General features: G+C 57.5%; 3 protein-coding genes across 4 annotated transcripts; 2 read left to right on the forward strand and 1 right to left on the reverse strand.

Annotated features, from left to right (window-relative positions):
* Nucleotides 1–19,547: 19,547 nt before the first annotated feature.
* LOC144990070 (uncharacterized) lies at nt 19,548–20,606 on the forward strand. The gene is made up of 2 exons (XM_078942607.1): nt 19,548–19,864; nt 20,013–20,606. Exons 1-2 carry the CDS (start codon nt 19,618–19,620, stop codon nt 20,135–20,137), a joined length of 372 nt encoding a protein of 123 aa, XP_078798733.1. The 5' UTR covers nt 19,548–19,617; the 3' UTR covers nt 20,138–20,606.
* Nucleotides 20,607–20,775: 169 nt separating this feature from the next.
* On the forward strand, nt 20,776–22,295 carry LOC144990064 (uncharacterized). 2 transcript variants are annotated; one of them, XM_078942603.1, is made up of 4 exons: nt 20,776–21,054; nt 21,174–21,299; nt 21,395–21,482; nt 21,571–22,295. In XM_078942603.1, the coding sequence occupies exons 1-4, from the start codon at nt 20,991–20,993 to the stop codon at nt 21,863–21,865; spliced, it is 573 nt and encodes a 190-aa protein (XP_078798729.1). In that variant the 5' UTR covers nt 20,776–20,990; the 3' UTR covers nt 21,866–22,295. The 2 variants fall into 2 exon arrangements, 1 of the variants encoding a protein (XP_078798729.1); XR_013654003.1 differs by lacking the exon at nt 21,571–22,295 and having other exon boundaries at nt 21,160–21,299; nt 21,395–21,513.
* Nucleotides 22,296–47,587: 25,292 nt separating this feature from the next.
* LOC144990036 (uncharacterized) lies at nt 47,588–50,234 on the reverse strand. Its single transcript, XM_078942493.1, has 2 exons — nt 48,821–50,234; nt 47,588–48,721 (listed from the first exon to the last, which is right to left on the reverse strand). The coding sequence occupies exons 1-2, from the start codon at nt 50,004–50,006 to the stop codon at nt 47,943–47,945; spliced, it is 1,965 nt and encodes a 654-aa protein (XP_078798619.1). The 5' UTR covers nt 50,007–50,234; the 3' UTR covers nt 47,588–47,942.
* Between the last annotated feature and the right edge of the window lie 18,800 nt (nt 50,235–69,034).

Here is a 69,034-nt window from a genome sequence, read left to right on the forward strand (position 1 = left end):
GTCTCCCGCCTGCCTCCTGAGCGGGCTTCTCCTGACAGAAGAAGAGCTCCGAGGCTGTGCGGCTCTGGTTGCTAAAGGCTCCAGCCCGCCTCTGAGCGGGCTCCCCTCGACAGGACGCACAGCTCCGTGGCGTGTGACTCGTCTCGACCAAAGGTTGCAGCCTGCCCCTGAGTCTGCCTCTCCTGACAGACGCAGGGCTGCCTGGCGTATGGGTCGTTTTTGGAAAGGTTTTTTCTCTCTCGAGCGGCCAGAATTACATGCGGGGCCAGATCGAGGAGTGAACCGAAACGGCCCAGAGCTCAGCAGAACGAAGAGAAAGAGTTGGCCTTCAAGCAACAAATTTAAAGCTATTCTGAATGTTCTGTGAGGCTTGCGATGGGTGTGAAATAAAAGAAAAAAAAATCAAACGGGACAGAAAATCCAAACGAACACAGAAATTGTTTGTTTTGGTATGACTTTTTTATTTCAACCCAGGGATAGCTCAGCGAAATGGAGAAAGAGTTGGCTTTCCAGCCCCACACCTGAAGCAATTGCAGCCCGCAGAGCTCAGTGGAGTGTGACTCTTCTGAGAAGAACCCAGATTTTTGTTTTGTTCTTGTGGGCATACAACGGGGAACAGAGATGATTCAGAGCAGGCTCAGAGACCCCGCCGAGCTTTGGAGAGTGATAAAAAGAAATGAAAAGCAAAAGAAGCTGTGCTTTTTTTTAAAAAAAAAACGGTGCTTAGAAAGGCGACTGGTAGTCGTGCGAAACACTTTCGGTGCTGCTGTTAGATACCGCACTCTTCATTCTGTTTCAGAGTCTGCCCATCGGAGTCCTCGCTGTCCCCAGCCACGCATTTGAGAGGGAAATACCGCCGCCCCTCACTACGGCACGCTGCCCCACGAGTAAATCCCACGCTCGAACAGTCAGGGGAAGAGCCTCGGGATTTACATTTAGGGCTTACCCAGGCTGGAAACCAAAAGGGCCCAGAACTCCGTCACGAGAGGAGAGGGTTGGCGTTCGAGCAATAGGTTCAGAAGCTTTTGCAAACATTGTGTGTGGTTTTCACTGGCTGTGGAATAAAACAATAACAAAACGAATAAAAAAGCCACAAAGACACCCAGAATTGGTTTTGCGTGGTGATTTTTTTTTATTACAGCATGACTTGGAGACGCTCTCATAGACAATAAAATGGAAAAATACAAAAGATTTGTCCAGCGAATCGCTCAGATGTTCCTAGTCAACGTCTCCGTCGCTTGTCAAGGCTCTCAGAGCAGATTGACCTGGAGGTCAGCCGTTTGCGCGAACGGCCCATCCCTCCCAGTCCAGAAGTCCTCACTTCGTGCCGAGTTTCACCTGCGCGAGACTGGGTCGAAGGCCACGTTCTCATCTCCAGAGCGGCGCGACCGTCGGCCTTGCGCAAGACGCTCACCGCGCGGGCCAACCTTCGCGATCTCATAGGCGCCCTGGACGCGTCCTCCCCCTTGACCACAGTCATGGCCACGGCGTAGTCCCGTTTCAGGCTTTCGACGGTGAACGCATCATGACCGTGCAGTACGTTGAACACCTCGCAGGCTTCCAGCCACTCCCAATCCGGTTCCAGCTTGACGACCGGCCGGCGGGTGCCATCTTCCTCCCTCAGCAGAATTCGCTCCTGGTGGTACACGGTTCGCGTGGCGCAGAAGGAGCTCACGTTTTTCACCGGCAGGCCCGAGTACTCCGGCGAGTAGACGCTCAAGCGAGGCCCGTGAAAAGTGTCCGCCGGGCCTCTCTCGGACTCCCTCTCGTGCAGAGGGTCCAGAGATCCCCGCGGCGGGTCGTCTCCCCTGAGCCTGAAGGCTCTCGCCACCAGCCCTCCGTAGTACAAGGGCGCAGTGCAGCGAAAGAGCTGTCCCCCGATGGCGCATTTGTTGAACGAGAGCTCGTTCAGAGGATCCACTCCCGCCGTCGCCTCGAGTATCAGGGAGCGAACCGGGTCGTCGCCGAAGTCCAGGGAAAAAACCAGTCTAGCGCTCCGATCCATCTCCTCGTCCCCGTCGGCCTGTGCGGTCCCGAACCCGTTGGTCTTTTCGACCGTTTCGTTGTCATAGGCGTCCATCATCGCTTCGCCCAGCTGGTCCCAGAAGCCCCGGTGCGCCTCGGGCGCGTACAGAGCCAGCATGTCGTAGACCGCTTCGAGAGAAAGGGTGACGGAGCTCACCTTTTTGGGCCGAGCGTGTCCGCGCCTGCCCTGCTGCGTGTTCTGAGAGGGGGCGCATTTGTACGAGCAGAGCCTGCGGCTCCTGGGACCCGTCCCGCCACGTTCGGGAAACGTGCAGTTCGAGCAAAGCTGGAGCATTTCGTGAGCGGCGTCGTTGCCGCCTCTAAATTCGGGGCCCGAAAAACTCAAAGAATCGACGCCCGAAATGCACATCTGACCGTCCTTGACGGCGGTCTTCAGGCCCTTTTCCCGCACCTGACAAAGAAGGCGGCCCAGCGCCTTGCACGCGAAGCGTCCCTGCGCGTCCAGCACGCGGGGGCAAATGTCCGGCAGGCAGGCGGCCGCGCAGAGCTTGAACGCCGCGTTGGTCTCCAGGCAGATCTGTCCGAAAGACAGCCTGTCCAGGGCCCTCAGTCTGTTCCTGTTCAGCTGCGTCCAGAAGCCGCGGAGGTCCGGGAAGCTCCCCTCGTCTGGCACCTCCGTCCACGGAGGGACCCACACGTCGAACACAAAGTGGCAGGCCAGTTTCATGGCCTCGGCGAAGACCAGCTGGTTTATGCAGAAGGACACCCGTCTGCTCAAGGCTCCCGCGCACACGACGTGACTGGCGTACATGGCCTCGACGCAGGCGTCTCTGGCCGCGTCGAACCTCCTGTCGAACTGCATGATCTCGGACTCGGCGATCATGGTGGCCGACTGCACCAGGTTCTGCCTGTACAGGCAGACGGCAGCCACCTTGTCCATGGATCGCTTCGTCCTGCAGCTGTTTCGAGCTGCGCGTCCGAGTCACGTGCGCCGAGAACTCGGATTCCATGATCACGCAGCGGTCGGCCCAGGCGTCGCTCACGAACCCCAGGGTGTTGGTGTTCCACACGAACCCGCAGTTGTGCACCGCGTGATACCTCACGGTGTCCACCTTTCCGCTGCACGCGTCCTTGCCCACCACGTCGCTCTCCAAGACGCTGGTGTCCAGCAGGTTCTTGAACGTGTTGGGTATCACGCTGGACTCCTTGTCCAGGGCCTTTAGGTTTTTCTCGTGGGTGATGTGAGCGTCGTCTATCATCACCACGCAAGCTTTCCTCTGTTGCTTGTACTTGAAAGCTTGCGGGGTGAAGGACGTGAGCGTCTCTATGCAGCCCTTCACCTGCCTGAACTGGCAGTTCAGCACGTTGTTGGCGTAGCTCTTGCCCTCCCCGGGCCCGGTGACGTTGAACAGCATGATCCGTTCGATCGTGTACCTGGGCGCGGTGTTGGTCACCACGTAGTTGAAGGTGGTGGAGGCCTGAAATAGCCTGCCCACCTGGAGGCTGTCAGAGAACATGTAGCGCACCAGCGCGTGGTCGTAGACCTTCACCGGGTTCAGCGAGCGCGGGTCCTCGGCGTAGTCGTCGTAGTAGTCCTCAGCCGGGAACTCCAGGCACAGCTCCTCGTGTATGTCGGGGAGAGCGCGGCCGAGAGACAGGCGCGAGTTGAGCATCCCTTCTCCCATCAGGTCCCGGAGCCCCGCGTACAGCGCGTCGGCGTGCGAGGAACAGTGCTTCGCGAGGATGTCGAAGACCATGTTGGCTATGCTCTCGAAGTGCCTGTGTCCTCCGTATTTCGTCTTCATGTCCTTGCTCAGGCGTTCGAGTTTTCCCAGGTGAGGGTACAGGTGCGCAAAGTAATGGTTGTAGTCGCACCTGCTCACGGAGAAGGGGTGCTGCTCGCACACGTTGTAGAAGCACGCGTACGCAGTCTGACAGTCTTCCCGGCACCTCCTCCCTCGACGATCCTGGTCGACGGCCGGGCCGGGCCGGGGGCAGGGGCAGTGGCAGCGGCCGCCCGTCAACAGCCGAGCGAGGTGCCGGGTCCTGCGGTTGGCCCTGATCTCTCGCAGCGCTCTCGAGATGCGAGGCTTCGTCACCGGCATGTGCCTGTGGAGCATGGAGTTCAGGAAGGCGTCGGGTTTGTCCCTGTCTATAAGCCTTTCGATCGAGTACCTAAACACCAGGAGCCTACCCACGCAGACTTGGGGCGCTGTCCCGCCCGCGAGGGCTCGCGTGAAGGCTCTCACCTCCTCCAAGAATCTTGCGTCGTTTGGGATGCTCGAGCTGTACCTCTGCACCACTTTGTGCCTACTCCAGTTGTCCTCTGCGAGCCTCGAGACCAGGCGCTCGAAGAGTTCCTTGCCTTGGTCCCGACTCTCGGTGTCCGTGATCCTCCCTATCGCCTCGGCCAGGGACTTCAGCGTCAGACCGGTGATCGCCTCGGGCAGCGCGGTCGTCTGCTTTCCGCCCTGGCAGGCGGGCACGTACATCGAGCCCTGCAGTTCCTTGACCTTTTTCCGATCTATCTTGTCGGGGTTCAGCGTATCGCTGCAAATGTCTAACCACTCGAACGCAGGGTTCAGTTCTCCCTTGGGGTCTCTCATGACGATCATAGCGTTGTTCAGCGACACAGCTTTCTGCCTGACGAGCTGAAGTCTCATGAAGGCGTTGTAGGCCTCCTCTCCAAGCTCGTAGTCGATGGCGGTCCAGTCGTGTGGCTCCTCGTCGCCGTCATCGCCATCGTCAGGCTCGCTGTCCACACTGGTGTCGGAAGGCTCGTCTCCGCTCGCCCCGGGACTGCGGAACACGCTCGCGTCCGCCTCCACGAAACGCAGTAGACCACCGCCGTAAACGCACTCGGCCGGGTCGCCGTCCTCGCGACCGCGACGTTTACCCGACTCGCGTCCAGCGGCCACAAAGCTAGAAATTCCGGGAGAGTCGCCCCCGTTCATGTCCAACACGAAACAGAAAAGCCTTCCGTGCGCAAAGTCCTCCCTGACGGGGGCCGACATGCTCGAAAAGTCCGGGTCCTCCAAGGTCAACTGGAGGACTTGTCCTTTGCAGCAATAGGTGAGGTAGAGGAGCAGCTGCACCAAAGACCTTTCGCAGGGCGGCAGAGCCCGAAAAGCCAGCTCGACCGTCTCGTCGTCGTGCAGCATTTCGGTGTCCAACGCGAGGAACAGAGCTCTCCTGTCGCTGGGGAGTTCCACCATTCGCACCACGGCGGTGTTAGATTCCCTGTGGGGCAACGCCGCTCGCTCCTTCTGCGGGGCCTTTTTGTCAGACTCCATGCTCGTGGTGTGCGCGAACCTGCTGCCAACACTACATCTGGATCTGCGTGTGGCTCACTCACTCACGAGCTCATCGGTAGGCTGGCCAAGTGAGCAGTCTGACTTCAACTGAGGCGGTGGGAAACGCTCCGAGTCTGGAGGCAGGGCATCCCCGTCAGATTTTGCTGTGGGTTGGACACTTTCAGAGGCGGCCTCTGGCTCACTCACTCACGAGCTCATCGGTAGGCTGGCCAAGTGAGCAGTCTGACTTCAACTGAGGCGTTGGGAAACGCTCCGAGTCTGGAGGCAGGGCATCCCCGTCAGTTTTTTGCTGTGGGTTGGACACTTTCAGAGGCGGCCTCTGGCTCACTCACTCACGAGCTCATCGGTAGGCTGGCCAAGTGAGCAGTCTGACTTCAACTGAGGCGGTGGGAAACGCTCCGAGTCTGGAGGCAGGGCATCCCCGTCAGATTTTGCTGTGGGTTGGACACTTTCAGAGGCGGCCTCTGGCTCACTCACTCACGAGCTCATCGGTAGGCTGGCCAAGTGAGCAGTCTGACTTCAACTGAGGCGTTGGGAAACGCTCCGAGTCTGGAGGCAGGGCATCCCCGTCAGATTTTGCTGTGGGTTGGACACTTTCAGAGGCGGCGTCTGGCTCACTCACTCACGAGCTCATCGGTAGGCTGGCCAAGTGAGCAGTCTGACTTCAACTGAGGCGTTGGGAAACGCTCCGAGTCTGGAGGCAGGGCATCACCGTCAGTTTTTTGCTGTGGGTTGGACACTTTCAGAGGCGGCCTCTGGCTCACTCACTCACGAGCTCATCGGTAGGCTGGCCAAGTGAGCAGTCTGACTTCAACTGAGGCGTTGGGAAACGCTCCGAGTCTGGAGGCAGGGCATCCCCGTCAGTTTTTTGCTGTGGGTTGGACACTTTCAGAGGTGGCCTCTGGCTCACTCACTCACGAGCTCATCGGTAGGCTGGCCAAGTGAGCAGTCTGATCAACTGAGGCGTTGGGAAACGCTCCGAGTATGGAGGCAGGGCATCCCCGTCAGATTTTGCTGTGGGTTGGACACTTTCAGAGGCGGCCTCTGGCTCACTCACTCACGAGCTCATCGGTAGGCTGGCCAAGTGAGCAGTCTGATCAACTGAGGCGTTGGGAAACGCTCCGAGTCTGGAGGCAGGGCATCCCCGTCAGTTTTTTGCTGTGGGTTGGACACTTTCAGAGGCGCCCACAGCCGGCCTCTTTTCGATCAGATTTTGCTGTGGGTTGGACACTTTCAGAGGCGGCCTCTGGCTCACTCACTCACGAGCTCATCGGTAGGCTGGCCAAGTGAGCAGTCTGACTTCAACTGAGGCGGTGGGAAACGCTCAGAGTCTGCAGGCAGGGCATCCCCGTCAGTTTTTTGCTGTGGGTTGGACACTTTCAGAGGCTGCCTCTTTTCGATCGGATCGTTTTGCTGGCGGTCGGGGCTGGTCTTTGCTACGTCGGAGATTTTAGATCGTGGCCGGACCCTTTCAGCGGCGGTCGGAGTCCTTCTGTGTAGCAAGGGGAACCTGTGTTGAGAAGAAGAAAGAAAAGAGGTGAATAAGAAAGAAGAAGAAGAAAATAGAAGAGAAAAGGAATTTAAAAATAAATAAAATAAAATAAAAATAAACCAAACACCTTATGTCCAGTCTAAGTTCACTGTACCCCCCCATTTTTTTTTTTTCTGAGGAGAACGATGGATAGGCCCATTCCTTTCATGAATTTGTTCCCCGACATCTTTCCGAAACGTAGAGCAGTATCGCCCTCGGAAAGAGGTTTGATCGGGCTCATGGTCAAGTCTGTGATGTTTCACAGGTTGGAGGAGGCACTCTTGTGCAGGGGCTTGGTGCTGCAGGCTCACAACGGCACCACGGTGTACACCACAGTGTGTTTCAAAGTGGTGGGCATAATGCCCGTGGTGGGCTATGACTTGGAATTGGACTCTGACCAGGGCGACGCCTGTGAGAGCTGGGAGCGGGTGAGTCGAGAGTGGCGCAGACACTTTGCTGCGGAGCCGGCTCACGTGAGAGTGGTGCACGACGACGTGAAAAGGGAAGTGAAGGCCGCTGCGTTCCCACTGGGGAGCATAGCGCTGGCCAAAAAATATATGGAGACCGTAAAAGGAGCTCTCACGTTTGGGGATTTCCACCCAGAGAGCGGCTACTACGTTGCACGGGACGGCAACACGCCGGCCCTGTGCTGCGATGTCATGTACGGACGAGTGTATTTCTTGCCCGAGGAAAAGTGTGGCGGGACCCTGGTCCCAAGCGAGCTCGTGTACGACCACGAGAGGTCCGAAGAGGAGGCCAAGCTGTTTGACACCGTGCACGCGCCGCACGTCTACAGGGCCGCCTGTCTTGACATCGAGACCGTGGTGGACGAGGCCTTCCGCGATCGCTCCCTGAGGTGCGAGTTTTTCGCCCACAGGTTCCCCTACTGCACGGAGCGCACGGTTTCCGATTTGACGGCGTACAGGAGCAAACTGGTCAAGATCCTGAGCGACTTGAAGAAAGGCCCGCTCAGAGGGGCTTGTCGGGTGTCCATACCGGCCCTGGCCAGTGACATGCCGGGACAGGAGCACGAGATCACATGCGTGTCCTTGGTGCTGATGAACTCGCACCTCCCAAAGCCCGAGCCGGGGAGTCACAGGAAACAACTGATAGTGGTCTACAACAAACTGAAGGTAAAGGGCCAGGGACGCCCGAAACCCGATGGCGCGCTCGTGGAGGCCGTGGGACTGGAGTCCGCGTCCAGGATCCTTTTCTACCCCTGCGCCGGAGAGCTCGCGCTCCTAGAGCAGACCCTGCGGCTGCTCGATCGCCACGGCGTGGAGCTCCTGTACGTGTACAATGCGGAATTCGACCTGAGAGTCATCGACCAGCGCGTGCATTTCTACGCGGACTCCAACTACGCAGAGCGATCGGACGAGGATACCCGCAGAAGGTGCGCTGAAATCCTCCGGTCCTGGCACGGGCTCTTTGTCACCAGGCACCTCTCGGAAGACCTGCCTCCCGTTTTCCGTTTCGAGTCGGTGCGCCACTTGGAAATCTACAAGGAGATGCTGACCGCCGTGGGCTCGAGCCTGACCGGAGGCAAGCTCACCGAGCGCGAGGTCGAAGCGGCGTGTCGACACGTGGACAAGTTCAACAAGGACAAGGGCAAGCTGGGCCACTTTAAGATGATCGGCTGCGGCATGACAGTCGTGGACCTGTACAGAATGGCGGGCACAAGGGAGATCAGATTCGCCTGCATGAAGCTGAACGACGTGGCGCCCTTCGTGATTTCCAGAGACCGAGAGCTGCGCGGACTGCCTCCCAAAGACCCACGTAAGCTGCGGAAGCTGACCGACGTGCCCTACTCGATGATGGACGGCATGATCCACCGCGGCGGGACCGAACTGTTCGCCGTGCTGCTGTACAACTTGGTGGACTCGCAGCTGTGTTCGAGGATGGCCAAGGCGCTCAAGCCCGCGTCCGCGCTGTTCCACAGGTGCAGGATCACGCTCAACATAGACGTGGTGGTGCACGGGCGGGGAGACAACTTTGGCGGTTTCGTTCAGAGCATCCACTCGGTCCAGATGCCCCAGCTCAAGTACGTGCTCGACACTCTGAGGGTCAGGGCGGGACCCTCGGGCACAGAGCTGACCAGCCGCGAGCCCTGGGACGCCTCACCGCCGGGGCTCGACGGAGCGGGCGAGGACACGTGGAAGGGAGGGTCCGTGTGCGAACCCCTCTCGGGCCTCCACTACTCTTGGCCCGGCATGGGCTTGGAGCTGGCCTTCGATTTCGCCAGCATGTACCCGTCCATCATGTGCGCGCTCAACATTTCTCCAGAGACCACCGTGCCCTGGCCCCCGCGCTCCTTCCCCCACGATCTCTCCGGATGGGTCGTGTACAAGTGGGAGGCCGAAGGCTTCGAGTATGCGACGCTGATCCTCCGGTACGACGCGGACCGAGCCGTCTTCGAGCGGGCGCCGGCCGTCTTCTCCTCCTCCGTGGAGCATTACCTCAACAGGCGGGACGAGTTCAAGGCCAAGCTTAAGGACCCGGCCCTCTGCGACGCGGAGCGAGCGTACTACAAGGTGCAGGAGGCAGAGTGCAAAGTCATGGCCAATTCGTTTTACGGGACCGCTCCCCCACCCTGCGGGTCCCTCATATCGGGACACGGCAGGAGACAGATATCGGTGGTGAACGACTGCGTGTCGACTTTTTACAAAAACCGCTGCCCGGTCATGTACAGGGACACGGACAGCGTGATGGTGTCCGCGGGGTACGGGCCGGACGACCTGCCCGAGAGTGATGTGTCGGACGAACAGCCGGGCGACGGGGAGTCCCCGGAGCTCGAGACCGAGCGGCTTCGGAACTTCGCGTCGGCCTCCCTGGCGGCCTTGGGGGCGAAATTCGAACGCGCTGCCTCCGAGGTACCGGCAATTTCGTGGCGGTCGACAAACACGAGCCCGGTCTGAAGGTGCTGGTCGAGAGCCCCGCGGAGAAGGTGGGACACGTGACGGGCTCCCTCACTCTCACACTGCTGTACGGTCAGAGCGTGCTGGACGTGTACAGCAACGTGAAGGCACGGCACCGAGGCACCGACTGCCCACAGGACCTGCTGGACATGCACACGGCCGTGACTCGGCTCGGCTGCGACGCCTTGCTCAGACGATTCCCCTTGGACTTCTGCTCTAAGAAACGCCACCTCACCACAGTGGATTTGTGCAATTTTGACAACGACTAAGTGTGTCCCGTGGTTTATTTGAGGGTTATGCTTTATTGTGTGTTACCGGTTGCACTGTGCTCTAAACGCCAAGGTGACAATAAAAATCAAAGACAGAAAGAATATGTTTGGTCTCACGCACTCATTTATTTTGTGCACACAACCACATGGACAGAGAAAAGAAAACGAGAAAAAAAAAATAACGCAGCCTCTCGCGCTGGGCAGAGCTGACCCACGGAGGCATCTAAAGGTGAAGGTGACAGCACAATTGTCTAATATCATGTGCAGACATTCACTTGGAAAGAAAAATCAGCCTTTTTAGCCGGCTGAGCCCGTACACCAGGGCCTCCATGTCCATGTGATAAGCGAGGCACTTTTTGTCCCTCGGTCCGCACACCACGGTAAACCCACGGATGCCGAACACGACCTTGCACTTGTTGATGAGCAGTCCGTAGCCCCCGTTTCGTTTGCTCAAGTACATGATTTCGAACAAGTACCCGGGACCCCTTTCTTCCTTCACGTCCGTCAGAGCGATCATGGCGCTCAGCCTCCTCTGTCGCTGCAGAGCCGTGAGGGGATACGTCAGCTTTGGCACTTGGGCCAAGTTGGTGTACGTACCCCACCAAACCTTGCCCATGGGGCCTCGTATCAGCCTGTGCAGCCGCTCTGGTATCCTCGCGTCGGCGAAAAAGCTCCGTTGCGAGGACGTCACGTTGGAGGGCTTGCGAGCCACCGTTCGCTCGCATCCCAGTAGCAGCACGATGTCCCTCGGGTCATCGTAGTAGCCCTTGAGCTCCTTGCACACGTAAAGTCCCCTTTCCATCGCGATCTCCGTCGTCAGCACTGCGTCCGAACTGCCCTGCTTCGTCACGGAGCACAGCGCTCCGATCTTCGGCTCCAGGGGCTCCGAGACCACGACGGCGCATCGCCCCTTCTCGCTCCTCAAGAACGTAGCTATGTCATCTCGAGACACGGAGCCCCACCAGCGATCGTCCAGCCAGTTCAGGAAACCCTTCCAAGAACGCATGACGCTCAACCAGTTCTGGACGAGCGTGTCAGAGTCAGAGTAGAGCTCTTCCATGTTCACTTCAACTGCTCTCCTCGAGAACATGGTGCTAGGTACGAGCAGCTGGGAGCCATCCTCCCCGTTGATGATACACTCTTCTTCTTTATCCATTTCTACATCTTCATATTCTTCCTCTTCTTTTTCTTTCCTCCCTTCCCCTACTTTCTCTTCGTCCGCCTCTCCGGGTTTCTGAGACGTGGCGAACTTTGAATCCCGGAGCCCTCTCGCGATGCAGCGGAGCGGCTCTGAGACTGCCTGACGGCACTCGCCGACAAAGGTGTGGCGGCAGAACCCGTAGCAACCCGAGCCGCTCGGGTCTTTCACGCACACGATGGGTTCGTAGTGGCCCAACTGGTTCTGCACGTATATCCCGGGCAGCTCGTTCGACCGAGGCCTGCCGTCCGGACTGTAGACTACCCACCCTCCGTGGTTGTGCGTGTACACGTTCACGTCCCAGCCGTTGGCCAGCGCTGCGATTTCCACCTCGGTGGCCCAGACACCCCGATCCTTCGGCCTCCTTTCGAGAATGTACTGCTCCACGCTCGAGTACTGCGAGCGCAGCAAATCTCTGTATTTTTCTTTATTCGAACTCATTTCCCTGACGCACCAGCTTCTGATCTTGTAGTGGTAGTCGTCCCTGCCGCAGACCAAGTAGCTGACGGCCCTGAAGAAACAGTTGCCGTCTCCCATCACCGGCACCGTCGCGCAGGGCCGTCCCAGAGGCACGGGTGAAAAATTCGGCCCGCGGCACAGAGCTCTCGGCTTCTCAGGAGCTGCCACAACGTACGCAGCCAGGTCGAGCAGCGTCGCTCCCCTCACCGGATCGAAGGTCATTTTGTTCCCCGGGGCAGATTCGATGTACATGACATCCGAGTCCGAGTCGCTCCCAGCGCTCCCTCCAGATACCGGGGTGATGTCCATTCTAACGAAGAGAGTGTTTCGGTCTGGAAACTCGAGAGAAGCAAATGAGGAAAACGAAACAAAAAACAAAACAAAACAAAAAGAATACTACTTAGAAACTTTCCAAGCGACAGAGATACAAGGTACAACAGAGACAGTGCAACAGGTTTGCTCTCATCTGCAGAGCCTGTCAAGTGCCTGCCCCTGAAAGGGTGTGGGTGGGGGAAGAGGTTTCTTAGGAAAGGTGTGCCTGTTAAATATTTAAGCGGAGGGGCTGGCTTCTCTCCTCCTATCGTCTTGCAAACAGCCAGGAATTCAGAGACATGCAGTGTTAGGAATAATTAGAAACAGAATAGTTAGAAACTCAATCTTTACTTTTATTACATTCACTTTTACCTTTTACTACACAAATGGTTTAAACTTGATTCAGTATTATCATCTCAAAATTATATTACATCCTAAGACAGCACAGCAGAGATATTGTTGTCACAGTTTCTCCTCATCCTCCCTTTTTCACTTTTTGTGTGTCCTGGTGTTTGTGCTCTGGCAAATGTCTATGAGAACATCAGAGAGATCTGGCACTTGAAGCTTTATGACCTTCGAGTGTCTAGCCTGCAACAGCATGTGGGTGGGTTTTTCACACCATAGACCCTCGGACCATCTTCTGAATAAGTAAATGCTAGGTATATAAACCGAACCTTTTTATGAGTGTCTTTGTTCAGACTTTGAGATCATGTTCCTCTGTCTGTAACCCTGCGTACAAATCTGTGCTGTTTTGTGCGGGGTAAATCTTCACTGTAGCTATGTATTGTCTCTGAGTCTTATTCATTCATTTCTGTGTGCAGGAAACTGAAGGGAACGAACCAACTGAACGTTTTTATTAAAACAGTCCTTTCTAGAAAATCCAATTTTCTCACAGGCAGCATGGACGTCGACTCGGATGAGGAAGTCAACGCAGGACGGCGGTTTGTCCCAAGACGCCGGACCATCGGGACCAATACTGGGACCTCGCCCGAAGGGCCGCAGGCCAGCGTGGAGGATTCCGAGTCAGATTCTGACAACGATCGGGCCATGATGGCTTACTTGAAAAAACGGATCAAAGAGTCTCGTCAGTCCGGGAGCGACAGCAGCGAGCTGGAGTCTGGCGGAGAAAGCGTGGAGTCCTACGACGACAAAGAAATTTTCCCGGCCCACCTTTGGGGTTTCGGGAACCATGAAATCGACTGCGAATGCTGCAACTGCGTCTTCTGGCGCGCAAAGTACCGTCGCAATTACTACCAGAGTAAGCACGGCAGGATCTATTACGATCGCACCACGCAGACGGGAGCAACGGAATCCACGAGCGCGCCAGCTCAACCCGAGAAATCTGAGCCGGCATGCGTGGATCGCGGCACGAGGCCCATAACCTCAAGATTCACCAGCAAGAAGATGCGACTCGCCCAAGCCAAGTCACATTTCAGGCGCACGGGAGACATATACGTCGACAGCACGTCTGACGAGGATGAGCCCAGAAAACCCTAGTTTTACAGTCACGGGCTGTGCACTCGTTTTACCAAACGATGTGAACCTGGTTTTGTTTGAATTGAATTCTACGTTCCTGTGTTCCATTACAAAATAAAGACTCCTTGACTGGGGTGTTGCTCCTTGACTGATTTTTTTTTTTCTGTCTCGACCCTATCTTTAACTCGATTGAATACAGAGGAGCAAGTTGCACACAGACACACATGCACAAAAGACAAGCACACAAAAACACACGCAACATAAAGGTGTGCACTGTTGGACAAGCATGGAGGCTTTTAGTCAGAGAGGTAAAGTATGTCCCTAGACCTTGAGAAAGCTCATGTGCCCCTTCCACCGTATTTTCTGTGTGCAGAAGAGATCTGCTCAAACAGACGTTGCATCCTACCTGCCATAACGGCCAGGCAGCGCGGAAAGTGTAAGAAGTAGAGACGAACCGAGGAGAGTGCACAGAAATGTTATTTTATTTCATTTTTTTCCATACATAACAGACAGCAGAGGGCAATAAATCTACAAATCCGTAGAGACGAACCGAGGAGAGTGCACAGAAATGTTATTTTATTTCATTTTTTTCCATACATAACAGACAGCAGAGGGCAGTAAATCTACAAATCCGGTCGCCATTTCAACATTCCCGCCCGCTGTCGACTGTCGAGTCACGATCGCTGTCTTCGCGGTAGCCCCTGCCGCCTTGTTTCACCTCCCTTCCCTGACCGTGCCTTGTCGAGGAGAACTCCTTCGCACTCGAGCGACATCCGTTGCGAACAGGCACTCTCCCTCGCTCTGTTCTGTCAAACCTCGATTCGTCCGCTTCACGCCATCCGCTTTCCACAGCTTCGCTCGGGTCAACCCTTTCGGCGTGACGACCGGGCCCTCTCGTCTGCGCCCGGAGCTTGCCCGCTCGAGAAGGCTGCGCAAAGTCAGATTCCTCGGGAGGAGCTGACGGGGCGGGCGACTGGAACGGAGGCAACCAAGCGTGGGGGATGTCTCTCAGGGGTTCGACCGCTCCGGCGCCAGCACCCCACGCTCGAAACCTGTTGTAAATGAAGCCCCCTCGTTCGGACGATGCGAAGCTCACGCTGTAGCGAAACAGCAGGTACACGTAGTACCTGGACAACTTGCGATGGTCCACGGCGATGCATTTCGGGACCTTAGCGCCGGCGTGCCCGGCGCTCTCGCACTCCATCCGATGGAGCGAGATCAGGTCGTCCTGACACACATGCAGCGCGTCAGACCTCGTCCACATGTCCCTCAGAAGCTCGAGGCTCTTTTGAAGCGTGGGTCTGTGCTTGCTGACCACTTCGTTCTGCAGCAGGCCAGTGGCGGGCGCCCCTGCCACTATCAGGCACTCGAAAAGGGCTACCGAGGCGTGGGGAGAAAACGCGATTTTCTGTCTCATTTCTGAGTTCATTTTATAAACTGACCGAGAGCCCCCTTCGGGCGCGCAAAGCATGGAGGACAGCGGACGGTGCACTCGGAGGCTTCTCGGACTGCTGGGAGAGCACCGCTTGTATCATGTTAAGACTCTTTGTTGCAGCGACGCTCCTGGAGCGCTGGAGTGGCTGGGAGCTAAAAGCGTCGATCTGTGCGAACCTCGCCGGGGAGGAGAAAACCTCGTCGCCTGGCTCACGAGACTGTGCGGGCTGTGCGGCGTGGACACGGACAAGGTAGAGATATGCAGCGTGGACGCGAAACCTCGCGTCCGAGAGACCACGGAGCGTTTGGTGGTGTGCGTAGAGAGGACCTGGTTCCTGGGTCGCGACGGGTCTCTGGTCCTGTTTTCGACTGTAGGGCGAAACGCCCCATCTCAGAAAAACGACGGGGTGAGGTCCTTGTGCGCGGCCGCAAACGCGATCTTGGGCGCGGGAGGCTTCGAGTATGTCGCTCGCCGCGTTGCCCGGGGCTGCGAGTGCTCAATAAGACCCAAGGAGCAGGGGAGCGCTCCCGTGCTGAGGAGCCTGAGACCAGAGAGGTACGACACCGTGCCTCCAACGACGCCGATTGTGACAGCTGACAGTTTCGGACGGCGTAGCGAGCCAGAGGCGCCCACCCGCTCGTCCGAAAAATGGACGTTACGCGCCGTCCCGGAGACGGCGTCCGCGACGGCGGTCGACCTCGAGTCCCTGCTGCGCGACGGGAAGTCCGTGCTGGGCCGCGGCGGGTTCGGCGTCACGGTGCGCATCGAGGAGGGGCTGGTTGCCAAGGTCAACCTCTTCCCCGAGATGCTGAACTGGAGCCTGCCCGTGGTGGAGGACGAGTTCAAGCGCTATGCGCACGTCGCGACCCAGATGGAGGAGGTCCTGATCGGAGCCTCCATCAAGCACCCGAACGTGCTGCGGACATTGTGGCTTGTGGTGCGAGGCCCCCGGGTACCCTTTGGGTGGCAGGGTCGTATCCCTGATGGAGGAGGCGGCGTGCTCCCTGCACGAGTTTTCGGCGCACATGGGGACCGAGACGAGGTACGTGCCCCTGGTCGAACTGGACGTTCTGCGCGCCCTGGACCACCTGCGGTCGAGAGCCATCCAGCACAGGGACATCACGCACAGAAACGTCCTGGTGTGTCGCGCCGAAAGCAGGAGGCCCCTGCCACTGGTGTTCAAGATCAGCGACTTTGGCACCGCGTGCAACTTCTCCACTCCCGATCAGCCCAGGGGCACCCGTGCGAACAGAGCTCCCGAGGTGCTGTGGTGCCTGGAGTCCGACACTCAGGCGGACGTGTTCAGCTGGTACTGCATGATCTGGGAGCTGTACAGCGGCGCGCCCCTGATCGGCCACAGGGCGTCCGGTCAGCGGGAAGGTTTTTGCAGCAGGACCTACGCGCGGAATTTGTCCGAGCTGCTAGGCACGTACGAGCCTACCTCGGAAGCCGCCTTCGATTCGTATTACATGAAGAGCTTGGACGCCATGGAGCTGCGGCGGCAATTCCGCTCGAGGCCGCGGACTAGAGACGTCGCGAAGAAGCTGGAAGCCGCGGCCGCGAGGGCGTCCGGTCGAGCGGGCCCAGATCTGGAGTTCGTCGCCATCGGGGCGGCGTGCGTCACGTTGTTCCCCCAGGAAAGGTGGTCGGCGTCTGAGCTGCTCGAACTCCCGAGGTATCGGGACCTGGGCGCGGATGCCGTCTCGGTTCCGGCGAGGGAGATCCCGACGAACATCGGCGCCGGCTGCTACAGAGCCTGTGACGCGGTGGCTTGCGAGGACTGCGAACCCCCCGCCTTCCGGGTGCCAGACACCTCTTCTCTCGCTACCACATTCCGATCCGAGAGTAAGATCTTCTACGGGGTCGACGTGATAAGACTGGCTCCGGGTTACATACAGCCTTACGTGTGGTACTCGAGAAAGGCCAGCGCTTCATCCCAGGTCGCCAAGGAAGACTCGGGCCGTGTCGGGCGGTCTCCGGAGAGACTCACCTTCGCGCGGATGCGGATCGGGTCTCCAGAGCCAGACCCGTGCTCCGCTTCGGCCAGCTCGCCCGCGGGAGGTCCCCGGGTCATCGTGAAAGGCAAAAGCGGATGCTGCGAGGGAGAGGTCGACACAAAGATGGCCATCCTCACCCAGGCATCTCCGGAGGACGCCGAGAGGTTCAGAGAGCACGTCGTCGAGCTCTCGATTGCTGTCACGGAGCAGCGACCGGACTTGTTCGCGGGCCCGATCCGAGGCCTGTGCAGGAGCTCGGAGAGCTGCGACAGCGTTGTGGTGTTCCAGTACGCTCCCATGTTCGCTGACTGCAAGAAAGCATCCGAGTGGACTCTCGAGAACGCGCCTTTCTCCGCTGACGCCTTCGCCGCTCAGGTGCTCCTGACACTTCACCAGGCCTTGGAGGCAGAGAAGCTCCCCACGCGCGCGTTAAATCTGGACGACTTGCTGATCTGCCGAGGCTGCGCGCTGATCGACCCGGTGGCTTACCTCGCCAAGCACTTTGGTCGCGGTGGTCCTTTTTTCGGGGTGGGAAACGAGGGCCTGCTCACGTTCTGTATCGAGGTTTTGGGCAGATGCGGCTTTCGCGAGGCGGATTCCATAAGCCTCCTCTCCTCAAGGGACCCCGTCGGGATCCTCGGCGGGGCCCTGGGGATCCTGAGTGAGAGAGCGGGCCGGGGGAGAGCCGTCGTACCCAGCAGGCTCACCCTGGACAGCGCCTACTTCGCGTTCGAGGAGTACACGGCCGAGAGGTCCACTTGGCGGGCCGAGCCGAGCCTCACGGGGACGAAATACGAGTCGGGCCGCGGGCTCGGCCTGCTGGTGTTCGGCAACCCTCCGCCGCGAAGGGGAAAACAGACGTTGCCGGGGCCTCCATCTGATTCCAAGTCGCTTTCTTCCCTGATACGAAACCTGACGCTGAGACTGAAGGTCAGAGTGTTCGAGAGCCACAAGGTCGAAGTGGTCGCGTTCAACTGCACGAGAGCCCCGCTGACCGTGGACCTCAGCAGGGCCGGGCTGCGTGACGTCGCGGGGGTCGACCTACTGAGCCCCGACAGAGTGCAGCTGTCCCGAGACGGCAGGTGCTACACTCACGACGCAGACCCTCGGGTCGCCTTGGGTCTATTGAAATGGGCCCCCGTCGTAATGATCTCCAAACACGCAGCACGGAGCCCCGTGCCCGAACTCACCAAAGTGTATTACAGGATCGTCATCGCGCTCGTACGCCTGTGCGGTAACGGCGCCTCCGAGAGCTCGCTGGTCGACCTCTTTGCCAGACTTTCGCCCCTCATCGTCTCCACTCACCTGCGGTGCTAGTGAGGAGCCCTTCGATCGGAGGCCCCCACCAAGGTGCAGCGTACATGCTCATGTATGTGTGTCGATGAATGTCCCAGAGACACGGCTACGCTACACTGAGATCTGCTTCGGCTGGCTTTGTTTCTGTACTTTTACTTGACTTTTTCACGTTTGTTTGATTGTTTTCAGGTGTCCTTCGAGGGACCTACACATTGTTTTTTTTTGTTGTATCGTCGAGTGAAAATAAAATGTATTGTGTTCAGGTGTCTGGTTCTCCTTTATTTTCAGAGGTGAGATAAACTGTGCGCTCGCTCCACCGGGGGTACGGGGTACGGTAGTGTAACCGTCCGTTGGCTCCAGTGGTACTAGGGCCCGCCAGTTCTTATTAAAATCTCGCGTTCCCTTTCGGACTGCTGAAAGATACTTTCGTGTATCCCGTCAGAATAAACCATGAGAGGTCTCCCATTCGGACCGTGGCTACTTCTGACTCTCACATGGACCTTGAGCGCAGCGGGTGAGTCCTCTGTAGGCTTGCTGATACTGTTCCTAGCACGAGTACGATCGATGAGCCTGTGTTTTGAGAGGCAGGCCGTGATGATTCGATGAGTCTGTGTAGTCAGGTTACAAAGTCGAAGAAGGACTCGGGAGGGTTGCCGGCTAAATGTTTTTTCTGCTTTCTTTTTTGTGTCGCTGTCACGTTGTTACAGACACCAACATCACCTGTCTCATCATGGAAACCTGCATCTTACCCTGCAGTTTTCAGAGAGGAGACGATCCGATAGTGCACTGGATTAAGGATAACGAGGGCAACCCCTTTCTTTCATATTACAAAGCGAACCCTCAGTTCAGGAATGTCAAGGGCAGAGGTTCCTTGTTCTCGGATCAGGTCTCTAAAGGTAATGCCTCACTACGGTTGTCCTGGGTGCAGCTTCACGATCAGGGAAGATACACCTGCTACGTTACAACCCGTAAGAATGAGCGATACACTTATGTCAACGTCAACGTGCAAGGTAGGAGCGGTGAGTGACTTAGGTGACCGTTTAGCGAAAATGCGGCTCTAAATTCTAGTTTGTCTCGCAGCGGCTCCGGTCCTCGACAGTTCGGAGGGGATCAGCCGGGAACGCGAACCGGTTCGGTCGACGGAGCCCACTACGGCCAGCAGGACTTTGAACGCTGTGACCACCCCCCGGTGGTCCACGCAGCCGTTTCCCAACAAGGGCGGCTACAACGGTCCAACAACAGAGAACGTCGACGCGGACCGTGACCGCACAGCGGCGACTCGCGAACGAGACGATGGGGCGACGAGAGAAGCTGAAGGTGAGAGGGGCCGACGGTCACTGTCGAGAGGGAACGCTTGGCCCGCCAAGCAAACAGGTTGCGCTGAGCTCAGGATTCGTTTCTCGCAGCGGCTCCAGTCCTCGAAGTCCGCATGGAAGAGGTGGACGACACTGTCGTCTGCTGCTCGAAAGGGATCTACCCGAAACCCGAGCTAACCTGGTCCACCGAGCCTCCGTCCGGTGGGGCTCTGAACGCCACGACCGCCGTCTGGCGGACCTCGCTGCTGCTCTACGACATCCGCAGCTCCCTGTTACTGTCGCACGAGGACGCTGTCATGGTTTACAGCTGCGTCGTAACCTCTGGCAAGCACAGCAAGAAAGCAACTTTGATGGTGGAAGGTGTGCGAAGCAAGTGGTTCATTTGTTTAGTTTCTTTTTTTTTTTTTTGCACCTACTGTTGGACTTCAGATTATGCACGAACGCCAGAGGCGTCACTATCCTCAATCTGTTCTCGCTTTCACGGCTTATATCTTTTCGTTTTCCTCAGGCAGACTCCGAAAGCTTCTGACGATCTATGTCCTGATCCCCGTCGGTGTCGCGGCTCTCGCAATTTGCCTGGCTCTCGGGATATGGAGCATGCTAGGGAGAACCAGGAGATGCGCTCCTGCCTGACCGTGGGACTCTCGACGACGGACCTTTCCAATCTGCCCGCATGCATTGTTCCAACCTCACAGGCTTACTTTTGCTACGTGAACCCTTGTGTGTGTTCGTTTGATTGCCGTAACAATAAAGACCCTAGAGTCCACCTCTGAAAGATGTCTGTATTTTGTTTTTCTTTTTGCTTTTTCAGTAATGAGAAAGTGTGGTTACGAAAAAATAAAAAGGATGGGGCATGCTCCATGAGCCTTCGAGCGCTTTGCGGCAACCCAGGGTGACCGTCCTACGCTTAACGGGGTTTCACCACAAGGTCGGTGGGGTCCTCCGAGCCCATCGCTTCACACTGCGCAAAAAACAAAAGAAAGGAAACCCAGGGTAAACGTCTGACTAGATTTTACTTTGTATATCATCTCACGCGATTACGTGTGAAAGTAGATAGAAGACAGACACAGATGGCAGAGAGGTTCAGCCATTGAATCGAGCGGCCTTCACTGTATGAGTGTGCCATTTAGATTCTCGCCTTACGAGTTCTCTGGAATATGTAGCTCGAGAAACTCGGATGCGCCCCGAACTCCCACTTTCCTGACCTGCCTTCGGGGAATTCCCCATCTAGCGTCGGAACGGATTTGGGCGGGTCGAACGAAGCCCTTATAACTCCGCCGTGAATGCAATGTTTGACTGAATCACCACCATCTGCTACGGTTTTACCAGGCTCCCCGAGCTCCCATTAAACTTCAGCGCCCCCTCGGACGAAAGCGAAGCGGACAGCGAGCGACGACGGTCGAAAGGTCCTTCTGTGTCTCCCACCGCCGACTCCCTCGACCCCAACCGTACTCTATCTGGCCTCAGTCATCAGAGCGGATAAACCATGAGAGGGTTCCTATTGGGACCGTGGATCCTTCTGACTCTCGCGTGGACACTGAGAGCTGAGGGTGAGTGAACTCGTTGTGTTGTGGAAGGCAGATGGTGAAACTTTGATGAATCTTTGTGAAAATGTGTGGGGTTTTGTTTTTCTTGTTTTTTTTTTTTTTCTTAAGCCGCTGTCATGTAGTTACAGACACCGACGTTACCTGCCTCGTCATGGAAACCTGCATCTTACCCTGCAGTGTTCCGAGGGAGGGCTCCATAACAGTGCGCTGGTTTAAGGATCCAGAGATAGTTCCCTTCCTCACATATGGTATAACAAACCCTGACAGGGGGAATGTCAACAACAGAACCTCCTTGTTCGAGGATCAGATCTTTGAAGGAAATGCTTCAATACTGCTGTCAAAGGTGCAGCTTCAAGACCAGGGATCATACCGTTGTGTCGTTGTCAGCTCGAGAAATGGGCATACCAGAAACGTCAAAGTAATGGTGCAAGGTAAGAGTCGCAAGTGTTGTGATTAAGTCAACCCCTGTGACCGTTAAGCGAAGACGCGGCCCTAAGTCCGAGTTTTGTCTCGCGGCAGCTCCTGTCACCGACGGTCACGCCAAAGAGGGGTTCGACCGGGATCCGAGTCTGGCCCGCCCGACGCCTCCTCCTCCACCTGGCTGGTCGAACGGCGGCGGCGCAGCCGGGGAAGAGGGGTCCAGCCGGGATCCGAGTCTGGCCAGCCCGACGCCTCCTCCTCGGACACACACTATGACCACCCCCCAGCAGTCCACGCAGACTGTCCACGCAATCAGCGACTCCCGGGTTCGACCGACCGAGGTTGTCGACGTGGACCGCAACGAAACCCAGGCCACTGGCAAAGGAGACGATAAAGCGTCGAGGGAGGTGGAAGGTGAGAGAGGCTTTCCATTTTTTTTTATTTCAATTTTTTTTTTAATTTGTTTCTTTTCTTCCTTCTTTTAGTTTCTGCAGCCATGACCAACCCCCAGCAGTCCACGCAGACTGTCCACGCAATCAGCGACTCCCGGGTTCGACCGACCGAGGTTGTCGACGTGGACCCCAACGAAACCCAGGCCACTGGCAAAGGAGACGATAAAGCGTCGAGGGAGGTGGAAGGTGAGAGAGGCTTTCCATTTTTTATTTATTTCAATGTTTTTTTTTTTAAAAATTTGTTTCTTTTCTTTCTTCTTTTAGTTTCTGCAGCCATGACCACCCCCCAGCAGTCCACGCAGACTGTCCACGCAATCAGCGACTCCCGGGTTCGACCGACCGAGGTTGTCGACGTGGACCGCAACGAAACCCAGGCCACTGGCAAAGGAGACGATAAAGCAGGGGTCGGGAACCTTTTTGGCCAAGAGAGCCATAAATGCCACATATTTTGAAATGTAATTTCGAAAGAGCCATACAATAATGTAGTGTCCCTTCCCCACACTGAGGCACGGAGACTTAACCTCTTTTAAAGTTCTTTATTCTGGTTACTGCAGACCGCAACAAACGCCGTTCAATTAATTCAGCAACTCCTGAATCTCTCCCGCCGAGACGAGAGCGCTTCTCCCAACTTTATATTCCCCTGCTACCGCTGCAGCCCTCCCATTTCCCTTATTCGGCCCATAGCTGAACCCCATTGGTCCAAACTACCTAACAACAGGCTGAGCGACAGAACTGAGAGCCAATCAGATCTCTGCTTGACGCGTTCAATGAACTCCAGAACTTTTAACGCGGCCCAACAGCCATCCAACTCAGTCCGCGACAATTTGTTTAAAACTAAATATACAAATGAATGTGTGCATTTGATTTAATTTCAACATTTTTAAAGTACAATAAGTCTGTGGATTCTTTTTAATAACATTGTTATTCTGTTGCTAATAAATGATGAGTATTTCTCGTGGTATTTTTGCTGATGGTCTAGTCTGGTTGATACGTGGTGAGTTTCTGCTTCATGCAGGCGTTGAGACTTTAAACGTGATCGTAGGTCTGAATGTTCTGTAGATGTGAGACAGACTGATCACATGCAGACGGGGAGCCAAACACACACTCACACGCCACAGTGAGTGACAGGCAGCGGGTTTTACGTTTTTACAATCCCTGCGCGATTCACCTGCAGCCTGTCCCCACAACCCCTCACCCCCACCCTCTGCTTTCTCCCTCACACATCCCGTCCCCGCAACTGCGCGCTCTTTCTCAGAGACGGGAGCGCGCAGTTTTAGGCACGTCAATTCAAAGGTTTCCAGCTGGTACATACTCTGTGAAATAATAGATAATAGTAACTGATAGCGCTGGCGCAGATTTCTCTCTCTAAGCACCGCTACTACTGCGCGCCTCTGGCATCGCATCGCGCCCGAGAAGGACTGGTCTAATGAAAAAAAAAACTATAATTAAAGATTTGTCTGCGAGCCACATGTGACCATCAAAAGAGCCATATATGGCTCGCGAGCCATAGGTTCCCGACCCCTGCGATAAAGCGTCGAGGGAGGTGGAAGGTGAGAGAGGCTTTCCATTTTTTATTTATTTCAATGTTTTTTTTTTAAATTTGTTTCTTTTCTTTCTTCTTTTAGTTTCTGCAGCAGCTCCGGTCACCAAAGTCAGTCTGGAGCAGGTTGACAACACCGTCGTGTGCAGTTCGGAGGGCATCTACCCGGAACCCGAGCTGACTTGGTCCACCCAGCCTCCGTCGGGCAGGACTCTGAACGCCACTACCGCCGTACGGCGGACCTCACGGATGCTCTATGACATCCGCAGCACCGTGGAACTGTCTCCTGAGGACGCTGGCTTGGTTTACAGCTGCGCCGTAGCCTCTGGCAGAAACAGCAAAAAAGCGACAGTGAAAATTCAGTTTTGTGAGTGGTGCTCTTATTTATTTATTTATTTATTTATTTATTTATTTATTTATTTATTTATTTATTTATTTATTTATTTATTTATTTATTTATTTATTTATTTATTTATTTATGTTTAACATTTGCATTTAATATCAGTTACGTGAGTGGTGCTCTTATTTATTTATTTATTTATTTTTAACAATTGAATTTATTATTTGCAAAAGCTGATGGACACCATCAACTCTCGGTTTAACGGAACATCTCCCTTGTTCTTCTCAGGCCGACTTCGAAATCGTCTGTTTGTCCTTATCCCCATCGGTCTCGCTGTTCTCGCGATTTGCGCGATCGTCTGGAGGATGCGACGAAAGATCAAAAGGGGATTGGCTCCTGCATCTACCAACCTCAATGACTTCATCCTTACTTCATAAGACATAAACCCATGTGTGTGTTCATTTGATCACCGTTACAATAAAGACCATCGAGTCCACCTCTGAAAGATGTCTCTGTTTTGTTTTCGTTATTATCCTTTTCAGTGCTGAAAAAGTGTGGTTAGGACAAAAACTATATAAATGACAAGAAAATGCTATGAGGCACTTTGCACAATGTGGCTACGCCTAGCAGGGCCCCAGAGATTCTGCTTGAGGTCACTCGGGTCCTCCGAGCGCGAACCTGACGCGCCGATCGCTTCAGACGGTGCAGACAAGGAAAAGAGACACAGGGCAAACGTCTGACATGATTTTATTTTGTATCTCATCACACGTGATCACACTGAGATGCTGCATCGGGCACTACAGCCGTCGAAGCGGAGCACAGGTCAGAGTCGTCAACCGAGGGAGTGTGGAAGCGTAAGCACAAGCTTTCGGTCTTCGTCCGCTTCGCCCCGTCGTCAGCACGCCCACGATGCGAGTAGACGCTCACAAGCCCGACGTCTCGGTTTCCACTCGATGAGGAGGCCTCCCCCGAGCGAGGCACTTCAACGTGGTCGGCCAGCTCTTCCAAATAGGTCATCATGCGAGAGCTCTGTGCGCCGTGCGAGCGGAGAGTCTTCGAGGGCCCTGGTCGCCGGGACTCCATAGGCCCTGCCTGAAGGGAGATAGAAGACAGAGGAGTGCAACGGAAAGGTTAAAGGGGTTGAGTCTTCTTCGTCTGCCTCCAACGGTGTGAGCTTGTCGCCCCTCTGCCATTTATAAAAGACACCGGGTAACCCGACTTTGCGACCTGCCTTCGGGGAATTCTGCGTGACGTGTCGGAACGGTCTTCGGGTGTGATCGAGTGGTGCAAAGTGGAATAGTGTTTGCCTCAATCAACGAACGTCTGCTGCTGCTTCACCGGGCTCTGCGAGCGTCCCTTCGGACGAAAGTGAAGCAGACGGCGAACGACAACGGTCGAAAGGTCCTTCTGCGTCTCCCGCAGCAGACTCCGCGACCCCAACCCTACTCGATCGGGCCTCGGCCATCTGAGCAGCTAAACCATGACAGGGCTCCCATTCTTACCGTGGCTACTTCTAACTGTCGCGCGGACCCAGAGCGTGGCGGGTGAGTGCTCTGTAAGCTTGCTGACATTGTTCCGAGTACGAGCGCGATCGTCATAACCCAAAGAGTCAGCGCAACGCGGCTAGAGCAAAGCAAAAACAGGGGATGGCGAATTCCACACTACGGGTTGAGATGCAGTATCGTGACGTTGACTAAAAGTTCTTTTTTTTTTGTTCACCGCTCACACAAAAAGTCAGCGAGGAGGTGGTGTACTACGACATCTATTACGACCCAGACTACGCCTTCAATTACAGTTATGAGGGGATCAATCCGGAACCCGATCTGACCCGGCCAACGGAGCGTCCTCCATCCAGCTGGACATTGGACGACACCCAGGCCACTCACGAAAGAGACAATGATGCGACGAGGGATGCTGAAGGTGAGAGGGGCCGGCGGTCCCTTTCGAGGGGGCCGCTTGGGCCTCGAAGAAAACAGGTTGAGCTGAGCTCTGTCTTCGTTTCAAAGCAGCTCCGGTCACCGAAGTCCACCTGGAGCAGGTGGGCGACACCGCCGTGTGCAGTTCGGTGGGGATCTACCCGGAACCCGAGCTGACCTGGTCCACCGAGCCTCCGTCGGGCAGGACTCTGAGCGCCACGACCGCCGTCTGGCGGACCTCGCAGCTGCTCTACAACATCCGCAGCTCCTTGTTACTGTCGCCCGAGGACGCAGGCTTGGTTTACGTCTGCACCGTAGTCTCTGGCAAAGGCAGCAAGAAAGCGACCGTGAAAGTTACGCGAGGCGAGTGGTGTTTTTTTTTTTAAAAAAAAACAACAATATTTTAATTTGGTTTTTGGACCCATTTGTTGACTGTTTCTATCCCCGCTCTCTTTCAGTCTTCTCAGGAGGACTGTTTGTCATGATATCCATCGGTGTCGCGGCTCTGACTGTTTGCACGGCTCTCTGGATCTGGAGAACGCGAGGTGGAAACAGGAGACAAGCTCCAGCCTGGGCGTAGTCTTATTCGCGATGTGTCTTTCTGCCAGTGCGCCATAGGGCGATGCAAACCCATGACTGTGTTCATTTGATCATTGTGACAATAAAGACCCTCGTGTAGACTCTGAATGATGTCTGTATTTTGTTTGCTTCATTTTTTTTAATTTTCATTTTCTGTGCTAAGAAGAGTTAGATCAGAAAAGGTTATGTTTAGAAAAAATAAATGTAAAAGCGGAGAGGTATACTCTGGTAGCCCTCCAGGCGCTTTCCGCGTTGCTGCAACGCAGTGTGACGTTCTACGCTTATCGGAGCTGCAGAGTTTTACCGTGAGACCGCACAAGAAAAAAAAAAGAAAGAACACTCAAAGCAAAGCGTCTTACTTTGATTTTTATTTCATCACACATAATTACACAGATCCCACGGATGTAGAAGCGGTGCACCAGACAGTCTGCGGTCGCATCGAACTAATGTCCCAAACGAGAGCCCTAGTTTTGTCCACCCTGACTCCAATGCGTTCTGTCCGAAGGTTGGCTGAAGACAGGAGTGCAACGGAGAGGTCGAAGAGGTCGAGTCGGGTTCGTCTTCTTCGTCCGCCCCCACCGCTCGAGCTAGCCACTCCTCGACCTTTTCTACATCCACACCGTGTACGCGGCGCTTCCCTCTCCATCGCTTTCGTCTTGCGAGAGCCGCCGCTGAGACGCCTTGCGCTCGTCCTTGCCATCGGTGCAGAGGCGACCGGGTCCCTCTCCGAACCCTCCTGCGAGCAAATCGGCTCCAGGCTCTCTGTTCTCTGCGGGTTCTGGGTCCTCTGTGAGCTGCGGGTGCTCGGCGTGAGACCCCGCGCGCTCCGCGCTCCTCTTTCTCTGCGGGTCGCTCGCTTCCGAGCTGCCCGGCGAACAGCTCAGTTTAACCGGCGTGATCGGCTTTGGTTTTGCCGGCGACGTCACAATTCGACCGTCGGTCTCTCGCCTTTCGCCGCGAGACCTGACGGTTTGGCACCGCCTGCCCAGGTCCGTCGACTTCAGAGAGCTCCTGGCCTCGCGCTCCCTGCGCGAACTGAGGCCTGCGGTCGATTTGTCCGAAAGGTCGGCCCCTTCGGATTCCCAACCGCTGCCTTCAGACGCGGACCCTCGACTCTCCGAACTGGAGGAGCGCGAACGAGCGATTCGAGCGCCGGACCTTTTCGAACCTCGACCGTCGACCTCTCTGCCTTTCTCGCCAGAGAAACGCAGCGGTTTCCCGGAGGCTGATTTTTGCAGCCCTCCCTCTGGGCGTCTTACGTCTTTGCGGCCGCTGGAGTAAGTCTTGGAGTGGTCTTCGGTGTCTTTGCGTTGTCGCTGCGTGAGCGCGGTTTCGAGCCCCGGCCTCTTTTCCCGCTCGACCGAGGGTCTCGACTTCGACCCTCTGCCTTTCGGCCTCGTGGAGACTCGCATCGCCCATGGGCCTTCCGTCTCCGAGCTGTCCGAGCTGAGTGCGCGCTTGTAGCCCCGCCGGTCGCTTTTGCACGAGGGCGAGGACGGCTGCGACCCGCAATACGGACGGCCGACCCCGTCCTCGTTCCTCCTGGCCTTGGAGCCCGCTTCCTCGCCAGCTCTTTGTCTGTACGCGCTACTGGGCGAGGGCGAGGAAGGTCGCGACACGCAGTACGGACGGTCAACCCCGTCCTCGCGTCTCTTGGCCCTGGCGACGTTGTCCTCTCCCGCCTCGATGTCTTCTTCGCTGGACGACGATGCGTCGTCTATGAAACTGTCGCTGCGATCGTAGTTGTCTGAGCTTTTGTCGCAATCCGAAGAGCTCTCCGTGTCCCTGTCGCTCAAATACTCCGGCTCTTCCTCGCTTTCGGAGCTGAGAAGTTCCAGGCCGTTGTCTTCCTCGGCTTCGCTCAGTAAAAAACTGTTTCTCTGGCGGCGCCCGACCTTTCTCCTCTTGGTCGCCGGAGACCGCGAGGCTCGGACGCTCTCGGCCCAGGGGGACAACCGACGTCGAGCTCTGCCGACGGTCTGGCGGCAGCTCCTCTCGGGCTTCTTGACTGGCGGCGGCGGGGAGAGGTGCCTTCGGGGAACCCGCCTGGACGCCGCCTTGCGCTGGAGTGCCGCGAAGGACCGGGCCACCTTGTCGCTCCACCTCTGCGTGGATTGGGACTCCAAGCATTGGATCAACGCTCGGCTCAGGCGATCCTTGATGCCGCGCCTGCGGAGCTCGTTGACCGTGCCCTGGTTGTACGCCACCCATTCTCTCAAGAGTTCCCTGTTCGCCTCGCCGAGGAGAGCGCTGTCCAGGTTCAGGAGCTTGCACACGGCCTCTCTCTGGTACCCCAAGGAGTCGTGCAACCAAGGGTAGCTCAGGAGCAACACGGACAAGTTTTTCATCCATGTCGAAACCGGGACGGGCTCTGGGATGGGGTTGAAAAGCTCCGAGCGGTCGTTCGGGGGCTGTCTACATCCCTCGCCTGGCTCGACCGGCTCTCCGCAAGCGGGATTTCTGCCGCCCATGTCACCGTCAAAGCGGGCTGCGTTGATCCCCAGTTTCTTGAGCTTGCTGCAGTAAACTTTGAGCTTCAGGAACGCCACTTTGGCGGCCGCGTTCACCTCCTTGGCGTGGGCTTGCGCTTCCTTGTCTTCCTTGTTGCACTGGTCGCGTTTGCACATGGTGTACCAGTCTTTCTGGATCTTGTTCACTTCCCAGGGCTCCCTGTCCACCATTTCGGCGCAGGCTTTCGCTCGGCGGGCCGTCTCGGGATCGGCGTCTTTCCGGTTTTGGCTGTAGCAGCGCAACTGCCGAGCGAGCGAACCGCACTCCTTCCTGATCAGCTCCATGACCGAGGCAGCGAACCTATCCCGCTCGCTTTTTCTGAACGTAGCGTCCGAGGCGTACCTGCTAAGGAACTCGCAGTACCTCTGCAGCTTCCCAAGTGGACTGTGCAGCAGCTCGGCCACGGCGAATGCGCCGGGGATCTTGGCGTTCATGAACGTGATGGCGAGTTCAGCGATTTCGATCATCCTGGGGTCCGCCAACTTGCTCTCCACGTGTCTGGGTATGCGGTCGCACCACCCGTTCGGATCGACGCGCTTGGTGAACGCAGACAGCGCCCATTGGTTGATTTCTTGGAACGTGAGCTGCCCCGACAGATACGTCTCCCGGGCCATCTCCTGGAGCGTCTCGTTCCAGCAGCTCGCGAGCTCTCCGTTGCCTTTCACGCAGCTGCGTTTCAAGAGCCTGTAGAACCGGAGCGTGGTGGACACGTACAGCGTGGGCAAGTGTCTCTGCTCCGCTCTCACGGCCACCGTCGGCACCAGGTTGCTTCGCCTCCCATCTGACGCTTTCCCTCCTGACCTGAAGTACACCATGCGGGGTTCGCTGGCTTTGTACGTGAAACGACTCAGGTCGCATTTCACTGCGTCCTCCCCGAAACAGTCAACGCCGGCGTCCCCCTCGTTCTTCTTGTCGCTCGAGGACTCCCATGCGTGGCTAACCTCTGGCGCGCAGCACATCGGCTCCACATCTTCCAGGTGAGAGGCCAACGCAGCCTGGCTGCTCTGATCCCTGCCGGGGGACCCGGGTGTGTTCGACAAGGCTGAATCTGCTGGAAGGACGGACAGAGCGCCTCCACGTGCGTGGGCATCTCCAGCGACATGTCCCAAAAGTCGAACGCGTGGCCCGCGACCTTCCTCAGCAGCTTCAGGCTGTCCAGGGTCGGGGCGAACAGGACCTCTTGCACGAAGTAAGACCCCTTGCTTTCGCCGTCGTTTCCGGGGATGTCTGTCATGTAGGTCCCGACCATGGACCTCGCGGGGTCGTAACGCAGCAGGTTCTCCTTCGTCGAGTGCTGCGTCACCACGGGCACCACCGTCCGATCCTTTCCCCTCAGCTCCTCGGCGGGGAGGTAGTACGCCGTGTAATTTCCGCACGTCAGCAACACTTGCTTGAGGCCGGCTCTGTCCGAGGTGACGATGGATCCGAAGTCGCTGCCTCCCAGAAGGTCCACCAGGTCCATAAGGGCGAGCAGGAGAGATCGAGAGGGACGCTGGGGTATCCTACCAGAGTCCGCTATGACCGCGTCTCTGATCATCTTGTTCAGAACCCTCGGCCTGTAACGCAGGTGCTCTTCGTTGCTCAGGCGCCGTTCCTTTTGGGTCATCATGCTTACCACTGCATCGAAAACGCCACGTGGGTGCGAGCACGTGAAGACCTCGTCGTGGTCCACAGTATCGAAGTACCACGGAGGGCTGCTGGAAACGACGAAGGTTTGATTTGTAGACGCGGCCGCCTCAGTCGCCGATACCGTAGCCATTTCGAAAGCAAGACCTGTTGAATGCGCGTACGGACAAAGTGGAAACAGCAGCAACAGCTCTCCTAATCCACTCTGGTGAATTCAGCCTAAGTCCTGCGAGATCCTTGCGCTCTCTCTAGCTCTTAGAGGGGAGGTTCGAAGGCCACTTATATCCTCCCAGTTGGGGTTTCCCACCTCCTCGATGCTTTGAACAGCCCAACCCTGATCCTTGCGCTCTCTCTAGCTCTTAGAGGGGAGGTTCGAAGGCCACTTATATCCTCCCAGTTGGGGTTTCCCACCTCCTCGATGCTTTGAACAGCCCAACCCTGAGGCTCGGAGGGATAGGGCGGAGAAATCTGCTCACCACCACTGCACACAGGCCCAACCCTGAGGCTCGGAGGGATAGGGTGGAGAAATCTGCTCACCACCACTGCACACAGGCCCAACCCTTAGGCTAGGAGGGATAGGGTGGAGAAATCTGCTCACCACCACTGCACACACACTCGCAAGCAACTTGCACGGAGGCCAGTCATGAGACAAACAATCCGACTGCTCTTTGCAGTGTCCGCCGGCCTTTCACAGTGTCCGACCGTCGCGCAGGGAGTCCGACCGCTGCTCAGAACATCCGACCGCCGCTCAGTGACTCTGACCGCCGTTCAGTGACTCCGACCGTCGCTCAGTGACTCCGACCGATAGTCAGAGTACGACCGCCGATCCCCTGTGTACACTGAATTCGGGGAGTCCCAGTGACACGGAGCCTACAGAGAGAGCCTTTGTGCACGGACAGTGATGAAAATGAAATATCACAGTCACCTAGGTTGAATTCAAAGTCACCTAGGCTTGCTTGTAGCTTTGTTGTTTGTTTGGTTTTCTCCTCATACAGCTTTTTATTTACCCCCCTCTGTGCTCAAAGAGAAAATCGTCGGGCTTTGCGATTTGAGGAGCAGAGCTCAGCATGGATGAGGAAATTAGAAATTTGATCAAAGGTGTTCTGGGGCACTTCGTTGGACGACGCCAAGACTTTGAAGTGTGCCAACGTCAGGACAGGTTCAGTGGCAGCCCTGGCTCCCTCCTGGCTGACGCAGTGTCAGAAGCGATCGCCTCGTACTTGCTCACAGAGCACAGAGGCTGGCTGGAAGAGATGTGTTGGGTGAGTGGCCTGTACTCTAGGGGGTTGAACTTCACGCTATCGCTGTTATGAAACAATTTGTCTTCATGTTTTGCTTTTTTTTTCTGTTCCTCTTTCTGTTCTTTTTTTAACGCTTTCTTCATGACCAGGATGACTTCGCTGACTTTTTCCCTTCACCTGAAGCCACGAAGTGCCATGACCTTGTAGGACCGGCACTTGGACTCTTTGTTTTTGCGGTCGGAACTGCACTCTTGTGCACGTACCTTGGGATGTGACCCGGTGGTTTTTTTTGACAGCCTCCAGAGGCTTTGCCCTCAGAGTGCTTTGAAGTCTGGAGGGCAAGTGTCAGACACTGAAACAACCGGTGTGGACGAGAGGACACTTCTTAGACACGCACTTTAAGGCATTGGGAACGAGGAGACGTTCCTCAGAAGCCCGTTTGATCCTTTTATTGTTTTTCTTTTGCTTCCGCATGGAGAAGTACTACAAAGACCCAGTGCGACCAGTGATCGGGCAAGGTACCTACGGAGTTGTCTACAGGGTGCGAGATGTGAGAAACGGCCAAGAATATGCCCTCAAATGTCACAAGCAGGCAGACGTTATAGAGGACGCGACTGTGAGAGAGTTGTCCTGCCTGACAGCGCTGAAAGGTCATCCCAACATAATACAGCTCCTGGACTGTTTCATGGACGAGGATCGGGTGGCGATGCTCATGCCTCACGTGCCCTTCGAGCTGACCAAAGCTATTCACCGCCAGCCACCGGCTCCGCTCAGCTTCGTGGCCAGCTTCTCGCTTCAGACGGCGAACGCCCTGGAGCACATGCACGGACTGAACATCTTACACAGGGACCTGGTTCCGAGTAACGTGCTTCTCGAGGAAGATCTGACGGTGAAGGTGGGCGACATGGGCCTAGCCAGACAGTACTCCCGACGCATGAGCCTTTGCGTGGTGACGGAGCCCTACAGGGCTCCGGAGTTGTTTGTCCGCGGGAACGCCGCGGAGTACACGTGCGCCATAGACATGTGGAGTTTGGGAGCTATGATACTGGACGCAAAGGAAGGCGCCGTGGTGTTCGCTGCAACGCGTGGGTCCAGCACTCTGAGCAAAGTCATGGCACTGGCGGCCTCGGATCCCGACGGGGGAGCGGAGGAATCGACGCCCGCCAGGCAGGAACTGATACCCAACACTATGAAGTGTGAGCACACCAAACGCATCGCCTTCCGCCTAATCGCTCTCAGGCACGACAAGAGGCTTACGGCTCGCCAGCTGTTGGACGATGAGGAATGGAAGCGTTTGTCCCACATGACAGACGGAGAAAAGGCTGAGGTCTTGCAACAATGCGTCACGGGTGTCATGTAAAAATACACAGTTCAAGAGGCTTTGCAATGTCTGAGTTTATCATTTTTCAATAAAAAAAAATGAGCCAATGACCACAGACTCTATGTATCGTACAGGTGTAAATTTTGTTTATTATTTTGAATACGTTTGACCATAAAAAGGGGCCTAACGCGGCGTGGTGACCTCACTCTGTGCGAGGAAACCTGCCACTTTGAATGGCTGAGTTTATGAGAGCCCCTGGAGCATACTCGAAACGCACTGAACTATACTGAAGTGAACTACACACAGACTGTAATGTTGTGTCTTTTATTTGACTCGAACCATCAAAAGCGTGTTCCAAAACCAACCAAAAATTACACAAGCAGCACACAGAAACACAATGAAACCAACGCGGCGTCGTGATATCGCAGGGCGTCAGCCTGACGTCTTTCTCCCCCTGAGATCGGGAGTCCCGAGCCCAGGCTCTCATGCCTCACACCCTCCCGGGCGGTCCTCGTCCCAACGCTCCCCTCCGATTTCCGCGTAGAAGCTGAGAGTGGTGTTGCTCGCCACGCCGTCCAAGTACTGCGAATCGTGCAGAGGATCGACGAGAGCAACGGGCGCTCCTGCCGAGGACGCCTCCTCCGGGATCTTGCCTTCGTTCGGAGCTGGGTCCTCTTCGACGACCGCCAAGCTCTTGTGAGCTCGGACTATCTCCTCGATCACGCGCTCCCTCCTTCCCAGCACATACACGGTGTCCAGGTACGCGGACAGGTTGTCGTACTTGCCCGTCTTCAGAGCGGGCCCTCCGCGAGGTCTTTGAGAAGAGGCGAAGCGGGCCTCGCTCCCGTAGTGTCTGTCCATTATGTCCCGAAACGTCGGGTCGGGCAGCTCGCAGACGCTTCGAAACACTGACGCCTCGGTCCCCGGTTCCCGGTCCATCTGGAGGGTCAAGGAGGGAGGGACAGGAGGACTCGAGGGGATCTCAGGTGCCGATTCGGTTTGATGCGCAAAACACGCAGCGCGTGTGGAGCGTTTCCAAGTCCACTAGTACTTCGGAGAAAATGGTCTGTTTGCAAGCGGGGCACACGGTGTACATCTGCTTCAGGTCGGTGAAGGTGCACGTGTTCACGGTCGACGTGCTGAGCGGCACGTTCGCCACCGGGGCCGCGCAGCAGGACGAGACGAATTTCATTTGTTCGAAATCGAACGCCACGTCGATGTTCCTGGGGTTGCCTTTCACTTCGGACGATCGGAACGTCTGGTTCTTCAGACACCTGACGCACCTCAGGTCTCCCTCCGCGGCCCGAGCCCGGTCCCGGCCCGGAAGCCCCACGGGTGCCAGCAGTATCTGTTTGTGGTTGTAGTCTATCCAGTTTATGCTCCGCCGCGACTTGGCCTGGGGGCCCGCTCCGCCGTCGAGAGGCGCTCCCGATTTCTCCCGAGAGGGAGGTCGGACGACGGAGCTGCCCTCTGCCCGCTGGTCCGAGATGAGCCTAAAAGCCTCCAGTCTGAGGGCCAGGGCCTTGTGCGAAGAGTGCGACTCGTCAAAAAACAGATCTTCTGCTTGGAACCTGTAGAAGTCAGCAAGCAGGGCCACCCTGAGCATTGCCTCGCGCCCCCTCAGCTTGGACAGCTCGTCGCGGTCGGGCACAGTCCCCTCTCCAAACAGACCGTCTGAGCCGACCAACACGGGGCGCAGAGTCGAATCCCAAAGGTTAGAGCACAGCGAGTAGGCTTCGCCGTAATCCTCGACCGGAGCTTTGGCCTTGCTCGTCAGCAGCCTGACCAGCTGAGCTTGAACGCTCGAACTGTCCCGAGAACCCTGTCTAATTTTGTTATGGCACACGGCGTGGTTGTGGAGGCACTCAAGGTAAGCCTGGACGAGGGCTGCTTTTGCGTGGCAACCGGACCGCACGACTCCGCCGTCGCTTACCCGTGCCCCGTGGAAGCTTTCGCGCCCGTGCTCCTCGGATCGCCCGTCACGCTGCATGTCTACTGCCCGGCCCTGTTCCCCGACAGGGTGTTGAGAGTGCACGCCGAACACCTGGGTCACTTCACCGGGATGAGGAACGTGCCTCGCGTGGACCCCCAGCAGGAACGAGCGCTCTTCTCAGGTCTGTGTGGACTGTTCGGCACAGAGCGAGTCCTCGGCCTTTACCGGGAGGCCCTGAACGTCGGAGACGGCGGCGAGGGAGCCCCGAGCCAGGACGGCGGAGCAATCGAAAAGCCGCCGATGAGCGACGGGGAGCTCTGCCCCTCCGCGTTCGTCAAGTTTCGCAGAGAAAACACGCGGGAGGCCAGGCGGATCGCATCTCTGGCTACCCAACTGACGGGGTTGTTCGACGTGGAGGATCTCAGAGAGAAAGCGATCCCCCACGTCAAGGGAGAGGAGCCGGCTCACATGTTGTTTCTGTTTCTCGTCCAGCTTACGGCCGTGTTCCTCAGCTCCTGCCTGGACGAAGCTAGCCTCGCCACGCTCATGAGCGTGGCTCTCTCCCCGTTCCTGGAGGGCAACTTCTGCGACCCCCTGTGTGCCGCCACCCTGCTGAAGCCCATGTTCATCCCGTGGTTCGAAGCGTTCCCCAGGAAGGCGGACGGCCCGGAGGCGAAAGCAGACCCCGAAGCCAAGCTGAAGTACTACAGGCTGTACAAGGGCTACGAGATCACGAACGATGGCGCGGACGTCTCTTCCGTGCTGGAGGACGACCTCACGTGGACCAGCGCCAGCTTGCAGCTGCGCACTCTGGGCTACAAGATCGAGGAGAGCCTTAGCAAAACGCTCTGGTTCGTGGCCCCCCAGTTCGGAGACAGGCTGCGCATGACTCGCGACTCTTGCATCGGGAAAATGGCCGTGTCCCCGGGCGAGCACGTCAACCTCATCCGCTCCTGCCTGCTCTGCGACAACGTGATGGCCTACGTGCAGTGCGCGCTCTTCGGCACGATCCGCAACATGCTGCCCTGCCACGCCAACAGCAAGTTCTGTGAGACCGTGATGGCGGCCCTGAACGGCTCCATGAGGAGGTTTGCGGCCGAGGCGCGTCACCAGAGCAGAGAGCTGTTCTCTCGCCTGGAAGGGTGGAGCGGCCCCTGCGCCGGCAACTGCCTGTACACGTCCGGCGTCAGTTTCGCTGGTCAGTCCGAGGGCAGGAGCCTGTTCTTCGGCAAGATCTTCACCGGCCCCGAGGACAGGAAGCCTCCGGGCAAGTACAAGACGGCATTTGGAGACTTTTCCAGCGTCACTCTGGGCCTTTCGCTCAAGACGGGCTTGCTGGAGGCGCTCAGGGTCGCGCTGGAACGGGACGAGGCGCCCAAGGCGGGCTGCGGATTGAGGCGCGAAGCCGGCGGCCGCATGCAAAAGATGCTCTCCACGGCCCAGGAACCCGTGTGCGCGGAGAGGGTGGTGACCGAGGTCGCTTTCTTCGCTCGCTATCACCACAGGTTCAACTCCGGAGAGTTCACCGAGGTGGGTTGCGTGAAAGCCATGAGCGAGCCCGGCTTCAACGAGCAGATACACAAGGACGTGCTGGACGACAAGAGCGAGTACCGCCTGTCCCTCGCCCACGGCGCACTGCCGATGTGCGCGCTCACGCTTTCCATGACCATGAGACAGGCCGTCATGATGACTTTGGGGTTCTTCTGCGTGGAGCTCGCGCACGGAGCTTACGCCGGGGCCAAACTCAACTACAGTACGCTGTGCTCCCGCTTGGTCTCCCTCTCCACCGTGGCCAAATTCAGGCACGGGAAAGACAGCGACAACACGAACGTCTTCCAGGCGTTGTACGGCAACTGCCTGAAGCTGACGTGCGCCATGTTCAGCAAACCGAATCCGCACGCACCGATAAACTATCACGATCTAGATCTAGTCGAGTGGCTGCACCCCGACAACCCTCGCCTCCCCTGCTACCTGCGCAAATCGCTGGCCATGATAGGAGGCACCAAGGCTCGAGTTAGAGACATAATGCGGCAGCACGGCTGCGTGAACACGGCCCTGTATATGAACCGCGGATACGGGGGCTTTGACGGCATCGCCTCTCAAGGCAGCGCCACCGGGGACGAGGTGTTGGAGAAGATCAAGCGAGAGGTGTCTCGCGTGTTGCCCAGGATCGACGTGGGCCGTATCAGGATGATGGCCCCGGAGATGAAGGAGACGGAGTTTGCAGCCCTGGTGTCCGCGGTGAAAGACAGCAACATCGAGGTCACCGGGCAAATGGACGGCGACGCTGAGCTTGAGCCGTGGCAGGAGGATGGCGCGGGGGAAGAAAATGCGAAACGCTTGGACCACTCTGTCGGCGCCGACGACGCCAAGAGAGGTCGCTGGGATGCCTGTGAGACTGGTCGGGTGTCCGAGGACGAAGAATTTTTCTTTTTGGAGTGAGTCGATGGTGGGGTGTGTGGGCTGTGATAGATGGAAAGGAAGAAAAAAAAAACAACAACTTTGCACTTGGAATGTGGTTGAAAGCAAACATGTGCGAATAAAAATGTTGTGAGAGAACAAACACAGAGTCGTCTGGTCATTTTCTTGTCTCCAGCCTTCACAAACTTACGAAATGAAACGCGTTTGGCCGCGACGGCTCTACCTCAGCCGCGACACCGAGCTCAAGTGACAACCAGAGGCCCAGTGCTGAGGAGAGGGCCGACGGCGAGAGGTGTCGCTCGGGCTGCCTCAGAGTACAGAGACTTTTTTTTTTTTCATTTAGAGAGTGACACAGAGTGTGTACAAACCGACGGCGAGCGGCCGGGGAGGAGAGAGCAGGGGAAGAGGCTGGGGCGTCGCGAAAGCATGCCGCAGACCGCTCCGTCGTCCGTTTAGATGATTTTGCGAAAGAGGAGACAACACTTGTGTGCGGTTGGAAAGTGATTGAAAGCAAGCCTACGAATAAAGAATAAAGTGACATGACAAACACAGCCGTTTTCATTGTTTTATTGTTTCGCTGCCTCGAGTCTTCACGAGTGTAAGAAATGAAGTATGTTCAGGTGTAACAGCTCCACCGTGAGCATCAGCTGCCGGTAGGCGCAGCCCAGAGCGTGCAGATCCAGTCGCACGCAGAAAGCGAATCGGGACTCCATGCTCCCGATGGTGTTTCCCAAGCGGCCCTCCTGCGTCGTCCCGACGGGCCTCGTTTTGCGACGGGCCTCCAGTCTGCGCAGGGATTCCTCGGCCCTGCTGTAATCGAGCTCCCCGCAGCGGGTCAGCTGCAGCTCTCCGGGCTGCACGCGCGCGCTCACCAGAGGGCTGAGGGCCCCGCAGACCGACACGAGCATTTCCGAGTTTGCCGTCCGCTCGCGGGCCACGGGACACGCGAGGTTGGTGAACTTGCACCTAGGCGTTTCTTCCCTGCCGTGGTGTCGATCGCGCGGGTCGCGGGGCTCTTCGAAGGAGCACAGCCCGTACATGTTCATGAACTGGTACGAGGTCGAGGCCGTGCTTTGCCTTTCCACGTGCTCGCGCACCATGTCTTTTATGTCAGAGAGGGCTTTGGCCCTCAGTTCCCCGTACAGCCTCCTGTATTCCGCGTCGATAGGACTCTCTCCTTGGTCGTCGTCCTCCTCCCTGATTCTCTTGGGCGCAGGAGGCTCATCGTTCGGCTCGCCTTCGCCCTCCCAGTTCGGGAGCGAGCCGTAGCATGCTTTGACGGCGCTCGCCACGAAAAAAAGTTCGGGGATGTCCGCGGGACGCGAACCTCCCGTTTGCGTGGACATAACCGACTGCGCCCACTTGATCCGATACCTGGTCGACGAACTCGGAAGCGCCTCGCTCGCCGACGTGCCTTTAGTAGAGTGCCTGGTCAAGCATCTGGAGCTGGTCTCCGGCCCTGACGTTTGGTCTCCTAGGGCACGCGCCTACGTCGGCTACGACCCTCAGGTCCACGGCTCTTTCGGGCGGTTGAGGCCCGGACCGGCCGGCCGCCTGCGGTTCCTGGGGAAGCTGCTGCCCGTTTACTGCAGGCTGTGCTTCCTCTGCGACTGTCACGGCAGGGCTCTGGATGCCGCGAGGACGCTGCGGTCTAGACTGGCGGCGGCCGCCGAGTCCGGGGGATCGGCGGCGCCCCCGAGCCTCGCGTACGAGACCAGGGCCTTGGAGTACCTGACGGAAAACCTCTCCTCCGCTCCACCTCCCGAGTGGGACTGCGTGCGCCGTTCCCCTGACGTTTCGGCCGAAGTGAAAATCGCGAGCGAGCTGCTCTGGTCCCACTTGGTGCTGGTTTACGCCGGCAACCGCAGGCTGCTGCTCTTCAACGCGGAGCTGTTTTTCTCCAGGCCGCTACAGTCAACGGCCCTCTGCTCCAGCGAGCTCAGGGAGGCGCTGTTTTTGCACGGCAAGCATGGACCCTTCTCCCAGCGCAAAGGCCGCCTTCAGGCGCGAGGAGCGAGTATCGGCTCTGCGTGGCAGGGGCGAGACTGCCCCGTTCTTCCACCAGACCCGCGTGCACAGCGAGGGCCAAGATCCGACGGGGGGGGAGGAATGTTGCGAGAGACCCGAGTGTCTCGACTGTGCTGGCTCGCGGTTTTGTGGCTCCTGGACCAGCACCGATGCCACAGCGAACTTGGTTGGCTCAGTAGGCCCGTACCGTGCCGTCCCTAGCCCCGACGTGCTCGGGCGGGGCGGGGAGCCAGAGCCCGGGCGCCCTTCTCCGCAGGAGACGAACGACACCCTCAGGGCCGCCGGCAGCTGCGTGGTGGACCTGAACGGCTCCGTGCTCCTCCACGTGCTTCACGTGAACACGGTGGGCAACCGCAAGTTCAGCGCCGTGGTGTACTCGGAGAGCCTCAGCCGCTACGCCCTTCAGCAGTCCAACACAACGAAAACCAAGCTCGTGAGCAGGCTCCGCTTCGTCTCGGACAAGAAGAAGCTCAGCTCCCGACACGGCTACAAGAACACCCGCATCGAGTTCTCGTCCAACCCCAGCCGCAGCGCGAACTACACGTCCAACGCGAAGCACGCGCTGCAGCCCTACTTCAGGGGGCTGTTCGAGACCGTGTCCATGGCCCAGGGCACCTGCGTGGTCTCCGCTAAGCCCTTCGAGGTGAACAACGAAAACTTCACGAGCTACATGTACGGCGTGGCGAACCCCGCGAGCGTGGTGATTCGCATGAAAGACACCAAGAAGGACTTTCACACTCCCTTCTTCTTCTCCTCGGTAAACGTGACGGGCGAGGAGAACAGGCACCAACTTTTCTCCTCCATGTCCATCAATTCGCAGAGGGTGAAGAGCGCGGCCGAAGAACTCCCCCGGGCCCTGGCCTCCGTGGCCTCGCTCGTGGAGCTCCACGGCCACTTCAACAGACTTTGCTGCGAGCTGGCGCACGAGCGAGGTGGCACTCTCACGACCAGGGAAAAAGTCTGCCTGGTGTACCTCACGGAGATTTACTTTTTGCGAGTCAGGGACCGGAACCACCCCACGCGCTGGCCCGGCTACAGGGAGGCGCTGAGGGGCTCATTCGCGGGCCGCTACGGGAGCCGGCTGACGGCATTTCAGGACAGAGTCCTCTCGAACTACTACCAGAAAAACCCAGAGTTCGTCCACCTGGTCCCGTGGCTCCTGGACAACCCGAGCGTGCGGCACCGCGAGATGCTCTCGGCCCACGAAGCCTACCTGAGAGAGGAGGGAAAAGAGGCCGCTCGAGCAGAGCTGATAGCGGCCGTGGTCTGCCACTGCGAAAACGACCTGACCCGCCGCCCCCCGGAGGGCTTCCCTGACCTGCGGGACGTCGACTTCTCGCGACTCGGCTACAGTGAACTCACGCTGAGGCACGCACTGGACAGGTCCACCAAGGCCAGCGACGACGCTCGCCCAGGCGGTCGGGCTAAATGACCGGCGCGGTCCCCACGATAGCGAGCCCCCCCTACCATGACGACCGAAGTGAGCGGCGGCACCGAACTCGGGAGCCTCCCTCGAGCTTCCATCCTCAGGGTCTGGGAGATAGTGAACCGGCACTACGAATCCACCTTGAGCTCGCTCGAACGAGAGGACACCTCTCGTAGAGCCGCGGCTCGGGTCAGCTCGCTGGCGAAGGAGCTGCATGACCTGACCGCAGCCTGCACGGAGAGGCTCGAACGCGTGGAAGCTCGCGTCAAGGAACTCAAGGCCCTCGAGTTCGGCGGAGTTCGCAACGAGCGGCCCGACGGAGCGCGGGCCGGCGAGGCTCTCGGCGGAGAGTGGCACTTTGTCTACACGCGCCGAGGAGATGTGTTCGGATACATGAGGCTGATCCCCGAAACGCTCTCGCGGCTCCCCTCGGACGCGGACGACACGAGCCTCTGCGGCGGGCAGAGGGCCGAGTTCACGCTGCCGACACAGGTGGCGGCGGAGGCCCGTTGCGTCCCCACGGGCCGGTCCGGGAGCGCCCGAGGACGAGCGGAGTGCCCCCGCTGCGGCGAGTCTCTGGATCTCTCGGAGTTCTGGAGGCACGCGGTGTATGAGATCGCAGAGAGGGGAGCCAGGGTTCCTGCGCGCCGCACCCCCGTTCGTTCAGACGGACCGCGACCGAGGTGGACCTTGGAAGAGGGCGAAGGTTGGGACGAGCCCATTTACAGGCCCAGAGACCTGACGAGCACGTGCGAAATCGGCGAGTGCCTCTCCCAGCTGAACTTGAAACACTTTCTCTCGGACGATGACTTCTCCGGGGCCCTGGACCGCGCTTTCGAACTCTTGGCCCTGAGGTTGACATCTTAACGGAGACCACAAAGACGACACGGCTGTTGGCAAAAAAAAAAAGGTTGAAAGATTAAGAGAAGAATCGAAAGGAAGAAAAAAAAAAAGAAAAAGAAACGGTTGTGTGCACGCAGAAAGTTGTTGACAGCGAACACATCTGAATAAAAATGAAAGTTGTGAGATAACAAACACAGTGCTGTTTCATTGTTTTATTGCGTCAAGGTTTCATAAGCATACACAATGAAGTATGTTCAGGTGTTACAGTTCCACTGTGACCGTGAGGGCTTTGGGTTGCTCAAGGCCGGTTGATGTTCACGAAGCAGGTGCTCAACGGTCAATCGTGCCTGGTACGCGAACAGGAGGGCTTCGACTGTCAAAGCAGAGCCACCGGGGACAAAGGGTCGGAGAGGGGAAGCTTGGACGAAACATTTTGTATTTTCGAAAAAGGAAGACTTTTTCTGTCGGGAAATCTCAGAGTGGGGCAATGAGCTGTGAAAGAACAAAAACAAATAGTGGTTGAAAGCAGACGTGTGCAAACGAAAAGCAACGAGAGAACAAAACTGAAAGTTGTTTCATTGCCTCAATGTCTCAAGCCTTCAAAATAAAGTACGTTCAGGTGTGACAAAGACTTTTTTTTGTCCTTTTATTTGTTCGGAGGTTTCCGAGGTACTTTTCGCGAAGAAAGTGGTCAAAGGCAAACGCTTGCTAATAAAATTGTACGAGAGCTGTTTCATTTGTTTTCTATCGTCTCGAATTTCTGCGAAATGATATTCCGGCACAACAGTTTGACCGTGACCGTCGTCTGCCAGTAGGTGCAGCCCAGAGCGTGCAGATCCCGGCGCACGCAGAGAGCGAATCGAGATTCCGGACTCCCGAGGACGCTCCGATTTTGACCCGCTTATTTACAAGCCCAGAGACCTGTTGATTACCCGCGAAATCGACGAGAGCCGTTTCCACCGGCCACCATGTTCTCATACTCCTACAAGCCGAGCGCAGCCTTCGCCTCGGCTCCGCTCGGAGCCCGTCCCTCCGCCGCAACGCCCACAGTCAGCGGTGTGGCGAGACAGGCCGAGAAAGATCTCCGCTCGGAGAACGAGGGGGTCGGGCCTTCTCGGGCGGCTCCTGGGATCTACGAGACCCTCGCGAGCGATGAAGTGGTCACGCTCGACTGCCTGACTGGGGTGGTGCGATCTGAGCGGGGCTGCACGTTCGTGCAGTACACCCCGACGGAGGAGCACAAGCTGCGCGCCGGGCGGAAGAGCGTCCCAGTGGAACAGATCAACAGGTTCCTTAGGTCGTTAGGGGACAGCGGCGTGCCAGCTGAAACCTCCTTGATTTCGCTCTGCCCGCTGGAGCCGGGCCGCCGGAAGACCCTGTGGATAAGGGTAGCGCTGGAGGAAGTGCAAGAACTCAGCCTGGAAGCCCTGTGGATGCTCAAGGGCGAAGCGCGGCTTCACGCGGAGAGGACCAGCCTCGTCGTGTGGCTGGAGTCGAGCGCGCTGGGTTCCAGCTCGCTGAGCCCGACGGCCGAACGAACCCTGTGCCCCGCATCCGAAAGGGACGCGGAACGTCTCGCCGCTCTCGCCGAAGAGGGCCTCCTGAGCCCCTCTGAGAGAGGAGAACGGCGCGAAGAGGGCTCGAGTCGAGAGGCCGCCCGCGTCTCGACACAACGAGACGAGTCGGGGCCTGAACAGTCCGGTCTGAAGCGCGTGAGGGTCAGAACGGGAGAGGTTGGCGACTGCCCAACACACAGCCTACCCGAGAACTCGAGAGACGGCCAGCCGTGCAGGAGATCGAAAAGACAAATACGACGGCGGGTGCAGTCCTCCGGGGTAGGTTTCATCAGAAAAAGAATCAAAGCTACAAAGGCAGCCGAGAAAAGGGTCGAAGCGGAGTCGACATTTGCTCGATTCGGACGGGAGAACTCCACGATCTCTCCTGAAGAGACTTCATCGCCTCCTCCTCCTCCGCCTCAGCCTCCCGTTCGTCCTCACGATCCTGTTCCCCGTCACGGCACCGTCAAGGCCCCCACGCGCAAAGCGCAGGATCGGGCCGAAAGAGGGCTCGGGGCTTTGTCCCTCTCGTCTCGGCGAGTAGAAAGGCAGCCCCGGGCGCTTGGCGGAGAGTCTCCACCATGTTCGGTTCCCAGCTTCGGAGAGGCCCGAGAGACCAGTCTGTCGCCTTCCGGGGAGAGAGTCCGTGTCTCGTCGTCTCATCAACGCCCGGTGCCCACTGTGGTTTCGGCCGAAGCTTCTCGGGGCTGCGGGCTGATGTAGAGCGCGGACGGGTCGTGCGGAGCACCCGGGACCCGCTCTTCCGTCGTGACCTCTTCGCAGCTTTTCACGTCAGAGGGCCTGAGGCCGAGTTTGTTCGCCAACAGCAGGCCGTAGGCAGGCGGGTGCAGGGAATCCTTTGTGAGCATGATATCGCTCACAGAGAGGGACCCGTCTGGCTTTCTCCCCGACAGGCTGTCGGCGAACGTGGCACCGGACGTGTTGAGGAGAGCGACCAGGGCGCTGTGGAAGATGTGCACGGGGGATCCGGACTCCAGTTCTCTCACGCCGTCCCTGTGGTTGTACTGTATGGTGTTGTGTCTCCTGTTGAAGTGGCTGAATCCCGACAAGGCGCTACGCCAAAAATTTGTCCAAATGCTCAGAGTTTCCTCCAGGTGAGCAACGCTGACAGAGGACGGGTAGCTGCACACCAGCCTCACGTCCGAGCCGAGCTCGGTCACGGGATCCCGGTCTCCTTCGGCCCCGTCCTCCCGCTCGGCGAGTCGACGTTCCAGACGCCTGGACACGTTCTCCGCCATCCTCAGCAGCCCGGGATCCTCGCACTCGGACCTGAGCTTTTCCAGAGCCGCGCGAGGACGAGAGGTGACCTCGGTCAGAAATCCGCGCACCAGCAGGACCTCTTTGCCTTCGGATATCATGGAGGCCATCATCTTGCTGAGGCTGTGGGACACGCTGGCGGACTTGTGCTTGGACACCGAGGCGCACGCGCCCGACTGCAGCAAGGAGTCGGGCAGCTCGGCGTCGTTCAGCAGTCCCAGCATGTCCGTCTGTTGGTTGCAGGCGAGGGCTCGCGACAGGTTGTCCAACAAAGGTCTGTCGGTCGCGTTGCCTACCACCGAGATGCCAGCGTCCCGCTGCTCGGCCCTCGAGGAGAGCATCACGTCTGCCACGCGCGCCAGCGACGACCGATCGGCCCCCGCGCTGGTGTACACGTGCCTCGCCGCGGCCTCGTTCCGACCCCTGGTTATCCTGGCGAAAAGCGTCCTCCAGTTCTTGACGGTGTCGTGAGCCCTCTCTGCCAAGGAGGAAAAGGAAGGACCCGAAGCCGACCAGCTGCTGTCCCACACCGACGCTCGTCTGTAGAGGACCCCGTCCACCACCGTGGTGACGAGAGCGGTGCGCTTGTCGTAGAAGGCCAAGCACGAGGAGGCTCTGCACTCGGGCACCACCGGGCACCGTCCGTGTTCGAAGGTCTTCATCACACCCCATAGAGTCACCACAGACATCTTCAGCTCTGTCTCCTTCACGGGGTTCCGAACGAAAGCCTCGCGCTCTCCCCTCACCCAGTCCGCGATTATCTTACACACCACGGCCGCCGGCGCGCAGGGCACCGACGCCATCATCAGCAACTTGGCTGTCTCCGCCAGACTGTCCAAGGGAACTTCGAGCACGCGAGGAAGCGCCTCGTCGTGAGCCTCCTTCTCTTGGATCGCTTCAGCCGCGGCCCCGGGAGGGCTGAGGCCGTCCGGCGACACCACAAACAGGCGTCCGGCACTACGGGGCGGGGCCGCTTCGACATCTTTCCTGCATCGCTTGCTGGGGCGCGCGTCCGGCCCGCCGGAGCCCGAAACCATGTTGATCACGGCAGCTTTACCAGACAGGCCGAGGCCGAGGGATCTGATTTTCTTCCACGGCAGGAAAAGGCAAGGTGGTCACGTACATGTGGTCCATAAGACTGGGGAAGATCTCCGGCATCGGAAACGACCTGGCCAAAGCGCTGCTCGGCATGCACTACAGTACCCTGCTCACTCACGACGTGGTCAGGGACCACTACGACACCGTCTACTACTCCGGCTTGTCCTATCTGATGTTCAGGGGAGTGAGGTTCACGGGCTGCGGAGTTTCCCTGATGCAGCAAAAGTCAGCTCTGTACGCGCTGGGCACGCAGGTCCTGTGCAACCCAACGGCGAACAACACTCACCAGGTGTGCACCGTGAACCAGTACTGCGAGTCTGTGGTCATACCGGACACCCTGGAGTCGCCCGGGCTATACATCCCCAACCTGTACATGAAGGACGTGCGAGGGGGAGACGTGCACCTGGAGGGGCGCGGAGGGCCGTACGACATGGTGATCGCGGACGCCTTCAACGGCTTCTGCCCGGAGTCAGACAGCGCGTGCGGCTACCGCAGGCCGTACATCTTCACAACCGGCCGGTCCCAGAGCCTGCTGGGTCTGACGGGCGAGGTGCCCTTGGATCCGCTCATGCGCTCAGAGGCCTACACCTGCATGCCCACTCTGCTCAGGCCCTTCAGCTCTGCGCTAAGGCCGCGAGGCAGACGCAGAAACGACGGCGGAGAGGATAGCAACCACAGAGTCTTCTGCGAAGCCCTGCACGCGGCAGAGTTCGAAAAGAGCGTGCTGGATCATGTGGGGGACCTCTTCAAGGACACCACGGAGAGAGCCAACGGTAACAAGCGGGCCACGGACATCATGCAGCCCTCGCTCGGGGTGGCTTTCTGCGGTACTTACAGCATCGGGAAGACCTCGGACAGGAGGCTCATGAGCGCCTGCGAGCTGACGGGCGGCGAGCCCCTCGTCGACAGGCTCGCGCCCAGGATCAGCGGCACGGGCCTGTTCGCTTGCAACCCCATGCAGACCACCGCTCGGTTGATAGCTCCCATATTCAGCAGGATATTCGAGAGCCCCAACCATGGTCGCAGGCTGTTCTTGTGAGGGAGTCGAACGGACGAAACGTAAAACGGGCGAAGCGTGCGGGAGAAAGGAGAGAGTAGAGAAAGCAGGGAGGAAGGATGCCTCGGGTCAGGGGGCCCGGCTTAGCGCGCAAGGTGGCTCGCGGACTCTGGGCCTTTGCTGAATTGGTGCTTTTGTGCGGGGTCAATTTCTTCGTGACCCTGTACATGCACCCCGTTGACCGCGAGCGTGCCGTCGCCTTGATTAGGAAGAGGGAGGAGGCCGAAGTGGACGCCGCCATCAACACAGTGGCCAGGTCCATTACGGGCCTGGACGCGAACATAGAAATGATCAAGGGGATCATCGGCTCCGAGTCATGCGACAGGGCCGTGTCCGCCGAGTACGTGAACAAGCTGCGCTCGGCCGAGACTCAGAGGGACCAGCTCCGCTACATGCTCATGGCGCTCAGGGGCCGGATCGACGCTGTCAGGCTAGTGGGCGCGGTGGACACTCTGTCAGACAGCGTGGGGCTTCAACTCAACGCTTCGGCCAAGATAAACAGGACGGTGCTCGCCTTGAACGTCCACAGGGACCTCGACGACATGAGGGAACCAGTGTCTAAAATGACTGTGGAAGATGCCAGCGGGGCTTACGAAGACGGCCATCTTACTCAGAGGCACCCTCACTGGCTCGTGTGACCGCCCTTAAACTGGGTAGTCCCGCTACGGTTCTCTGATGGGGAACGCATATAAATTCATACCGGAAGGTCTGGGTTGTTGGGGTTTCAGGGCTTTTCTTTTCTTTTCTTTCTTCGTCTACCTGGCCTTTGTATAAAGTGTGTCTCTTTTTTGTTTTGTTTTCAAATGCAACAGTGTTTGACTGTCTGTGTGTGTTGATCTTGTAACAAATTCTGAATAAAATAAATTCTGAAAACACAACTGCTTGGCTCGTTTCCATATTCTGTTTGCCAAGAAATGTAGAGAGAAGATGTGAGACTACAGTAGGCGTACTTCAATCAACAGCAATATGATTTTATTCAAAGTACAAAAGGAAAATAAGTCTTACATTTCAAGAGGGTACAGTTCATGTGATTGGATTGCATGCTATGAAAAAAAATGCACGAGGTAGAAAGACAACTACGCAAGCCTTCGCTGTTTCAATGGCAGTCACAAGGAATAACATCTGCTTGTCGAAAGAAACCTCTGAGATAACTGTGGTAAAGAAAACAAATTGTAAAAGAGTAAAAGCAAAACACTTCGATGACAATTCCTATGCAATCATGTTCCACACACCTGTTTTTAAAAAAATATATATAATATAAAAAAAATGATGATGAAATAATGTGAACATTGTGAGCAAAAATGTTCATACGTAGACATTTTTGTCACCTTCGTAGCAAATGGGTCGGGTCAGCGTATTTCCAGTCTCCGAGTTACGGTGGCAGTCGCTGAACTCCTCTGCCACGTTCATGTATAGCGTCTGGGATTGGCAGCAAGACAGCGGCCTGTAGTCGAACAGAGCGGCCGCAGCTGCGTTTTTAGCCGAAAACACATCTGCGTCCAAGGCGAAGGGTCGTACCCTTTTGTGTACGTAGCTGGGATCCGCTTTCTCCATTCCGCTTCGGGCGGCAAGCTCAGCGATGGCTTGAACGATGGTGGGTCCATCGAGCGGCTTGCAGTCCAAGACCACGTGGATGTCCCTTTCAACGCGCCCGCCGCCTTCCCTCGAGCGGTACTGCACGGTGAACCACGTGCGCAGGAGGAAAATCATCCTCTTGAACTCGACCTCGGACACCGTCTCCCTCAAAGAACTGTCGATCAGTGGGAGGACTCTCATGCTCCCACCCTGGCACACTCTGGTGGTGCACCACGCTGCCAAGACGATCTGTTCCTTGAACACGAAACAGCACCAGTGAAAGTAATGCGTGCCCATGTCCACGTCGAACAGCCGCGGCAGGTGCACGTCGGGCCCGATGGCCGCCTGGGTGCTTTCGGGGCACCATTTCCCCACTAGCACGCGGTCCCAAAACCCCGGGATGTGAGGCATGCAAACGTATCTGTAGGCATCATACTCAGGCAAGAGCTTATTTTCCCAGTAGGTGAAAGACATGTCGTTTGCTGGATTCTTTATCAGGGTCTGGAACGCTGCGTAAAAAAAAAAAAAAGAGAGAGGGAAATCAGAGAGAGGAAAGTCAGACTCTTGAAGCTGTGCAAGGTCGAGGTGCTAGAGGGTGTGCCTCTTACCTCGCTGAAGTTCCTCGTCACTTGGCGACCCTTCGGCCAACATCCTTTCAACGCATTCCTCTTTTTCGTTCCTCGTCATGAAGCGGTCCCCACCTTCTCGCTCCAGATCCCAAGCTCCTACACCCTCCATCTCCGGCATGTCAGCCAGCGCGTTCGCCGTGGCGTTCACCGTTCCGTGCTCGGAGACGACCCAGTGCTTTCGGCAGCCTCCCTGCGCTCTGAAGCACAGCGTGCACAGGACGCATCCGCAGAGGCACTGCACGGGTCGATTGAGTTGCAGGAGATACCCGCAGCACACCGGCGCACGGTTGAAAACCCGTCTGCATGATGGGCAAGTGATGAGATCTTCGAGCGTGGATAGGGAGACGCCGGGGATGCCGTCCAAAGGGCGCGGCCCCGCGCTGCCCTCTGCGCTCCAGCACGCAAGCTCCTCTTCTGCGGGCGTCCTGGGCTCCCGTCGGTTGGACTCCACGGAGAGACAGAGCCCTGAAGACTCACTCTGCAGCGCGGCGCCGGGCTCGTCTTTCGGCGGCTCGACGTCAGGCTGCGAGCTCGGGCGTCCGTCCCCTCCATGGTCGAGATCTTCGTCACCCGTCTCGGGTGGCGGAAGTAGTGAGCCGGGAAGCTCAATCGTCTCCGCGCAAGTCGAAGCGACCCGAGGAGGAACTTGGTAACCGTTTGGGGGTTCCGCCGCGCGCGGCTCGATGCAATCGGGGTAGGTGATCAAGTTGATGTCGTCGTACGCTTTCGTGATGACGCTCTCGCACAGCATGGCGCTGGCTTCTTCCTCCAGCGTACCGTACTCCTCGTCCTCAGTCGAAGTCAAATAATATCTGGAGGGGTTTCTGTAACGCACCCACAGTGACACAAAAGACAACTTGTGAATATCACCTTCAAACCAGGCCTCCCAGGATCGACGGGGATACCCACGGCTGGCCACTGATGCTCCAGATGGCAGTGTGCAGCTCTTCGTCCATTCGCTTCGCGACCTCGACGCCTTCCTCGGACTCCGGGACGTCGATCTCCTCCGGGCGGAGCGAGCGTTCGCTCTCCGCGCCTCGGTCTTGCTCCGTGGCGTCCACCGGGCTAGGCGGAGGCGCCGGAGTGGGCTCGACGTTTTTTGCTTTCCCCAGGGCTTCGAGTCCAACGCAGATCGCGCCTCCCGGTACCGGCTGTCGCCCTCCATCCGCGAGGGCTTCGCGACATCCCGCGCTTTCAGCACCAGGACACAGAGGCTCGCCGCGAGCCTCTTCCGCCTCGTCTTCGGTTTCCTCCGGAGAGGCCGCCTCGTTTTCTACGCGCCCCCGACTCTTGTCGTCTTCGTCCGAGGAGGAGGCGCTGACATCAGATGGACTGCACGCGCGCTCTTTGGCCTCGTACTCGTCCGTGCGAATTTCGCCCTTCTCTTCTTCGCCCTCGCTGTGCTCGCCTTCGCTGGAGCTGTCTTCCTTTGTCGAACAACACCCTATTCTCCAAGGCCTGGTCGCGGTGTCTCGCTCCGTGCGACGGCCTCTACGCGAGGACGACGATTGGGGGTTCGCGCGGTCAAACTTGCAACCGGCGTGAGGCACAGCCCAGCGAACTGCCTTTCGCCTGCCGTCGTGAGCTTCGCCGACATCCGCGCCAAAGTGCGACGGTTCTTCACCAGTGGGCCCCTCTGGCTCGGTCCTCCTTTTCACGAGCCGAATCTCGGATTTAGTCCTGCGAGGGCTGAGGCTCGGGTCCCGCTTGCGCTTGATCCTCTCGCTCCGGTGATATTTGCCGTCTCCTTTTCGCACGCAACCGCCCGCAGGGTTTGCCCTTCTGCGACGCCCAGAGGCTCGCGGTCGAGACGGACGAATCCGAGGGCCCGCTCGCGTCCGCTTCCTCGGTAACGATCGCGGACCCCATCCCTCTGGTCGCGGCGGGAGATCTCGCCCTCGGCCCACTCGGGCGTCCAGTCGAAGTGCTTTCTTTCTCTCCTTCTCTTCTCCGTTTCGTGCCTTCTCCTTTGCTGCAGGTTGCGCAGGGGAGAAGGCGTAGTGTATCTGCGTTGGCCCCCGCAGATCCTTCTTTGTTCGGGCCTGGCCTTCCTCTGCATCTTTTCGTTCTCGTATCCAGCCGAAATCGCCCTCATTGCACCGCGGGCTTCGTTAGAACAGAGAGACGAGTTCCACCCAGATGCCAAGGGGCGAATCTCTCTAGTGTTCCTGTACGAACGAACGCTGGGGTGTGAGCTCAGTCCTCTGTGAGCAAACTTGGCAGCACTTATATAGCCCCTCCTCGACAGTCTCGAAATCTCTGCAACAGAAGAAACTCTCACCTTCCTCACTTTCATGCCAAAACAAAACTCATCACTGAGTCTGACCTTACCTCAGAGTGCAAGAACTCCGCTCGCAGCAAGACGTCTCTGGGTCGGACGAGATCCGTCAGAGTCAGGCCGATGTTTACAGCGTCTGACCGATGCGAACAGCGTCCGTCCGACAGCCACTCGCCTCCTCCGACCAGGCTTAAAAACGGCCGAGTGCAGTTCATAGAATACGACCGATGCTCGCAGTCACTGTCCTCCCTCCTCGACCTTCCCGCGAAGCTCAAAAAGTCAGACCGGCATCTCGCACGCCAAGCATCCACGGTGGCATCAATCCGCTGTTAATCGGAGCAGCCCAGACATTCGAAACACAAAAAGTTCTGGGCTCAGAAAAGAAAACTGGTAGGCTCAGGGGAAGGTAGAGAATGTTTGGGAGCAATAGGAAAACAGGAGAGGCAGGGAGTAAGACATGAAGGTGGAGACTTGGGAGGAGCAGTGCTCAGGGGAAGGTGGATAATGTTTGGGACCAATAGGAAAAAAGGAGAGGCAGGGAGTAAAACATGAAGGTGGAGACTTGGGAGGAGCAGTGGAAGCCCATGCTCTATGAAGGTGGGGGGAGAAAAAGAGAGCAGAGGTGTTGGTGACCATAAAATTACTTCTGATCAGCGCAACTGCTTGTGCACGCAGAGGTGTTTTTTTTTTTGTTTTGTTTTGTCAATTCACCCTTGCAGAAGCCAGGCTTACAAACCTCTCTCTTTCCCACTCCGGAGATCGGCACGAATAAAGCACAGGGTGCACTGCCGTGAACGTGTGAACACATTTTTTGGGGAGTTTTTTTGACAAAGAAAATGTATAGTGTATTTTCTCAGAGATGAAGTGCAAGCTGTGTTCGGTGACAAAACACTTCAAAGCAACTAGAGCATTTTTGAACGAGCTCCTTTATTTCGCACTCAAACGCACAGTGTCCATCTCAGAGAGCACCGAGCTTTTCAAACAGTTTCACGACAAGATACATCTGCTTCTATCCAAAGGATGGTGCACATGCAACACAGACAAAATGAAAAAAAAAAAATACACATTCGATCCAACTACACAAACTACAGCATCTTAGTCCTCCTCAGCTTTGCGGATCTGGGGATCGCAGGCCCTGCTCCGCCTCCCCCTCCGCAGTACACCAAGTAGATGATCCCAGCAGAAAGCGCTCCGCACCAGGTCGTGAGAAGGCCCATCGAAATCCACAAAGCCGAGCTGCTGGCGAACCCCGACAGCCAGCCTCCCAAAGAGACTCTCCCGGCCACGATCTCGTTGTACTTTGCGTCAAAATCAGTCAGGTCTCTGGTGATGTTGTTCAGGTTTTGACGCACGGACAACAGGTTCGACGTCGTGTTCACGGCTTGCAGCAGCTCCATTTCAGGAGTCCCGGGCAGACTGTCTTTCAGCAGGTCCGCGAACGACACCGGCCCGTCCGATATGTGCGGCCTGGAGAAAGGCTTCAGCGGGGGGGATTCGATCTCGACCGTGACCGACCCCTCCATCCAAGTTACCTTCTTGTCGCGGTAGCAGATGTTTCTGTGGCACTCTCCGCACACGGTCTTGCATTCCGAGGGGTCCTCGACGCACCTCCTGTACCTTTCGTGAAGCTCGGGCCTCCTGCAGTACTTTCCGTGGCACTCGGAGGGCTCGTAGAACCGTCCGTCTATGAGCCAGACATCGTAGTCGGGCCAACAGGGAACGCCATCGGTGCTGATTTTGGGCATGGGTATGATCCCTCGGACCACGGCGCGCTCCACGGTGTTCGGCAACGAGTGCACGATGAACAGCTTTCGATTTCTGTACAGGGCCGCGCCCACGGTCGGGAACTCGGACAGACCCGGGTGGTCGCGCATCACGGTCATGCCGCTGGGGCAGCTCCCCGAGCGCTTGGAGGCGATTTGCCTCAGACAGTTTTCCACCCCCCTGGCCATGAACTTGGTGTGCATGGCCGCCTGCGTCATCTGATGGGTCACGCTTTGCATCTGAGCGTACCACATCTGGTAGCTGGCCATCACGGAGAACTTGACGTTGGTGTCTCGCAGGGCTGCCTCGGTGTTGCGCTTCATGGAGTCCCTGAGGAGTCCAAAGTTCTTGTTGGCGATCTCGGTGTTGCGCTTCATCTTCCTCTCCTGTTCGTCTATCCTCCCGTCTATCAGGGCCACGTTGGCGTCGAGCCGGTTGCTCACCTCCACCAGTTGCCCAGCGACATTCGTGAACGCGTTCTTCACGGAGTCCATCTGGACCTCCAAGCGATCCACTCTCTCGGACACGTGCAATGCCAGACCCAGGGCAGCGCCTCCGAGCAACGAGCCCAGGAACCTCTTGTGCCTCGTGCGGCGTCGCTCGGGCCCGTCGAGCGCCGGGAAGGGTGCATTGTCGGGAAGGGCGTACGCAGAGGCCTTGCGCTCCTGCGCGGCCAACTCCTCCAGACCCTCTCTCATCAGGTCTCCGGCCCTGCGGGCATCGTCTGTGATCTCGTGCGCCGAATCGCACAGCTTGCCGTAGTCTCTCCGGCAGCCGTCGTCACCTCCGCAGACCGAGATCAGGCAGGGCTTGAGGGCGCTCACGTCGTAGTTCACGCAGCTCACGTTCAGGTTGATGTAGTCCAGGCCCGGGGTGAAGTTGGACACGAAGTGAATGGCTTCCGCCGGTTTCACGATCACCCCGCGATCGTGCTCCACCACCGGCCTGTCCAACGCGTAGCTGTCGTCCACGGAGACTAGATTCAGGCCCTGGCTGCTCTCTCCCGTGTTGTGCGCGGTGCACACCCTGCTCACGGGCGGAGCGTACTCGACGAACCTTTTCGCGTCCAGGATCCCCACAGTGTAGTGATTGGGATCGGTCGTGGGCACCATGGTGTTGATGTTTATCGCTACCTGCGGAGGCCTGCCCGACGACTCGACCCGCTTGTCCGGTTCCCCGGGGGTGCACGACTCCATGGCGTACAAGTTCCCCACGTAGATCCTGTCGTAGCTGCTCGAGTACATCTCCCTGTGGGGCTCCTTGAACACCCCGAGCGCTCCGTGGACGGCCACGAGGCCGGGGCACACCAGAGTGTGGCTCAGACCCACGTTGTACCGAGGATCCAGGGAGCTCTTGGAACCCGACGCCGGATCTTTGTACGCGCTCTCCGGGACGGTGATCACGATGTCGCCCAGCTCGTCGAGCTCGGGCAGTCTTTTGTTCGTAGAGGGCAGCGGCGGCGGCGTGCGGAGCTCGGCGGACCTCGCGAACCTGGAGGGCTTCCAGCCGGACGCAGGCGTCGCGGCTCCGGCCTTCGCGGTGGATATGCCCGCCGCCATCTGCTGCCTCTTCCAGTCCCTCAGCCTGTGCACGGCCGAGGCGATTCCCAGTATTGCGGGCATGTCAGAACGCACGCCACGCTTGAAGTCAGAGTCCACGGGGGCTATCAAGAACTGGTTCACGCCGAAGGCCACGGCCACGAGTTCGGGAAACCGCTTCAGGGTCTCGAAAGACGTCGAAGACACGGTCACGTTCACCATCACTCCCCTGGCCCAGACCGTGGTGCTGGAGCCCGAGCAGCACTTGGTGTTGAGGTCTTCTTCGCACCTGAGCGCGGTGTTGGTCTCCAGGTCCGCTAAAGGCAGACCGCCCTCCACCTCCCACCTGCCCGCGCCCTCAGGGGCGCTGAGCTTCAGTCCTCCGGTGAGGGATAGGGTGAAAACGATCTTGTTTGCTCGGACTCCTGTCCTGAGCAGAGTCATGAGGTAGGGGACGACGGCGTAGCGCTCGTCGTCGCCGCCGCCAGTCCTCTGTCCGCTCGGGCTCACCCACGCGTTCTGGCAGTGCCTGGGATCCTTCGCGTCAGCGCGGCCCCGCGGCGTCACGAACGCTTCGAACTCGGCCAGGTCCAAGAAGTCAGTGCTCGCCAGCAGCCCACGTGAAGGAGGCAGGCCGATGAAACAACTTGCGGACGCCTCGTCTGTGCAGGGCGGACGCGGCAAGCTTCGCGACTCTGCCGAACTGACGCCTCTCCCAGTTCGACTTGGAGCAGTTCGTCAGCCCCCACCGGCTGGCGTCCAAGAGCAAAGCCGTGGACGAGACCGAGGCGCTGACCCTCGCCAGGGTTTCGGCCACGGACCCCAGGACCGCGGGGAACTATTTTCGGTCCGGGGACACGGGGACCACGCACTCGTCGAACGGGACCTTTGCCACGACGTGGCCGGCTTGCGCCACCGTGGCGAACAGGGCCGCGTCTAGAGCTACGGCTAAGTAGCCTCCGGCCGAGGAGTACAGAGCGCGCTCCACCGAGATGACAGTTGCGTCACACATGGAGGGTGCGACAAAGTCTCTGATCTCTTCGGGCGTCGGCGAGTAATCCGGGCCGCGGGCGGCCAAGTCGTCGACGCCGGAGATCTCGCACATGGCCAACGGAGCGGAGGCCAGGCCGTCCCAGTTGGTCAGACCTGGCCTCGCGTGCTCCGAGCTGCTCACGCAGAACGTGTTGCCGTTGGATTCGAAACAGTTGTCTCCCAGCTGCTGGTGGCAGGCGCCCATCGCCTCTGCGTCCCCCAGGCCGACGTACACCAGCACGCAGGCGTAGGCCGAGTTGCGGATGGCCAGGACGTCGTCCGAGTCAGGCCACCGCCTGCTGGCCTCGGGCGCGCGCAGCGTTCTCTTCATGAGCTTGTAGGCCGCGCACTGAGCTCCCGGGTCGCATTCGGCCGACGAGTTCGCCCCGAAGTAATAGTCTCTGTTGCGAGGGCTGGCGTGCAGCATCGCCGATATCCTGTTCAGCGGCGCGTGCGCGACCACCCGCTCGGAGCACCCGAACCCCCCCGGGACCGGGACGCACGAGGACCTGTCGAGCTTCTTCACGTAGGCTCCCAGCATCACGCCTTCCGTCTGGTACCTGGTCAAGTCGGGAGAGCGTCCGCGCGTGTCTCTCCACAGGGCGCCGATACTTCCCGGGCAATAATGCGTGCACTGGTCCCGTTCACCCTCCTGGGAGCCGATCCTGCGCAAGGCGAAGCCTCCCTGGCTGGTGCCCATGCACCAGCCGGTGTGAGCGCCACATTTCGTCACGGAGATCCACGCGTAAGGAGCATACCCGTAAGGTTCGTAGTCCGCGGGCGCTTGGGTTCGGGCTCGGCAAAGAAGCCAGACGGCAAGCGTGGCGACGAGCGCGAGCATGTCACCACCCTTCCGAGGCGGTCGATCGTCGACCGGCTCGAGAAGGTGCGCGCTAATACTCGACGCCTCCCCCCCCCCCCCTGGTAGGAGTCGGGAAGCCCGGCCTCGCTCTTCACAGGAGAGGGTGAGAGGGGTCGCCGTTACCCTTGTCCGCATCTGTCTGCTTGCGCTTCATGAGCGACTGACACGTGGCGGCCAAGCCTATGAACTGCTTCACCGCGTCGTTGTGAACCTTGGCCACGGCCTGGTCAGGGACCAGGAAAAGTCTACCCATGTGGGTGCGCACGCGGTTCATGACGCGAACGGACGCCTGGCTCACCAGGGAGTACGAGCCCGAGATCAGGTCCAGGGTCATGCTGCGCAGCACCCCGGCGACGTTCTCGTCGTCTCTTGCGCAGTGGGCCAAGTGAAGGTTGATCTGCTTCCTTGTGAAAGCGTGATGGCACGACTTCAAGTAGGGAGCCACCTCCTGCGGTTCGAGCACTCCGATGGAGTCGAGGGTGTTTCTGTCCAACCTCTCGCACAGGAGGCACTTGGAGCGCTCCTTTTCGTAACAGAGACTCCTGATCGAGGGGTGCTCCCCACCGCTTATGTTCATGTGAAGCATGGGATACTGTTTTCTGAGAAACTGATCCGCTTCGCTGACGCTGCGCATCTCGCCCTCCGTCAATTCAGAGGCCCCGGCCTCGGGAAACATCTGAAAGATGGCCTCGGAGGCCATGCTCGACAAGTAGCCCGGCGAGTCGTGGGACGCTTCGTTCTCGGCGCTCGACAACGACGACGGCGGGCCGTCCGGGTACCGCCCGAGTCTGCCAGCGGCCTCGCGGCCTCGATTACTAACCGCGGAGGCCCTCCGTCCCCCGAGCGGTACCCTGGTCCTTTCCCCCTCGCCTTCCGCTCCGCGACGCGTCGACCGGCATGGACGGCCCGAGGCTTCACCGCGTGAAGACGGGCGGGGCCCGAGCTCAGAGTCCATCGTTCGCGAGCCGTGAGGAGCCCGGTGCTCCATCCAGAGGAGTCTGGGGGGTGATGGAGAGCGACAGGTCGACCGTGCGCTCTTTTCCTCCACGAACCCGTGGTTCTGGGGTATCCCGGCGCACAGGCGATGCGTGTTCCGCACAAGCTCGGAGCGCTCGATAGCCGTGATAGACCGCGCGAGGTGTAAATGGTGCAAACCGTCCCGCGGGGAGGTGCCGCGTTTCGACCAAGACGAGTTCGAGCGGATCAGGACGAGGTCTTACTTGCGCGGGACATTCGGCTTGTCGCCAGCCGAAGCCGGTCGTCTTTCGGAGCTGCTGGCGGAGCTTGCACTTTCGGCCGAGGGGAAGGGCGCCTGTCCGTTCGCGGGCACCCCGCCTTACTGCACGGGGAGAGATGCCGAGCGGGGACTGCCGAGGATCCCCCTACGTCCCCCGGACGGGACCACTGTTCTGCCTTAAGGGCCAGAGCGTGTACGTGAAGATGACCGAGGCGGACGAGAAGAGGGCCGTGCTGAGCGAGAGCGACATGACGCTGGCGGGCTACGCCGATAGCGGCGAGTGCGAGGGCGAGGAGCTGCGCTCTGACCCGTCCGTCTTCGTGCCGATCTTCTGCAAAGAGTGCTACGGGACAGGGACACGGGATTACGAGGAGGCTCTGCGGGACATTCTCGCTCGCGGGACAGACTCGTTCATCGTGGGCGTCTGCAGCGTGTATGGCGCGGCCCCCGACGAGATTTACCCCGAATCGAGGGCCGAGTTCTCGGTGGAGAACGCGTTGTCATTCTCGGGGGCCTGCCACCCGCAGCCCGGCAAGGCCGTGTTCCTGCACGACGCGGAAAGAGACATCGGCTGTGTAAAGTGCTACTGGCACGTTCACAGCAGGTCAGCGGACAAGACCTTCCTGTTTTGCTGCGTGGCCTGCGACAGCACAGAGTACACCGCCAGGTTGCTCTCGGAGCTAAGGAAAAACGAGACGCTGAGCACGGCCTTCAGCTTGGGAACAGTGGGAGACAACTCCGTCGGGCCCGTCGTCGAGGAGTGCAGCCTGGTCTCGGTGCCCATGCGACCAGCCTGCTTCTGCGTGGCGCTCACGGACAAGGACCTCGTGTCTCGGACCATGACGAGGATGGGCTTTTGCTCGGTGAAGGACAAAGCCCTCGAAGCCGGGCTGCGCCCGGACCAGGGGGGCAGCCCGCGGGAGCCGGAGGGGACCGGACACCCCGGACTCCGGGAGGGCGAGAGCTCGGAAGACGGGATCGAGGCCGTGAGGCGGCTCGCGATCAAGCAGGCGGACGAGTTGCGAGCGCTCGAGGACGTCCTGAAAGCGATCAAGGTACAGAACGGGGTTCTCGCGCAAAGGTTGAAATGTATCCTGGTCGACGACATCTGCGTTTGCGGCTGAAAACGGAATAAAAAAAAAAAACAAGCAACGACAACAACTAGTCCGCGATCGGACGACAGAGAAACTCGAGCGCTCGCAAAGGCTCTCTGCAGGTGGGCGCGTGCGGGGCGTTGGGCGCTTTCAGGACGATCAGAGCCGCGGCGAGCACCTCCAGTAGCACAGGACCCTCTTCTACGTGAACTCTGAGCAGCCTGACCGTAAGCATGTTGAGATTCTCCTCCGAGAGCACCCCGAATGTCCGCGAGAACCACGGGCACCACTTGGTCACGATGTAAGATCTCAAATCGCACCGGGACTCCGCTCGAGGGGGCTCCGGCTTCTCCACCGAGCCGTCCTCTCCTCTCGTTCGGTGGTTCTTCACGCGAGCCGCGACCCGGCTCGGCCGTCGAGCGACGGACTTTGGTGAAGCGAGGAGTATCAGCTCTTCCAGCGTGAGTTCGTGCCACATGGTTCGAGCGAAAGGTCGGTCGCGACGACCGTAAAGAAGAGGAGATTTCTGGCTAGGCCGAGGGCTCAGGCCGAGTAGTTCATCTCCACGCGTTTGCGGTAGGCCACTAGCCTCTCGTCGTAGAAACCCACCCGGCCGACAGACTCTGCGAAGTTGCAGTTTGTCATCTGCAGCTTTTCTCTCCGAGTGACTCTGCTGAGCGCCACGTACACCGATGGTTTTATAGGGGACATGGAAAAGTTTCGCGGCGGGTGGTACAGCACCTCTCCGCTTATCGTACAGCCCTGACAGTCGTAGGTGTTCATGGCCAGCATGCAGGCCAACGGGTGCGTGGTCACCGTCCAGTTTTCGCAGTGCCACTTGGAAGGTCCCACTTTGTAAAGACGACCGGTCCTGTCTCCTCTCACGTAGAACTCGTAAGCCTGGGTCTCTTTCCGGAACGCCATCCCGCTGATCAGGCCTTCCACTTCGAGCGCCGAAACCGGGTCCCCGGCGAGGTTGGCCGCCGGCGAAAGGGCTTTACGAGGCACCGGTCCGTCCTCTACGGGCTGTATGCCGTTGTGGTCCATGTGCCAAAGCATCCTGACCTTGCAACCGACCCAGAGCTCGGGGTTCCTGAGGTAGTCCCTTTCGCATGGGCGCTGGCCGCCCTTGAAAAACACCCTGGGCATCGCAAATAGTTTGGGTAAAGCCTGAGTCGCCTGCTGAAGGACGTTGTACCACTGGGCGGGTCCCTTGCTCGATGATCCGTGCTTGGTCACGCTCAGGAACACCTCCGCCTTTCGTGTTGCCCTGGCAGCGTAAGCCTTCGTGTAGGCAGCGAGCTGTTGGTCCTGGTGGAAGATGCGAGTCTTGTGAGGCTCGTGCTCGGGGTCCATCGCCTGTCTCTCGCTGACGAGCAGCTGACTCCTGAAAATGGTCCGGGACTGCTGCGTCACCGTGTTGAACTGGAGGTAGGAGAGTGTCTCGGCGTAGCCCGGGTCGTCGAACTGCCGCCTGTTGACAAAGAGCGGGGTGGAGCAGCACAGCAGCGTTTCCATGCGACCGGTCTCCCAGAGGAGCGGGCCCGAACCGGCCGGCTGCAACTGGGACACGCTGCCCGCCAGGACTATCAGAGGACCCGCGTCCGGACCGTAGAACAGGGCGAGTATTCTGAGCATCCTCTCCAGAAGCCTGGCCGTCATGAGCCCGTACTCGTCCACGACCAGCACGTTCGTGCCCAAGAACGGAGGCGCGTCCGCCAAGGCGCTGCGGCCTCTCAGCCGAGCGAAGATCCTGCTGCAGGCGGAGCAGCTTTCTGGCCTCGGCAGCTCGCAGGAGTGTTTGTCGACGGCCCGCTCGACCTTCGACCGGCGGAACGCCCGGAAGGCGAGGATCGCACCCAGGTAGCATCTCCTGTAGCGCTCGACAAAGGCGTCCGCTTCGAGCGAATCGTCCAACAGATCCTTTTTGAGACCCATCATCTTGTGGAACGTTTGCACCTTGTCCAGATGACCGGACTCCATCAGCGTTCCTGCCGCCTTGTTGGTCATGGCGCTCACTGCGACGCTGATCCTGAGGGCTTTCAGCTTTTTCTCCAGCAGACCGATCGCGTACGATTTCCCGCAGCCCGCGTCTCCGCTCAGCAAAGCCACTTTCAGGCGATCGCCTCGAAACATGTGCAACTTCACCATGCGTCGAACCCACTCCTCCTGGCAGTATCCCGAAAGGGAGAGCAAAGCCCGAGCCGCGGGGTCCTCGTCGGCGACGCGCGGTTCCTCTCTGGCGCGCTTGCGGGCACCGGGCGCGCCAAATCCCTCGGCCGGAGAGACGTCGACCCCTGGCTCGTCCATCTCTCTATGCGGGGGCTGCGCAGTGCGACCGTCAGAGAAACGGCTCGATCTGCACCCGCTTCGCGAGGAGCGAGCTTCGCTCTGGGCGGTGCGGAGCGGCAACCCGAAGCTGCTCGGCTCGATCGAACCTCGAGGTCCTCGAGCCTCCGTTCCCGCCACTTAGTTCTCCCGGGTCTCTCTGTCTGCGTTTGATGAAGGCAGACAGAAAACGGTCAATGTTCAAGGAGTCTCGGGCGCCGAGGGATCCGTCCTCCTCCGGTTGCTTTGGAGAAAAGCTCGCAAGACGGGGGCTTTCTATGCCTTCCAGGACGGACCTGAGTACGCCGTTCCTCGCGCGGTTCGAACCCCTGTGGCGATCGCTGTGTTCCTCAGGCAGCCCCGCGTCGACCGGGATCGTGACGGCGCCCAGAGACTCGCGAGCCTGCGCGGCTCTGCCGCGAACACAGAGAAAAGACTCGGATGCCCTGGCGACCGTTTCTCTGAACAGCGTCACGCTCGAGGAGTACAGGATCTGGCTCAGTTTCACGGCCACGGCGGTGACGCCGCCCTTCCCCGTGCTGTTGAGCACGGTCAACAGCCCGGCCAGCAGCTCGACGAAGGGAGCCTGCGCCCCGTACTCGAACAGGAGCCAGGCGAAGTCTTCCGTGTCCACCTTGTCCGTGCACCTGTAGCCGTTGGCGTAGACGCGGGGCCTCGCGAAGCCAAAGTGTTTCGCGTACCATTCCGGCTCTTTCTGAGAGAGCGCGATGTTGACGTTTTCCAGCAGTATGCTGAACCCCGCCGATCGCCTCTCGCCCATCCTCATCTCGAACAGTTTCTGCAACACCCCGACCGGCGTCACGGACTCCCCGGGTCTGAACATGCGATCTTCGGGCAGAGACACCGCCAAGAAATGCCTGCCGACCCAGTCCAGGTGAGGATGAGAGCGAGGCGATTCGCTTTTACCCGCCTCGCCTTCCGCGCTCCGGGCGGCTTTCTCCCTCAGCTCGACCTCGAGGGCTTTGCGGTCTTCCAAAGCGCGGTGCAGAGCTTGTTTGGCCTCCTCGAGATCCCTCCTGCAAACCTCCAGCTCGTAGGCCATGCGGACGACAGCCTCCTCGCCCGAGCGCCCCGCTCGCGCGAGGTTTCCGCTCGAATCTCGAACGCCTGACCGCAGGTCGACACTTTCATGGAGCGCTCCTCTATCCCGCTCCCTTTCCGTTCTGTCCAGAGCGCCCTTCAGCTCTGCGATCTCGCGTCTCATCGAAGCGATCATGTTCATGTGAGAACACCGGTATTCGCAAGCGTCCTCATCTTCGGATTCTTCTCTACCCTGCTCTCCCTCGCCGCGATCTCTCTTCCGCCTGCGCGAGACTGTTGATCGTGTGAGCATGGCGATTCCTTTTGCGAGTGCGATTTTGGATTCCGAAGGATCGACCGGGTGAAGTGTCTTGCTGTGTTATGTCAAAAGTCTGTTTGTATACTGTGCTATGACCAAAAACTGCTCTGATGCTAGTGGGGCCCGCGACAGAGACGCTGACCTGCGCAACGTTTTTCATTCCGTTGTGTCCGTTTGATGAAAAATAAAGTCGATCGCGACCGCTGCCGCCCTGTTGGACAGCTTCTCTGTGTGAAACAAACCAGTTTGCTAGAAAGGCCTGGGCGCTACCAAAGACCCCTCTAACCTTCTCGCGGTCGCACATCTGACTGTAACAAGGCAGGCTCGCACACAAACACGCACACCTTTGACAACACCTCTCCCCTCTGACGGCACATGAAACTTGATGGAAAGGCTGGGTTCGTGCAAAGCGAAAATCACAAGAGGCTCTGCGTGGAGTAACGCTACAGAGCGCTGTCAGGGATGGGGGGGGGGGGGGGGGGGTCGACTCAGAGGCAGGCTGGAGCCTTTCGCTTCTGAGGAACACACGCGGCCCGCACCTGCAGTGGAGCAAATTGAGAGGCAGGCTGGATTGTGCAGTGTATGAGAGGCAGAGGGCATCCCCGGGTCCTGTGGTCACAAAAAATCATCATTCAACAAAAAACAATTGTGGTTTCATTTGGATTTTTGTCCTGTTTTTTTTTTATTTCACACCCATTGAAAACCTCACAGAACATTTGCGATAGCTTTAGATTTGGTGCTAGAAGGCCAACTCTTTCTCTTCATTCTGCTGAACTCTGGGCCGTTTCGGTTCCCTCCCCAGGCTGGATCAAGATGTAATTCCGACGGCTGGGGTGAGAAAACCCTTTCCGAACACAAGCGTTCCGAATGTGAAGCAACCCTGAGGGAGCCGGGCAAGCACCTGCAAGGGAGCTGACTGAGAGGCAGGCTGGATAGCCGATCATCTCCCCAAAGACGCAGCAACGGGGGAGATCGGCTCCCCTCGTGAACACACGGCTCACGTCCAGGGCGCTGACGGGATGGCGATGGCCGGCCAAAGCGATCACGGTTTCGCATGAAGCAGAAGGAATCCCCGGGTCGTGTGATGACAAAAAAAAAATCACAGTGTAAAATCAAGGTGGATTTTCTGTCCCATTTTTTTTTTTTAACTTTTATTTTACAGCCAGTTAAAACCTCACAGAACATTTGTGATAGCTTCAGGTGTGGTACTGGAAGGCCAACTCTTTCTCAATTCCGCTGCGCTCTGGGCAGTTTCGGTTCCATCTCTGGGTTGGATCCCTAGGACATGTTGTAATAAAAAAGTCATACAAAAAACAATTCCTGTGTTCGTTTGGATTTTCTGTCCTGTTTTTATTTTTATTTTATTTTTTATTTTACAGCCAGTGAAAATCTCACAGAACATTCGCAATTGCTTCACGCGAAGAGCTAGATGACCGACTTTCTCTCTCCTTGCTGTTGAGCTGTGGGCCGTTTCAGTTCCCTCTCCGGGCCGGCTCCGCTTTTATGCGTGACAGCTCGATTGAGAAAACCTTTCCAAATGCAACGTTCCAAATGTAAAGCAACCCCAAGAGAGCCCAGCCCAAGAGCGTTCCGATCACCTCCCCTCTGACAGCACATGAAGCTCCGTGGAGAGGCTCAGGTTTGGGTGAAGGGAACTGCACGAGCGGCTCTGCGTGTAGTCACACAACAGAGCTCTGTGTCATGGGGGGCCGACGCAGAGGAAGGCTGGAGCCTTTCGCTGAGACGAGTCACACTCCACGGTGCTCTGCGCCCTGTCGAAAGGGGCAGACTCAGAGGTGGGCTGCAATAGCTTCAGATGTGGGGCTGGAAAGCCAACTCTTTGTTCATTCCGCTGAGCTGTGGACCTTTTCGGTTCCATCCCCGGGTTGGGTCCCTTTACTCCAGTAGCTTTGGACTGGGGGAACTGACAGGCATAAGGCTGATGCGGCCCTGTTGAGAGGGTGGAGGTTGAAGGGTGGTCAAGATATTTGGAGGTGACATTACAAGAGGTAAAGTGGTTAAAGATTATCTGAAATGAATGGAGGGTGGGGATAGTGAGAGGGACCAGCAGAAACATAATCCTGGTAAAAGGGGGGACAGGGGTGGCCATCATTTTCGGACAAACGTAGGCGTGTGTGATCCTGAGTAAAGGGACCTGGGTGTGAAAAATCCTGACTGAACCTATGTGGGTGAACCGGATCTGGGGAATAGCTTGAACCTGTGGCCTGGCCTGGGTGAGGTGGTGGCTGGTACGAGCTTGAACCTGTGGCCTGGCCTGGGTGAACCGGATCTGGGGAATAGCTTGAACCTGTGGCCTGGCCTGGGTGAGGTGGTGGCTGGTACGAGCTTGAACCTGTGGCCTGGCCTGGGTTAACCGGATCTGGGAAATAGCTTGAACCTGTGGCCTGGCCTGGGTTAACCGGATCTGGGAGATAGCTTAAACCTGTGGCCTGGTCTGGGTGAACCGGATCTGGGAAATAGCTTGAACCTGTGGCCTGGTCTGGGTGAGGTGGTGGCTGGTACGGGCTTGAATCTGTGGCCTGGTCTGGGTGAGGTGGTGGCTGGTACGAGCTTGAACCTGTGGCCTGGTCTGGGTGAGGTGGTGGCTGGTACAATTGTCTTCCTGCAAGAAATTGTGTGACCATTGTCATCATCTTCATTTCGTGGGCGTGCTGGGCCGCTTGCAATTTCAGCTGTAGCTCTGTGTCATCTGCCTGAGACAGGGCTTCTTTGATTGTCCTAGAAAAAACATCCATTGTGGATTCTAGCTTGTTTTTGCGCTTTCGACGGGTGGTAGGTGCACCTGTAAAATGACAAATGTTTTACATAATGAGATATTTCTTTGTTGAGTGCTTTATCAATTACTACATTATGAGTATTGCCCAATAACATTATAGCTGTATTGCTGTAATATTGATTTTTATGTAAATAAAAAAAAGTACTTAACACTGTGAATGCAAATGAAATGACCTACTTGTAAAAGACAAAAATAAGTATGACTAACTGTGATCACGTTTGTCATGAGTCTATGATAATAAACATAGAAATGCAATATATAAAATGGAAGTAATAGCCTATAGTGTATTATATAATATTGAAGCATTGTTTGAACTATAAATACCTGTTAGCTATCAATCATACTTTGTTATGAATGATGGTAGTTGTAATATTTTAATTGCTTACATATTTTTCTAAACTGTCGAATACTAAGACAACTTTTAAATTGCTATACTATTATAAATACAATAAAATAACATTAACAACATAAACGAAGATTTAAAATAAATTCCGTTTGCCCTTACCTGTACCGTTACTGTTCTCAAACTCCGGCTCTTCACTGTCCACCGATGACGGCACATCATCATCTCTGAGGGTATCCAGTAATTTGGGTGGTCGGAAACTTGGCCTGTCACCCAAAATGGCTTCCATTTGATCATAGAATGGGAATGTTTCACAGCTGTTTCCACTCTTATTAATGAGGTCTTTTACCGATCTGTATTTAGATTTCAATCTATTGATCTTTTTCTGGCACTCTAGCCACGAGCGCTCAAAACCTTGCCTCCCCATATCTGTTGAAATGTCTTCAAACAAGAATTTGTTATGATAATAATCCTGCAATTCCGTCTGCATTGTCTGGTCGCCCCACAGACTTAAGAGGCATGTAACCTCATCATTGGTCCACGTTGTGTAGCCTTTGACTTCCATCACTCTTGTGGCACACGCTAATGCACACAGCCGATTCGTTTCTGATTTATTTCCACATATGAGAGAGGCCTGTATCCGACCAGCCTGCCTCCTGAGCGTTCCCTTTCGCGACAGACGCAGAGCTCCGAGGCTGTGTGGCTCTGTTTGCGAAAGGCTCCAGCCTGCCCCCACCGAAAGGAAGTCTCCATCCTGCCACTGAGTTGGCCTCTCCTGACAGACGCAGCTGTGTGGCTCGCGTTGCGTAAGGCTGCAGCCTGCCTTTGACTTGGTCCCCCCTGACACAGCACTCCACGCAGAGCCGCTCGTGCTTTTTACTTTGACAAACCCGCCCTTTCCGTCGAGCTTCTCGTTCCGTCCGACGGGAGCGGATCGGCCTGCGGGCCACTCTCAGACGATGTAGGATCCAGCCTGCCCCTCTGTCTGCTCCCCCGCAGGCACGGGCCGCGTGTGTGCCTCAGACGCGAAAGGCTCCAGCCTTCCTCTGCTATGGCCCCCCATGACACAGAGCTCTGTGGTGTGACTCGCCGCAGAGCTGCTTGTGCTTTTCCGCTTAGGCCCGCTCAGGAGGCAGGCTGGAGACTTCCTCTCGGTGGGGGCAGGCTGGAGCCTTTCGCTGACACGACTCACACTCCACGGAGCACTGCGTCTGTCACGAGAGTTCCGCTCAGGGGCAGGCTGGAGACTTCCTCTCAGACGAGGAACACTCCACGGAGCTCTGCGTCCTGTCAGGAGGGGCAGACTCAGAGGCGGGCTGCAATTGCTTCAGATGTTTATTTTTAATTTTTATTTTTGTTTTACAGCTAGAGAAAAACCTTTCCCAAAACGAGACAAAGCTCGGCGGGGTCTTTGAGCCTGCTCTGAAGCAATCTCTGTTCCCCGTTGTACGCCCACAAAAACAAAACACAAATATGGGTTTGATATTGTTTCGCTTATTCGTGTCTTTATTTTGTATATTTTACAGCCTGTGACAACTACAAAGAATAATTGCAAAAGTTCCAGGTGTTCGACCCACTCTTGTTGCTCGTAGACCCAATTCTTCTGACCGACTGGGGGGTCCTCATGGACAGATACAGGGCTGGGGTGGTGATGCATTGCATGTTCCTTGCGGCCAAGCTCACGTTGGTCACCAGGAATAATTTCAGCTGATTGTGTACCAGGGTTTTAGTGAGAGAGTAGTAAATGCTGACAGCGATCCAGGGAGTCCAGCAGCAAACAAAAACTATGACAGTGAGCAATGGAAGGATGTAGGATTTTGCAAGGGGAAGCTGTTCTCTCTTTAAGTGAGCCGACCCCCTTCTAACATGTCTTCGCACAGTGAAGAAGATTGCGCCGTAACAAGCAGCCAGAATGATGCAGGGTGCGATAAAACAGATGGTCATCCTGATCCACATGATGACGAACCTTTCGCTCGGAGAATAGGTGTCAGCGCACAGCGTAATCAGACCGACTTTGAAGGTTTCGTGATTGGATATGTTCACCAGAGCTGACACGGAGGGAGGAATGGCACACACCAGGGACAGCAAAGCTCTCCTCGCCCACTCTCCTTTCACCCTCTTAAGAGAGGAGAAGGCAGCTTTTCTGAGGACCACCCTGCTGTATCTCTCTATACTGATGCAGACCATCATGAGTACCCCGTATTGCAGGCAGAACTGTGGAGGAAACAAATACGCAAACAAAAAAAAAAACAGGTAATGAGGAGGGATTGAAGAAAGCAGAGGTTTTTCATTTGTCCGGATAGAGAAAAGAACAGGAAAAAGCAAAGGCGACTCACAGTTATCACCCCCTTCGTGGCTTTGCAGACGACATATCCGAAGATCCATTCTTTGGCCATGTTCTGTATGACCCACAGCGGCGTCGCGGACAATGTGCCTATGTCGCAGAGCCCGACGACCACGAAAAAGTAATCGCAGCGCGAACGAGCCTTCGGAGGTCTGCACAGCCGTAATCCCAGGTTTATCATGCAAGCGTTTACGATCAAGCCCAGCACCATCACCGCAAAGTGAAGCATGGGTACCACACTGAACGCGATCGAAGAGTGAATCTCAGAGGACGCGTTGGCTGGTGACGGGCCGGTAGCATTGTACGTTGTCCTTTTGCCAAACATCGTCGCAGCTGACCTGAGGGACAGTGAGCACTAGCACAGACAGAGAGACGTACGCTTGTGGTGCTGAAATAAGCTCCTCTCTCCCTAGCTCCAAGCCCCCGACTTAGACTGCCTTGCTGTATGGACATCCAACGGCGAGCCACACTCCCCCCACCTCACTCAGTCTCCGAACGGAGCAAACGGAGTACGGCCGACTCAGCTCGGAGTCGGACCTCAGCGCGCGGAGCCAACTAGTTGGCTAACTCTAGTTCCATAGCTGCTCAAAGTCTTGCGCTCTTGTCTAGGCGATTTGTGTGCCTCTTGCCTCGGTCGAGACAAGCGAAATCTCGATAACCTATTGTGCGAGCCCTGGCTGTGGCCCTTAGAAACCTGGAACTCGATCTTGAGCACACTTTACACTCATCATGGAAGTTACTCAGCAGACGTACGTGTCGTGTCCCGCATTGGACTTTGGTTTGGCAGCGACAGACACGAAAGACCTCAGAAAAGGCTTGGAGGATCAGCTTCGCCTTCTCGACCTGTTCGACTCAAGCGCGGGACTTGACCGCTTTCTATTGTCATCTTCCGGCTTGTTTTGGGAGTACCGAAATCGCAGGTCAGAGGCTGCTGGCTGGTTCGCGGACAGTATAAGGCGACTGAACGTCGACACCTCAGACGTTCGTTCACTGTTTTTGGGCTCGTTGAACGTCATGGACAGATACGTCGCCACGCGTGACACTGAGTCCGAGCTCGTGGAGCTTTTGACGAACTCGGAAAATGTCCGAGCGGCCTGCTTCTCACTCTCTGCGAAGATGCACGCCACGTGCTCTCAAATCGATCTGGACGACATCTGCGTCCGCAATCGCGTCTGGGCCAACTCCACCGTCAAATCCCAGCCGGGGCCGAACCTGA

Source organism: Oryzias latipes, chromosome 2, assembly GCF_053564925.1.
Source record: "Oryzias latipes strain Hd-rR chromosome 2, Olatipes_Hd-rR_3.1".
NCBI lineage: Eukaryota > Metazoa > Chordata > Actinopteri > Beloniformes > Adrianichthyidae > Oryzias > Oryzias latipes.

What these genes read in the sequence shown, in the direction of transcription:
- LOC144990036 (XM_078942493.1), bottom strand. Translation starts at nt 50,006, where the DNA reads ATGGAGGGCGACAGCCGGTACCGGGAGGCGCGATCTGCGTTGGACTCG. An exon ending in TGACGAGGAACTTCAGCGAG is followed by an intron (nt 48,722 to 48,820) that starts GTAAGAGGCACA and finishes TTTTTTACGCAG; the next exon opens with CGTTCCAGACCCTGATAAAG.
- LOC144990064 (XM_078942603.1), top strand. Translation starts at nt 20,991, where the DNA reads ATGAGAGGGTTCCTATTGGGACCGTGGATCCTTCTGACTCTCGCGTGG. An exon ending in GTGGACACTGAGAGCTGAGG is followed by an intron (nt 21,055 to 21,173) that starts GTGAGTGAACTC and finishes GCTGTCATGTAG; the next exon opens with TTACAGACACCGACGTTACC. An exon ending in CGTCAAAGTAATGGTGCAAG is followed by an intron (nt 21,483 to 21,570) that starts GTAAGAGTCGCA and finishes GTCTCGCGGCAG; the next exon opens with CTCCTGTCACCGACGGTCAC.
- LOC144990070 (XM_078942607.1), top strand. Translation starts at nt 19,618, where the DNA reads ATGGAAGAGGTGGACGACACTGTCGTCTGCTGCTCGAAAGGGATCTAC. An exon ending in AGCAACTTTGATGGTGGAAG is followed by an intron (nt 19,865 to 20,012) that starts GTGTGCGAAGCA and finishes CGTTTTCCTCAG; the next exon opens with GCAGACTCCGAAAGCTTCTG.